The sequence below is a fragment of the Astyanax mexicanus genome, chromosome 5, assembly GCF_023375975.1.
Source record: "Astyanax mexicanus isolate ESR-SI-001 chromosome 5, AstMex3_surface, whole genome shotgun sequence".
Taxonomy (NCBI): Eukaryota; Metazoa; Chordata; class Actinopteri; order Characiformes; family Acestrorhamphidae; genus Astyanax; species Astyanax mexicanus.
The window spans coordinates 50,379,273-50,442,493 of record NC_064412.1 but is presented as its reverse complement, the minus strand read 5'-3'; the positions used below and the strand labels follow the sequence as shown (position 1 = coordinate 50,442,493).

Below are 63,221 nucleotides of genomic sequence, written 5' to 3'. Positions count from 1 at the left end.
AGCTTCAAACAGAGAAGCAATGGAACTATTTTAACTTTCCTAAAGCTCTCTGTTAAACATTTATAGCCTATTTATAAAGCATTAAAAACTACTTTGGCATATTATAATAAAGTGAACGTCTTCAGTTTGTTTGCCAGGCTTCTAGATCACAATACTCTAACAATTTGTTTATACAGTCTTCCATTTTCAATAGCTCCTACTATAAATAATCTAAAGCCGTGCTTCTCACGTTTTTAGACCATGGGCCATCTAAGGGCTGCAACCAATAATTATTATACTATAGTTAGTTGTAACCTTGCAGTGTGATTGGCTGAGAAGCATTCTATAAATGACGTTATCAGCCAGGAATGCACTGTAACTGAAGCTCTCCATGTATCTCTTAGTCACATACAGGTAACCATCATTAATGCAGCGCTTACAAGCCAAACTGTGCAGCTTCAAACAGAGCAGCAATGGAAATATAAAGTAATTTAAAATCTTTAAATGAACAGCGATAGTGGTATGTGGATTACCTTTACTTTCCTAAAGCGCTCTGTTAAACATTTATAGCACATTTATAAAACATCAAAACTAATTCGTCATATTACAATAAACGTCTTTAGTTTCGTTTGCCAGGCTTTTATATCACAATACATTAGTGTTGTTGCCTCCCTCCCAAAAGTGCTTTTTTATTAATAATCAATTATACACAGAATATTGTTGTGAATAATAAAATTGTTTGTTGACATTGACACCACTAAGTATTAAAGGCTTAAGTCTTTATAATAATAACAAGTGTGATTAAAGGGGGACAGACTCATAAAAATGTCATAAAAAGCTCCAAAGGTGTAGTGTGTAGGTGTCCCAATACTTTTGTCCACATGCTATAAATGCAGGACTCCTGTCTAATAGCAGATATGAAGAATCTTTTTTTTATCAGGCTCATCCCAGGCCATGCTATTCCTCCACTTCCTGTGGCAGGATAGTAGATGGAGTCAGCGCTGCTCCCTGAAGGCTCCGCGTCGTGGGGCGCAGCCGCTCCTCTCCGGCCTATTTCCCAGCTTCCCTTTCCCCTTCCTGTCCGTAAATCTGTCCCATGTCCTGCCATTCCCCCGGAGAGCACACAGCCTAGCAACCATTCCCACAGGATCCCGTCAGCTCGCTCTGCGCTGGGGGTCGAGACGGAGAACTCCACAAACAGATTGAAAACCCACTAAAGCCTGAATGTATGCAGAGGTCTGGGGGTGGGCCGGTCCACCATTAATTCACAATGGATGACACACTTAAAAAAAAAAAAAAAATGGGTACAATACACTCTCAAACACACACCCGCAAAACTCCAATCAAGCACAACATTATGACCACCTCCTTGTTTCAGCACCCATCATCCATAATAGACCTATCAATTCCATTCAGTTGAAAAACTTCAGCAGCACGGCTGCAACTGATCCATCACTCATACCAGCACAACACACCATTGAACACCTCATACATCACCACTATGCAAATCAGTACTAATCACTGCAGTGCTGAAAATAATAATGACCCACCACCGAATTAATGTTTTTCTTTCCTGTGGGTTGTGAGTATTAAAGAACAGGGTGGAAGAAAGAGGATAATAATGATATAGGTTGCAGAGAAAAGATACAGGAGTACAATCTGCAAATTAAAAAATACAAAAAAATTCAGTATGATCAGTGGAGCTGAAAAAAAAAGATAATGGGTGTAGAAATTGTAATTCTGTTGGTGTGTGTGTACTGGTGCATCTCAAACCATTAGAACATCATTGAAAAGTTACTTTATTTTAGTAACTCAGTTCAAAAAGCTAAACTCATATATTATATAGATGTATTACACACAAAGTAATCTATTTTAAGAGTTTGTCTTTTCTTGTTGATGATTATGGCTTACAGCCAGTGTCTCAGAAAATTAGAATATTATATACTGACTTTAGACTTGATAATAAAACACAGTGGATCAACACCAGCAGATGACATGTCTCTTCAAACCATCACTGATTGTAGAAACTTCACATTCAATCTCAAGCATGTGACTGTGTGTCTCCCCACTCTTCCTCCAGACTCTGGTTCCTTGATTTCTAAATGAAATGTAAAATTTACTGATGATCAGTGATGGTTTGGAGAGACATGTCTGTCATCTGCTGGTGTTGATCCACTGTGTTTTATTATCAAGTCTAAAGTCAGTGCAGTTTTGTTTTCCCACAAAATCTTACATCACTTCATGCTTCCCTCTGCTGATATCTTTTATGGAGATGTGGATTTCATTTTCCAGCAGGACTTGGCACACTGCCAAAAGCACCAATTAGTCTTATATAATATACTCATTTTCTGAGATACTGATTTTTGGGCCTTCATTAGCTGTAAGCCATAATCATCAACAAGAAAATAAATATACACTTAAAATAGATCACACTGTGTGTAGTACATCTATGTAAAGTACACACCTGTACAATCCACAGTGTCACATGTGTATCAGAGATTAAGATTTGGGATTTCCCAACTTTAATCTCTATCTACATTGAGGCCACAGTCTAAGGTACAGAAGACTGTGTGAGATTGATTTACATGCTCCTACTTCACTAAACACTCTTACACAACACTGACCAGACCAGTTGAGTGAGCTTATGTTTGGCCCCCTTTCCTTTTTGTAGCTGGAGCCTATGGGCATAATTTTACTTTAAATCAATCATTAATTATTTTTCTTTCTTATATTTGTTTTTCAAAACTCCCTTTCCCCTTGTAATAGTTTTTATTTGACCCTTTCAATACAGAAAAGCAGTTAGCAGCATGACAGGAACAATAAAAACCTCCAAACTGGTTTTTAATCCGTTAAAGTGTTTCCAAAAGTCTGACTGTAACAATAAGTTTAGTCACAGAACCGGTTCATCAGGTTTGATGAGGAAAGTGCTTTTTAATTAAACAAATCTAGACCCACAGACCCAGTCTGTGGCTTGAGTCAAATCTAGACTCAAGCCTCAATACTATCTTCACCAGTCAAACACAGCCCTGAATTAACTCTTTACATGCCACTGTAGAAAAATAAATGCATGGACAGCTCAACGTCTTTTGAAAATGAAGCTACAACCAGTCTAAGGCTCTGCTAGCTGTTATGCTGCTTTGCAGTATTATGTGTAGCTCCACCCATTCCCATATGCTTTAATGACAAAACAGCCCTGCCCATTTTCCATCTTATTTTTATATTCTCATCCTTGTACTGCTCTATGGTAAAAAAAAAATGGGGCTACAGTTAGCCACAGTTTTAAATTGAAGAACCCCCAAAAGTTCCACAAGGAATTATACTTTAACCACTTAACAGGCCAGGATTTTTGCCAATTGTCTGCCTGACATTACACCACTAAATCTAGAGGATTTCTATTTAAGCATTACATAAAAAGCTTTCATGTTTGACAAGGAACATTACTGAAGAGAATATATAATGAATAAAATCGTAAAATTGTCTCTTCCCTGAATCAATATTTTCCTGAATACAAATCAAACAGTTCATGGCCTCCAAACCTTTAGTTTCGATGTTTGTCTAGTTTTTACATCTATTTTCAAACATAGCAGAATTTGGGTTAATTTCTGTTACTAATCTGGAATTATTAAGTGGAGTAGATAGTGGACAGGCAGTGTCCAGCTCAAGTAGCCTTTAGGATAATTTAAAGCATTCAAATTTTCAGAAGTTCAAAGTTATTTTACTGCAGAAAAACAGGGTTTTGTATCACCTAAATCAGTAGCCTGTATACGGGACAATGCATGTTAAGGGGCTAAACTAGCGGTCTAAGAAAACATTGATTTTGGATTGTATTGTGATATTTTGTTTTGTAATACTCTATCAATTTTCAAAAACACAGTATCAGTATTATTTTTTACTGTTTATAGTTTACCTGCAAAGACTGGTGTCAGAAGTTGGTCATTAGTGTTGTGTTTAAACTGCAGCCACTAAAAAGCAGTGTTGTACTTTTATACTATGGCTTTTTACACTACATCTGATTCACTTGCAATAGCTTGCAATAAGCTCAGGCTTATTTGGTGGTTACATTCCCCTGTGAAGCGCCATACAGCTGGAAAAGAGAGACAGAGCAGACCTGGCTGTGTGTACAGAGTGTATTTGAAAGAGGTTTGGTGATACACTGAGTGAAGTTGTTGGCGAGAGTCCATAAGAGCTTCTTCTGATGGAGGGGTAGAGGGTGGAGGTGGTGCAGGACAGTCTTCTGCATGCCAGCAGTTCAGGGAAGAGCTGGATTCCATTTTTGCATGGGATTCATCCTCATCAAACCCTTAGGAATTCCCAAACGTCAACTTCCCAATTTGTTTAATACATGATCACTCCTCCATGGTATCGCTTGCTGTGCTGTTGGCGTGCGAACACACAAAGAGCCAAGAAATGGCTCAACCGACTGACCAGATCCTAGAAGAGTCACACACTATGAACAAATACCTTTTAAAAAATGACTATTAAAAATACACAGTCTCGCTTTGGCATATCCACGTGCCAAAAAATATACATTTTTGTTTTATGAATATACATTTTTACATTCCATTTGAGAAGTTGAAGTATGATTGCTCTCACATTTGAGCTGCCCTCTCCAATGATAACCATACACAATTCATATGTTAAAAAAAAAAAGATCACACATATGCATACCATACAGCAGATCCAAGATCCTAATAATATCCTAAAATATATATAGTATAAAACTATAACTTACATTTGTTTGCTTGTCAATGATGGGAGTACAATGATGTTTAAAGAGAAATATTAAAATATTTAAAGTCTGAAAACCACCAAAGATGAAAAATTAATAGCACAATCTCTTTAATCTTTCAAGTCCAACTGTATGTTCTTGGCCAAGGAACTCATCAAACTCATCCAAAAAGACAAAGTCAAGGATGAGACGAAGCCAGTTTGGCAGCCTGTTTTGGTAAGTTTTCAGTACCTGACAGTTACTCTTGTCTGGAAGCTCGCTCACTATCTGTTAAGAATTTAAGGCATTGTGGGGAGAAAAGACTAAATAAATACATGGATCAAAAGATAGTGTTCTTAAGTGGGACGAGTCTTTAGTTTGCGGGGGTGGAGATTGTCTGAGCTTGTGCAGCCTGACGTAACTGCAGTAATTTAGCAATGAATGTGCTGCTTGTCTGGATTCAATAACTTTTTCTCGTGTTTCAGATAACAAGTACATTTCAGCCTTGAGAACACACACTGTGGCAAAGAGTGTTTCAAAAAGTGTTCTTCTATGATTAGCTAGTAAAAAAGGGAAGAGAGAAGACTTCATCGAACCTGTTCAAGAGGTGAGCTCTTAAAGGAGAGCCCACTTATCAAAAATCCCAGTGCTCTGACGTCAAAAACAGAAAATAAAATAAAAAAAAAACTAAATCTCCTTGAACTATTTTAGTTGATGAAGAATTCAGGGGGCTCTGAGCGGCTCAGCAGAGCTCAAATCCTGGGTAATACTCCTTCGCCATCAGTAGCCGAAGTCTGAGAGAGTAAAATTGGCCATGCTCTCTCCAATCATTAATACCATTGTGAAGCTTGTCAGCACAGGCGACTGTTATCGGATGCATCAGAGCTGGGGATCTGGCACTTTCCACAGACTGTGTTGTGAAAGGCTAATGATTGATTGGCTGCAGTTAGAAAAGAGGCAGAGTTTGATTTCACATGTTTCGGAGAAGGCATACGCTTGTCCAGACTCAAAAATTATTAAAACCAATGGGGGAAGAATTAGCTAGAATAAATTGGGAAGAAAATTATGTAGTGTTTCCTCGAAGAGTGCCCAAGAGGTCCTCGAGTCGCTTGCTTGCTCTGGCAGTGGATGTTGGTTGTTTGGTTTGGTTCACAGTATTGGACACATGTGGGCAAAAGGGCTGTGATGGTCAGGGGGAGGGGCTAAACCAACTAACACCAGTCAGCTATGTAGTCAAAGTCTGTAAAAAGCTCCTGTTCATTGGCTGTCAGAACCCTGGGCTCCCGAGGTGGGGTCAGTATTGGTGCTTCGGAGGTGAACTCATCGTCAAAGTTACTGACATCCTCTCTGCCTTTAATGGTCGGGACGAACGGTGGCTGGATCTTCTTAGCAAGCAGCGCACCCCAGTCCACATTCTGAGAGAGAATAATGAAGAGGCACGTTAGTGGAATAACTACAGAAGAAGAGCAAAAGCAGAAACAGCAGACAATATATGTTGTCCCACAGGAGAGAAAACCACCACAGAGCAGCTATTATTATTTGGGTAGTGAGTCACTATTCTCAGCAGTGCAGTAGTTAGAGGTGTTAGTGTGTGTCGAGCTGGTACAGTGAGTAGATCAGATACAGCAGTGCTGCTGGAGTTTTTAAACACTGTGTTTAAAACACTCACTGTCCTCCACTCTATTACACACTCCTACCTACAACTGCTTCACCTTGTAGATAAAGTAAAGTCAGAGAATGAAGCTCATCTATAGCTGCACAGTTTGTGTTGTTTATCCTGGTGCATCATCGTCTTTTATCACAGTACATTGCAAACAGGAGTGTTTAAAAACTCCACCAGCACTGCTGTGTCTTATCAATCACTTGCATCAGCACTACACACTAACTGCATCACTGCAGTGCTGAGAATAATGACCCAGCACCCAACAAAAAGCTGCTCTGTGGTGGTTCTGTGGGGTACTGAGTATTGAAAAACGGGGTGAAAGGAGGATAATAAAAAGATATGCACAGAAACAGATGCAGTACTATAGTTTATAATTATAAGAACTACAAAGTGTCCTATGTGATCAGTGGAGCTGAAAACATGGACAGTGTATGTAGAAATAAAAAGGCAATTTTAATGTTATGGCTGGTGCGTACATAAGATTATCAGTCGGGTAAAAATGACTGGTTAGTAATTTAGTAATATATTAGAAAATAGATTAGTCTTTAATTAAAAGGTAAGTATATATATTTATTAAATACATCTTAACAATGTCCTATTCGCATTTAAAGAAACTTGCACTTGCACTTGTAATGGTAAATACTAATATGGGTTCTAGGAAATCTTATGTTCAGTACACGCAGTTCTGCTTTGAATAATGAAAGGACCAGGGAGTAATGTTCCGGAAATCTGTACTGTGTTATAATTTATAAGCACATGGCGTGCTGTCGTTAAATTACACTGTGACAAGAATGATGAGTTTATTTATTTTTATGTTTGCCCGCTGTCCCTCAGAGGCCAAACAGGAATCAGAGGTTCAAACAGAGCTTACTCTTAAAAATGGATGCTTCTTCACTTCTTCAGCATCTCGCTCTCCTGCACCAAGACGCCTATCCGGATTTCTCCTCAACAGCTGCAGAGAGGAAATAAGATTGGAAGAAAATGTAAGAATTAAAACACACACAATGACAAAGTGTGATTTCACACTTATAAAACTATAACATAACATTTTGAGAAAGAATCTGGAGATAAGACACATCACAATACTGCAGTTCTGATTAAATATTTTGCAATATATTATGATATTGTTAGAAAGATGATATATTATGATTTGTCAATCAAACTTTAAACTTCATCAACTTTAGTGTGCCCTCCTTACTCAGACAAAATAATGGACATAATTAAAGTCATGCGCTATGTTGTACAATAGGTCAATAACGTAATACTCGTGACAGAACTAAATTAACTTAAATGAGTCTGATTTAACTGGACTATAAATGTGCAGTTTATGGAAACACTCTAAAAACACTAAACATGAAATTATGAAACTCAAGCTGTAGTTCAAAAACGTACCCGTCTCATTATGGATATGGCCTCTGTAGACAGAAATCGCGGGTAACGAACTTCATCGTTTACAATGCTATCAAACACCTCCTCTTCATCATCACCTGGAAACGGGGACTGTGGACAGAGAGGAACATGTTTTAGAATCACACTGCCAGGAAACCCAGTCTGCTTTACAACTTTAGAACTGAACTCTGCCTGAGTGCCTCACTGAACACTTTCAGAGTCAATGTTTAACTTCACTTCACTCACCTCTCCAACCAGCATCTCAAATATGAGCACGCCCAGCCCCCACCAGTCCACTGCCCGCGTGTACGAGGTTTCCGTCAGGACTTCAGGAGCAAGAAACTCGGGAGTGCCGCAGAATGTGCTAGTACGATCTTGATAACCCATTCCTGAAATGCAAATGATGAGAAACACATTAAGCATTTCTTTAAACAATCCACTTTTAAAATCACATACACTATACGCACAAAATCTTTTATCTATCTTTTTACTAGATTTTGTAGTACTAAATAATAAGTATTAGTGAGATCAGGATGTTGGATGATCACCACCAAACTTATTCTCATCTCCACAAAGCTCAATGCTGGGGTCTTTATACCCACTATTGCTCACACCTGGCATTAGGCATGGTGCCAGCTGGGTAATGTTTATCTATTATTTATTCCAGAGGGACATATTCTATTGGTAGCAATAAAACAAATATTTACTAATAATACTGATAATAATTACTAATGCATTATTTATTATTTTTTTTCTGTTTACTGTATAAATTGTATTATTAAATGAATAGTCTTATTTTAATTCCCTTTTTAATTTAAAATTATACTTACTATTTTCAATCCCTACTATATATTGCTCAACTGCATTGTAATTAATTATAATGAATATCCTCAGTTATAATGAGATTATATAAAAGGTTTATTGCTTGGTTTAAAAACCATTGCACAGATCAAAATATTTTTAAAGGAAATCAAAAGGTGAAACTTGCCTTCTTTGCAGAGACCAAAGTCGGCAATTTTAACATATCCTTCAGTATCCAGCAACAGGTTATCAAGCTTCAAGTCCCTGTAGGGGTACAATTAATAATTAATCGCATAGGACGTAAAAAAAAAAAATAGGCATGTTTTAGTTTATGATTCTCTGACGTACCTGTACACAATTTTATGCTCATGCAGGAACTGCAGGCCTAGTACTACACAGGCAGCATAGAAACTGCAGAAAGGGAAAAACAGGGACAGCATTATTAAAAATACTGTTCATTTGGCCATTACATGTAATTATTAGGGATCTATGAGTAAATGCAGTCTGTCACTCACACAGCCCGTGGCTCTGAGAACACATCAGCATGGATGTGCATCATCAGATCCCCTCCAGCAGCATACTCCATCACAAAGCACACATGCTCCTTGGTCTGGAAGCAGGCGAAGAGATTGACCAGGAATGGGTGCCGGACGCTGTTCACCGTCTCAAAGATCCTCTTCTCACACATAAGACTGCGGAGGTCAGCGAGACGGGCACAAAGAGTCATTGTTAGGGTGAAGAACTGCTACACACAAAACTATTTATTCCAGTGGAGAGTCCAACCTGCCAGGAGCCATTTACTGCAACAACCAGCCACACTGCAGCACTGGCAGATCACTGAGCAGCACAACATTAACTGTGCTTTGGGTTTAAGGTTTGTGACTACAATATTTTACTAAATAAATAATAATCAAGATAAAAAATTAACAAACTATAAAAATTGCTTATAACTAAACAATATCAAACTGTATATTGCATTTCAAAGATTTTAAATTATATTACTGAGAAAAGGTAACAGGAAAGCTTTCAAATGACATGGGTGGTATGAAGCTGTTCCCCAATGTGGCTGATTGGGTCATACTATTGTATCATCATTCATTAACTTGTCCCACAGTTCTCTTCATTAAACTGTGGGACAAGATATGCAGCTAGAACCTAGCCAAGAAACAAAAATGTAATAAAAACTGATATAAATTGGACGACAATACATATGTGCTTTGCATTGCAGAACTAATTGAATTTAAATTTCTAATTATTTTCCACTGCTCTGAAATAAACAAATGTATGTGGGGAGCTCATAAGCAACTAGCCCTCTAATTCTTCCACACTCAAACAACACAGCCAACTAGGTTCTGGAAGACATCTAGCCAAAAAAGGCCCGGCTGTGCCAGGCAGTGTTTTTTTCTGGCAGGAACTTTTCTCGGTACTGCACAGCGTCTCTCTCAAGGACACTTGAGCACAAGTAGCTGTGAAAGTGTTTTACCTGTCAACTTCATCCCGAGCCACAATATCCCCTTTTTTCAGAGCTTTGATGGCGAACATTTCTCCAGTGCTCCTGTACTCCGCCAGTAAGACCTGTTGAATTATTGAAGAGACCCAAGTGAGGCAATGAAACTGTAGCTAACAGACATAATAACCCACACTGAGAGGAAAACTGCAGGGGAACAATGCTGGGTAAACAATTTTCCATCTCAGAGCACTGTCCAGACACACTACACTCAGCCAAACAATGTACCATCCATCTAGTGGTTTTTAAACACACGGAACAAGAGCATACCTTTCCAAAGTGTCCACGACCCAGAACTGCCACACACTTAAAGTCTCTAATACTGAACTGGATCTCCGGTTCTTCCCTGAGAACATATAAACACCATGAGTTAGTCCAGTTTATTTATTTCCGTATTTATTTCTCAATCATTTTCAACTTTATTTTTTTGCTTAGTTCTCATTACATAATCTGAATGTTTTAACACAATTATTATAGGACATTTTAGCTTTACTCTGCCACTACTAAATGCAGTATAAACGCAGAATCACACATTTAGTGTTGAATTATTAGAAATAACGATGCAGCTACAATTTATGGAAAAAGGTTTTGGGACACCTGCTCATTTATTGTTTTCATTTACATTCAGTTTCAATTTAAATTTTAATGTGAAACTTTAGAGTTGATTGCATTCAGTGGCCTCTTTACACAGCAGGGCCAAATCATTCTAAGCATAGAGGGTAAATGTAAACAGGTTTTCTAAGCACGGTAAGCTAACTGTACTTGGGGCTACAGAATCGTTCAGTGGGTGGGCTTAATGATGTGGCAAATGTGGAGATAATCAGTGATCCATACAATATTCAGGGTGTTTATATTTATTGTACGTAAAATGTTGGAGATATTATCTGGACCTTGGTAATGTCACAGTAGCGATGTGGGACAAGGCCCTTACCGGTAACCATATAGAACGAGGATGCTGGCTGCCGTGTGAATGCCATGGTAGCAACTTTGGACTAGATGGTAACGATGTTGGACAAGGCCTGTAGCCAGTGTGCTAATGCCACAGTAGCAATTAAGGACAAGACCAGTAGCTGGCCTAAAAACGTACGATTTTTTAATTCACATTTAGTAAGTATACTCTCTGTTTTGCCTGTTAGCAAGCTAACATACTAACTTTATAATAATCAGTACAGGAATGTGAGACTAGACACATTAGATGACAGCAACTACAAGACACAGTAAATGACATGGCCAATAACAAGAGCATTAGTGAGGGTCAGGATGTTGGATGGTTACCACCCCACCTCATCCCCAATATACTGTTTGGAGCATCATCATTACAGAGAACACAGTTCCACTGCTCCACAGCTTCATGCTAAGGAGTTTATACCCCTTTTTAGTGCAGGTCTGGTGCCTGTAAGCTCATGTTTGTTAATCTGCTACATAGAACAAATTATATACGATACTTCTCTATGTGGAATACAAAGGTTGTGTGTGTGGCTAAGCAATGGGTGCAACCTGATGTAGATCAATACTGCATTCATTAAAGGTCGGTGTCCACAAACATTTAGACATACAGTATGCAATGTTATTTGAGTGTGTTCAGGTGAATGATGGGTATGGCACCTTTTCTCAGTTATCTCTTGACTGCTCAGCTCCAGGACAGGTTGCTGAACATCATCTACCACCAAACTGTCGTAGTCCGGTTTGGTCACTGCACTGTTGCGACTGTCGTTCAGGAAGTCAAAGGTGGCTAACGCATCCTGAGAAAAATACGGAAATTACTATAAATATACACATTTATAATGATAACAATCTTTTAAAAGAGATAACATGCAGCGTAGTATCATACAGTGGTATAATATACTACTGAACACCAATAATAAATTTAACATAGATCATGATGTACAAGATTATTTTCCAAATAATTTCATAGTATCAGATGATATTTAAGTTGGCATTGATAATGGTAATGTATCCCAATTGTGTACTATACACTACTATGGTATACAAGAAAGAGACTATATAATAACTTCAATACTGTGGGTTTGGCAGGTTACTACAAAACAATTGTAAGTATTATATACTTTATTCATTTAATCAGCTCTATGATCTTCTGTGACTCATTGCAGTTCTATAATTGACTGCAAAGGCTGTAGTCCTGTATGTTTCTCTGCATACTCATTTCACCTTGTTTTTTTAATTATGAGGACCCCACAGTACAAACCACCACAGAGTAGCTGCTATTATTTAGGTGGTGGGTCATTATTCTCATCATGCAGTGACACTGATTGGTATGGTGGTGGTGTATGAGGTGTCTGTGTTTTGCTGGCATGAGTGGTTCAGACTCAGCAGTGTTGCTTGTGTGTTACACCAACCCAACATACTACAGACATAAACCAGCACTAGTATACTCTAATGTAATAAGCCTTTTTCTGTGAGATTTAACTGTGCCTGTGTGATTGTGTTACAATATGTGTTACACATATACAATGTGTTACATATACTACCCCATTAAAATGATTTAGTACCTGCACTTCCCTTCCATCTGGGACTTTGTCCTTTGTTGGCAGTTCTTCTTCTAGTTCCACAGAGTTTGAGTGCCGGTTTGAAGGAGGAGTGGCTCCTTTGTCAAAGTCTAATTTGGTCACGGTCGGGTCACTGAAGGAAAGGGTCAAATCACAACACTGTTGACAACATTCCAATTTCTGTTTTAGCTCTGGCCTACAGCCATGTTTGGGCCTGGAGTCTTTCGAGGACGTCTCATTAGAACAGTCATGTATAGATAAAGCGAGGGGCCTGAACGTCACATGGACATCTAAACACTGGCTGAGGGGTTACTATATTTAAATCAATGCTAATTACCATCTAAGATAGATGGCTAGTTACTGTTTAAGATAAAAAAAGTAGTAGTAGTATTTGGTGAAAATTGCGCATAAACAAAAAATGCATGTTTTGCTCCACAACACACAGTTGTTGGTATTCACTATGTATTATTCTGTAACAAGCTTTTTTTTCTGCATACCTGGACAGAGGCGGTGAGTCTGGGTGACCGATTGCTCCAGGTTCAGGACTCAGAGCTGACCCCAGCTCTGCCACCGGGGGACTGAAGGAGTTGTTGACAGATGGAATGGCTCTCCTTACCAAACGACCCCATGTGGCAATATTTATGTTCATCTGAGGGGCCCGCAAAAATGTTTTACCTGGAGAGAACAAAAGAGCAACATCAAAATCATCAATCACTGTTCTGACCGCACCTCTGACATTAACAGGTTAAAGTTCATATCTTTCACAGAGAGGGATAAACATTACTTTTCATTCTCACAGAAAGATATGTATGACTAAAACTTACCTTGCTGTTTTGAGAAGATTTTCTTCTGCCTTTGTAGTTTTGGTCGTCTTTCGATAACTGGATTGAAAAATGTAACCTGGGAAAAACATTATTATTATTATTATTATTATTCATTAAGTAGTGTCAGTGGTAGTAGTACTAGTAATAGCATCATATGTAGCAGTGACAGAAGTAGTAGTATTAACAGCACAAATTGTAGTGGCAGCAGTAGTGCTAGGATGAGTTGTAGTATCAGCAATAGTAATGGCAGACATAGAGGCTGTTGCAAGTAGTAAAATTAGTAACAGTAGTAAGCTAGCATTAGCAATAGTAGAACAACAGTAGTAGTAACAGTAGTAGTAACAGTAGTAGTGTCAGTAGTAGTAGTAATAGTAGTAGTACAGGTAATAGAAGCTGCATTAACAGTAATAGTTGTAATAGTAGACATAGTAGCAGCACTAGAAGCAATAGTAGTCATAGCAATAGCAGTAGTGGTATTAATAGTAGCAATAGTAGTAGTAGACACAGCAGTAGTATTAGAAGTTGAAATAGTTATATTAGTAGAAGTATTAATAGTAGCAGTAGTTGTAACAGTGGAAATAAAAGTAGTATTAACAGCAGTAGTAGTAGCAGCAGTAGCATTACAGGTTGTAGAATAATAGTTCTAGTAATTGTAGCAGTAATAGTACCTACTACAACTCAATTACAGATTGAAGTTTTTTTTTTTTTTACAAAATAAATACAGCTTTGCATAGTATGTTAACTGTGCTTTATATGAGGACAATTGTATGTTAATAAAAATGGGCCTACCTCAGCAAACAATTTTCCTTGTGGCTCCAAGTAGAGGCACATGCCATGCCGCTGGTTATCCAGGAAGTCCTCCAGCCGCAGAAACTTCACAGCGCACAGAGAGCGATAGTCTCTCCAGTACACAGATATCTCCAACTCTCGAGACTTCACACAAAGAAAAGGGGGGAAAAATGAATGACTATAAATAAATATTAATGATTTAGCCTGCTTGATGATGTTTGCACTTCCCAATATCTGTAGAAAACATAAAAAAATAGTTCCATTCCCTTCTGTTCTATAGAAATGAAGCCAGAATTGTTTGCCATGTTGTCAAATTTGCAACCAAAGCCTGCACAGTAGAGACTTGCCAACTCAATGGGTAGACCCGCCTCCTTCTCCCAGAACAAGTATATCTCAGACCACCTTCATTATGTAACAGTACAGAAGCAGAGCAGATTTTTCCACTGGATTCTGTTCAGTTTGTCCAGTAAGTGTAATGTTTAGTAGTGTAGTTCATGTAAGATTTACTACAAGTCAGTCACTCTGCATCAGTAGCAGAAGCTTACCAGGATAACAGAGTAAAAAATATAACCAGAAATAATACATCACACTCTTTGTCACATTCTATTTGCAATCAAACCCCAAACCCCAACCACATCAATACACCAAATTCTAATACAAAGTCTACTCTGGACAGTAGAGAAATATACTCCAACAGAAACAGGATTAACTCTTTTTACTACTCGTAATTTCAAAAGACAGAATGAATAAGCAGGTCTCCTTATATTTTTGTCCAAACAGCACTGAAAACATGAACTCGATAGCTGTAAAAAGCACATGGCCGAAGATCAGGACACAGCCTTCAGAGCTATGTATTACTCCCAACAAATCTGCTAATCCACCCGTAAGCCTGACTTTCACAGGGAGGGTGAGCTAACCGCAGTCTTAGCGCTGTCTGGCTGTTACACTCAGCCTCTCGTTGCTCAACTACAGATTACTGCCCTCACGTTGTCTGCGGTGACATAACTGTAAGATCAGTCAATAATGTAATGAAATGCACTCAGGTCGGTGAAAACATCAATAAACACACAGATGGCCCTCAAAATAATGAAAACCATCATAAAATTCACAAAGGTGAACCATGACTGTGTGTGATGCAGGTTCAGGAATCACTCAGATGAACTCAGTCAACTTGGCCTGTAAGCAGTCATTAACAAATACACCCACAGTGGGTCAGTAACCTCACAATTGCTGAAATTCCTCTCAAGGTGTTTGATATAAGTGCGAGTGAATCAGCAATACTGCTTACGAAGAGCGTAAGAGCATGGGAATTATTAAAGAGAAAGAATAACACAGGTTTTTAGTACTTGTACAGTACTAGCCAAAATACACTGGATCAAATATAATAATTAGATATGTTTAATTAGCGTACACAGTAGCTATCAATAATTTATTGTAAACACAATTTTCTCTCCAATTTAGCTGAGCCAATTAACCTGGCCACTTACTAGGACTCCCCTTCACTTTAAATGCTCTAAACACCAGGACAGTGAGGACCAGCGCGTATGTCCTCTGATACATGTGAAGTCGGACTCTGTCTGTATTATAACTGCCACAAATTAATGCAGAATTACTAGACAACCAACACACTCGGAAAGATTAGCAAACAGACGCCAATGCCGACCAGCATCAAAAAAGGAGTGACGAAGGGAGAGACCTGCTATACTCACCCATAACATAACACACTGTGCTATCTCTCGGACTCTGGCTGCTGATGCAGCATAATTCAAATCAGCAGGATTTAAATCAGCAATTCCTGTACATTTAACATCCCCTAGAACCCAAGGCTACATGTGTTTAAGCCAACATGTCTGTATTCTAGGTTACATAAAGTACAGATATAATGCACATCACAAGAAAGAAGAACAAGACTTTTTGCCCAGACATTTAAGTATCAGCTAGTAATTTACTTTAGGGAAGTAAATTAATTAAGCTTGAGTGTGATATTATGTACATGCCTCTATAAGGCGAAGGGAAGAGTTTCTTAATACAATGTGTATTATTAACAGATTACTTTAAATGATAAACTGTTTTCAATACGGCAGATATGCTAATAGTATCAGACATGAAAAAGTAGTACTGTACCACTCCCAAAAAAAACTGGGCCGAATCTGGGATTAACATTCTTAAACTTAATTGTGGTAATTATTAAAGTTGAGGTGGTTAATGTATGAGGAAGAGCATGCAATACTCTATGTGAGAAGGTGGGTATTTACTTGTGTAAATGGGATTATAAGCTTGCAGCCTAAGCGTTTGTGTGTGTCTGTGTGTGTGTCTGAGTAATATCTCTGATTACCCGATCAAGCTCCAGTGTGAACTTCTGGTCCCAGGACTGGTTGCTGACTGGCTTCCAGGTAGTCTGCCCCACCACTGTGTTGTCCAGTTTCAGAACTGCACTGATCTCATCTGATGATGCAATACACAAACAGTACACCTTTCAGTCCAAGCAATAGAGCCGTGAGGAAAAACAAACACACAGTCATGTGCTGTTTTAACGCACTGGAGTGGGTGAGTGTGAAATAGTGGCTATAGTAGCCTCATAACTATATGACACTTTGGGCAGGAATATCCAAAGTAGGGTTGCACAGAACAATTCGCAATTGAAATAATTCTGACAACAAGACTGAATCATTTATAATGCACAATGACTCATTAATATTTGTGTCCATAAAATTGCAGTGTTTGCTTTAATGTTAGGATTTTTTCAGGGCACCTCTGTATACAATGCAGGCAGTGAGGAAGAGAGCCAGCAGGGAGCTGACAAACAGCTGTAAAATGTTTTTGTTTTTTGTTTTTTTTTTACATTATACTTACATTAATTAAACTAAATAAAGTATTTAGCTTCACTTATCAAGCGTGCTATCAGATAACTACCTTATTTAGCTAAAATAAATAAGCTGTACAGGGTTAGGAGAGTAACACTTGTTTGTAAACTGAGGTAAATGTATAATTAGAATAGCAATGCTGAGGTAGATTTCTGAACAAACCACACTGCTAGAGCAAATGCATGATGTAAATGTGTGATTAGAAAAGCACTACTAAGGTAAATGTACGACTAAAATAGCACGACCGAATGAATTTGGTGATTAAAATAGCATCGCTGAGGTAAATTTGTGAGTAAAATTGCACAGCTGAGATTAATGTATTGTGCTTATTTTATTTTTGTAATTTATATTTCTTACATTTATTCAGTGGTAAAAAAGGGGGACAAATTAATGCAAAAACGTTTGAGTTCTGAAAGGATACAACGCTAAATTCTTTAAGAATGACGTCCTAAAACTTCTGGAATGCACTCAGGTCTGTAAATCTTTCCTCATACGTTTCAAACAGACAATTCATCAAACTGACAATCCAACTTCTTGATCTGAAAGTGAGAAAGGTAGAAAAGCGCTCAACTGGACAGCTCATCTGCTTTGGAGAGATTTCTGCTGCTGCCGGCTCTGTTCTTGTTTGTTCGGCTCATGAAGGAGGAGCGTGTTTCGCTGGGGCTCCAGCCAGGCAGGGAGACAGACGCTGCTTTAGACCGGCCGGGAACATTTTCCAGCAGGTCCTGACAGCCCATGAGTCTTACTTCTAACGTCCCTGTACAACACAGGTGGAAAAAATCTCAGTTAGAGAAGTAACAGGAAGTTCAGAAAAGGTAAAGACTACTGAACTACAGTTAGCTGTAATACTTCATCACCAGGGGAGCACATAACTGTCAGACATTATTAACACAAGACTTTAGGGATGCAACTTATTCTAGTTGATGCAGCTCGTTTTTTAGATCTGTGATCTCTTAATGCTTGGACATTAAGAACTTTTGTATTTTCCTTTAGTACACCTCCACAAAATATGCTCTTTGGTTGCTTTTGTAGTATGTTTTGGGTCTTTACTCTTTTTTACAATGATGATTTTTACTTCCAGTTCTGAAATATATGACCGAATCCAAGCAGAACGTAGAGCTTACTTTATAATTCACCATGCTACTTCTAATACAGTCACATAGTCAATAAACCTCAGACACTTAAGTTTAGTTGACCCATGCCATAACAATGCCTCCACCATGTTTTACAGATTATGCTTATCAGAGTATGCTGCTGCTGATGAAAAACCCACCTTTTCTAATTAGATTGACTCTTTCCATATTCTACTGAAACTTTTTAGAATGATCTTTTACAGTTTAAGTTCAAAACATGGTATTAACTACAGACCTTTTTTTTCATCATAATTAAAGTAAAGGTTTCATCTGTCCATGTTTTTAAGTCAGTTGCTCAATTACTTGCTCAATTAAGCCTTCAAAAATGAAAGTTCTATGAAATTAAATGGCCGTCATGGCCAATCAACATTTCAATATGTTTTGTTAAACCCTCATAATTAGAGCTGAAAGCCTAAATTTCAATCACTATATGGTTGCTTCATTAATTGTGATGGGGTACAAACATAAAACACTGGCCTCTATGCGACTACTTACAGACCTGACTGTATATGATAATTGCATAAAACCTCAAAAGCATGAATCATATAGATAATGTTTACCGGTAAGGGCAGCAGGTTTGGCCACAGTGCTGTACTGGTTTTGTGAGGAGATTATGCTTTGCCGTGGGCTTTGAGGAGGGGAGGCCACCATGGCCAGCTCCTCTGAGATCACACTGGCCTTCGGGTGGTTCTTGGGCAGCTCGCTTAGCCTCTGCTCCAGGGAGAACTTCAGCAGGTCCAGCTTCTGGCTAGATTCGTTAAAACGTGCCTGTGCCTAGATTAGAAAGACAGAGAGTATTAGCCTCGAACACTCACTATATGTGTCTCTAATAATGGGGAATTCAGAGCAAACACTTGCGCGCTGACCGAAAACCACTTTGGGTGAACAGGCCAGCATGGTCAGAACAGCAGGGGGCAGGTGTATGTATGCTTTTTATTATTTTTATTTAAACTTAAACAGTGCAGAAGTGTGGGACGTACTAGGACCAGAATATAGAATTTACAAAATACCTAGGAAAAAAGCAATTTCAGCTTTGTACACAGTCTGAACATGAAATGTACTGTATCTTTCACACTATAAAGCACACTATCAAAAAAGGAACAGGGATGCTGCCATGTTTGCCTTTTAATTCAGCAGGTCTTTCTACTGGGTGGTGGGGGGTAGGTTATATAAGTTAGGCTTAGCTAAGTAAACAAAACTGTAATTCTTAAAAAAAAAAAAAAAAAAACTTTTAAAGTCAAACAAGTGCTGGAAGTTAATCTACACAGATATCGCTCCTGAAATACTGTTTATTTGGTTTATTTGAGTAAAGCTCTTCTGTTTATATAGAGTAAGTTTAGATTCCCCAATTTCTCCAGCACTAAGGCTGGAGCATTAGAATTAGGCACTATCTGCTGGACTACAGGCCGATAATACTCACCTCTGAACAGCAAAAGAACTAGCTAGCACTTAGTGGCTAATGCTAATACTGCTCCAGTCTTAGTGCTGGAGAACTAAACAGAAAATTTAGCAAAACGCTGCACTTCAGTGTATTATATGCTCAAATTGAACTGAATTGTACAAAATATAGAATCTTCACATGACAGAAGGTCACATGGAAAGCAAGAATCTAAACAAGACATTACACTCTATATAAATAAGACACTGGCCAGAGGTGTTATAAACATCTGACCAACATTCCACATACATTTGTGACACAGCAGCTAGCCTCGCTACACCATCAGTAAGATTTCACACTGAGCCGTTACCATTCATTACTCCAGGCCTGGACGACAAGTTCCTGGCCCCATGAGCTTGAATTAGATTTAAATACCTCAATTAGCAGTCAGAGCTGGAGCTCCATGCAGGCTTTGTTTCCTGCTCACATAAAGCAAAGCACATGCTGGATTGTCATAAGGATGGTGGATCCCTGGTGAATGCAACGCACCTCTGAATGGGCTTTCTTTTCAGTCACCTTCCCCGAACCCAGCAGCTTCATCACATTCTTGGCTCCCTCTGCCACAGCAGATTCAATCCTGAAGTGATGACGCAGCTCCTCCAACCGCAGGTCCAGCGGACTGATAATGGACTTGTTTGCAGGCACTGAAAGGTCAAGGTCTATTAAGTACAGCATTAAATACAGCGGTGTAATGTCCAATTCAATAGATGTCAACCAATTGTTGAAAACTCAACCTCTTTTAAAAACCCTGCTTATGAACAGCCAGTGTTCACACCTTACAATGTACACAGGTGTGCCTCTCATCTGTTATTAGTTAATTCCACCTATATTTTGTGTGAAACTGACCAAACGACAGTCAGGAAATCACCAAGAACATGTTTATTATGCCAGAAAAAGCCAGTCTTCATCAGAGAGAAGTGTGGAAATAGATACTACAGCTACTGGAGTTTCTGCAGTGCTTTTGGAAAGCAACAGTAGAGCCATAGAGTAGTTTTGAGCTGTATGATGAAGAAAATACAAACATATAAATTATTTTAGTAACGGACAAGCTAATATAAATGTGATTCCACTCTTATTAAAATCTTAAAAAGAAGAAAAAAAGGTATGATGAATCTGACTCATTTATTTAACTGATTGAAACCACTAGTATTAATACCAGAGCTATTCACTAGTTTGGGTGAACAGTTCAAAGTATCAGTATTTACATGGTAAAATCAACATAAGAACTCTTTTAGTATAACAGGAACAGACAACACAGCAATTTTGCTTTTACATGGCTGACATATGACATGTGACATGTCTGTATACGTGTGCAAGCATGTATGTATATTAATTTACTGTAGTACTACTCTGAAACATGATGCGTAAACAAGAGCATGCTGCCCGTGACATTTCTGAGGAGGCCAAGATAGCACAGATGTAACTGATCTAGGTGATGATAAAAGGGTTCAAATCTAAAAATACCTAGTGTATAAGATTCCTCAACAGCATTCAACACTTTACAGCTTTTAGTAGTGTTGCCTACACTACTACACTGGACAAAAGTATTGGGACACCTGTTCATTCATTCATACGTTTGAAATTAAGACTAATAAAAAAAAAAAGAAAAAAAAAAGAAAAGAAAATTGCCTTTACACTCATTTTTGTGAGGTTTAAATTGCAATCATTGACAAGAGCTTTAGTGATGTCAACAAGTTGGATGTTCACCATTCTGCCTCATCTCTAACTCTCCACCACATTCTAAAAGTACTCTCCAAGAAGATGGCTTGGAAACACCAACACCTGTGTTCATTTTGGTCACGCTTGTGTTCATGTGCGTGTTCACTACACAGATGGATTTTAAAAGCAGAGCCCACATTCCATCAATGTCCAATATAAATTGTGAATGTTGATGTACTTGTGTGTTCTGAGAGTACATATACTAGGCAATATTCACCTACTTCTACAAAACACACAATTCTATTAAAAAAAAACTCATCATGATTCAGCATATTTACAGCATCTCAAAGAAGAGAAATATGGGGTTATTCGTTTATATATCAGGGTAAAACCATGCTGCAGGGACGACAGGTCAAGCAGTCAGACTAAACAGCCTCTTACCGTCATTGTTCTCGTAAGTCACCTCGTTGGTCTGGCTAGCTTTAAGGATCTGCATCCTGATGAACTCTATTTTTGTCTTGCTGTCCTGGAGCATTTGCTGGGCCATGGCAAGCAGCTTGCGATCCTGCAGACAGCAGAACAAAAGAAACAGGAGGGGAAACATCATAAAACAACCAGACACACAACTTTAATGTCTCCGACTGTGTATTTATACATTAGGTCTGTAACACAAGCAATTCACAGTCTAGGTCCGGAGTCTGTTTAGATCAATGCCTGCAGAAAGCACAGACACTGTGTTTGTTCCATTACCTTGTAAAATAAGTGAAAAATGTCCACCGTGCGGTCAAATTTGTCTGCACAGTAAAGACTACAGTTGGATCCAGATTTGTCTACTTATTTGTTAGACCTGCCCCCTTTTCCCAGGCCAAGCGTGTGTCTCAGACCACCTTCACTGAGTTAACAGTGCAGCATAAACGACACTTTTTGCACTTAAATCCTAGATTCTCCATCAGTGCAGTTCATGAATTTTAAAGCTACTACAGTCCAGTTTACCCTTGAGATTTTCATGTTTAGCTTATTTTATTGCATATTGGATGCCTATAAATACTCTTTTTTTAAAGCATATTAGGGATACCATAGGCGCTTATAAAGCACTCACAGAACTGTACATTTAACTACAGCAGGCATGATTAGTCAAGTTCAACTGAATAAATTGCTGTATATTTTAGGAGAGAGAGGTATTTAGTCTGGAAAAGTACTAATACAGTGTTTAAGCTGACACTACTCTAGAATTAACCTTAGCTGTTTGGCTGGCTAAGAACTACTTGCAAAAACAATGTAAATGCAAATAACCTCGTACAGATTGTTATAAATGAATGCAACCAACAGCACAATAACACCTTATGACCAAAAACAGTATGATTAACTAGCTGATTGTCTGACAGCTTGACTAAAACTCATTCAGCTAATAACATATGATGCAGATGACCTGCCAGTTCCAGCCAAGACTGTCAATCAATTTACTCCTAAGTGTAGCCTGTAGCCCTACCTTACAATATAGAAGAATAAGGTTCAAAACTGATTTCTGAGAGAAACTTAATTTAGTAATATTACCTTAGGGAAAACTGTGGGATTTGTTTGGACACTAGAGGAGAAAAATCTGATGAAAAATAGGAGGAGCTGTTTTGTTATTGAAACTTATGGTGATGGGCAGAGCTGCATTTCATACTGAAACCAGGCAGCAGAGGCGCAAGACCTGTGGTGGCTTCACTTTTACGACAGTCATTGATGTACACAAATGAACAGAATTATTACAAGACTACGTTTGTTAAGAAATGTACGCTTTATTTTGGGGCCAGCCATCTGACTCGTTCTTATTCTGCTGCTTGATTGTAAATGATCACAGTGCAAACTGTTTATTTCTTACGGTATACAAGTCCAGAGCATGTAAATATGTCTGTGGCCTGTGAAGGGCTGGGCTTCCTCTGGACAGCCATTAAATGCTGACGTCACCTCTAAGGCCTTTCCTGCAGGAAGAGCTTTCCACTTCCAGAGGAAGTTAACAGCAGCTGGAAACCTGCATGCAGGCACCTGCATGTCACAGGTCCTGATGTCAATCATTTTACACCAAGAAAGTGTTACTTTACAGACTTTAGGAATATTGTGTAAACAGACCAGAGACAGAGACAGTCACAGGTCATTAAAATCTCATACCAATACACATTCAAATACAAAATATGTTTTTTGGATTAATATAGTTTATTTTTTCCTTTTTACATTGTCGCCATTATTGTTAGCATAGTGTTAAAGGTAACTTAATGTGTCTGAAACAGACCACACACAATTTAAATGCATTCCTATGTGATTTATTTATGGCAGATTATACCTGGACTCCAACAGGTTGTGAAACCCGTAATTTTCCACTAAAGACAGTAATTGGTCATTGATTATAATAAGAGTGAGAGTGACTTCTCTGTTATCCCTTTGTTAAGGGTTAGAGCATTTCTGAAGATCATGCTGCTGTTGCTAGCAAGCTCCTGGTATGCTCATTTGAATGCAGGTGCCTGATAAAATGGATTAAACTGTACGATGTAGTCATAAATCCACCTCTTGGGAATATGACTTGGGACTACACATAGTAGTCTTGATTTTTGGTGTGTCTGTACTAAAATATCTCAAACCAATGACTAATGTTATTTGCTTATTCAACCACAGCCTGGAGGTTCTGTGGTTTTATAGTAAGATGTAGACTAGAATCTGTAATGGTAACGCGTTTCATGTTACGTTATGGGGGGTTCATGGTGAGATAGATATGTGGACAGACCCTGTCTATCCAAAATTCAATGGGAGAATTACATCAAAATTGGTCAATAAACGAGTTTCACTTCTTCACCAACAATGATACCAAAATCTTGAGAAACTACTGATATAAATATTGACAATTAGATCTAGGACTGTGACATTAATCATAATGTTGCCCATTTTGGTTATTTTGAGAGTGAATGAGCATCAGTAGAGTAACCCTGAACATCAGAACTATTAGAACCAAATCACTTCAATGGCGCAACCAAAAAATTATCAGTATTTAAGATATAGTTGTTATTTTATAATGTTCATATAACTTCTAGGCAATGTTTTGATTTGCATGTGTCTTGCATTTTAACGTTCTTCAGAAAACTAGGGATTAGGGATGTCCCTGTTTCATTCATGTGATCAGAAAACAGGGCCAATCCCGTAATTTCCAAAGGATCAAAATTGGGTGGAAAACACACACAAGCAGTTTTCTCTTTCTAAGGTGGAATATATATACAGGTGCTGGTCAACGAATTAGAATAATTTGAAATAGTGCAATCATGAAATTCTTTGAATGCATTTTTTGTGCAGAAAGCAAATCAGGTATTCACCGCACCTGTCCTACTCGTTAGACTAATCACAGAACTCATTACCTGGAAAAAAAAATGCTCAGCTGAGCTTTCCAAAAGGCCCATTTAGGCCATTTAACTGTGACACTGTTGTTTTATTGAATTAGAATAATGGAGAAACCGTTTCATTGAATTAGAATAATTTTTATTATAATTACAATCATCACTTTCTCAGTATTTTGTGGCTGCCCCTTTGGCTTGTATGACTGCCTGAAGTCTCCGCGGCATCGATTTGACCAGCTTGTCGCAAGTTTCCGCACTCACAGCTTCCCAGGCAGTGGCGATGTTCTGCTTCAGTTGGTCCAGCGTAGTAGGCTTTCTGTCGCGAATTTTCCGCTTGACGATGGCCCAAAGGTTTTCAATGACATTGAGGTCAGGCGAGTTGGCCGGCCATGCCAAAACTTCAAGCTGTTTTTTAGTGAACCAATCTTTGGTTGACTTTGCCGCATGAGCCGGTGCAAGATCCTGTTGAAATATGAAGTCTTCTTCGCCGAACTGTTCCTCAACAGTCGGAATCAGGAACGTTTCCAGAACATCTTGATATACGGCAGCATTGACAGTCTTCTTGAGGAAGCAGAGTTTCCCTACACCTCGAGCGGACACGCATCCCCAGACCATAACGCTCTGGGGAAACTTTTCACGGATCTTTTCACGCACTCGTGGTTGTAGGTTTCGCCACCACGACGCCAGACACGAGGACCTTGGTCACCGAAGGAGATGCAGAAGCGTGATTCGTCACTGAAGACCACTTTCTGCCAGTCTTCAGCAGTCCACTCGCCGTGTTCTTTGGCCCACTTCAGCCGTTTCTCCATTTGTTTCTTGTTCAGCATCGGTTTTACTGCTGGAACGCGAGATTTGAAGCCGAGTTCGTGCAGACGACGGTAAGTGGTTGATCTGGGGACGTCAGCGCCGGTCTGCTTGTTCCACAAGTCGGTGAGCTCGGAAGTGGACTTGAACCGGTTGCTGACTGCGATCTTTCTCAGCTGCTTGTTGTCGCGAGCAGAAGTTTTTCGGACGCCGGAACAGTTGGTGCGCTTGCTGCAGTTTTTCTTGAGAGCTTTGCAGACGGAAGACTGGCTGATGCCGAGCTGCTCAGCAATTTTAGTTTGGGTCAAGCCTTGTTGGCGAAGGGCTTGAATTTGAGCCACTATTCCGGTTGAGAGGTCGCGCTGCTTACCCATGATTGATCTTACAACTTAGAAATTCTACTCAACCCTGACTTTATACTGCACAGTAAACACTCTTCATAGAAAACAAAAATTCGAGCATTTATTCTAATTCAATGAAACGGTTTCTCCATTATTCTAATTCAATAAAACAACAGTGTCACAGTTAAATGGCCTAAATGGGCCTTTTGGAAAGCTCAGCTGAGCAATTTTTTTTCCAGGTAACGAGTTCTGTGATTAGTCTAACGAGTAAATTTCATTTATACTCTAAAAACTATTACTGTCTCCCTCCCTCCAAAAAAAAAAAAATATATGATTATTCACAACATTGTTGTTGTGTGACATTTTTTAGTTTATTCAAGAAGAGATGCCCATTTGTGTGGATGGAATGGAAATGGAAATGATTTATGTGGTCATTTAGTCGTTTTATTTTTGTTTATTTATCCTAATTAAACACTTAAAAAAAAAAAAAAAAAAACTAAAGGGACAAATTGGATGTGTTTTGTCTTTTTTCGGCTTTGCAAAAGTACCAGAATGGGACTCGGTATCGGCAGATACTCAAAATCATATGACTCGAACTCAGGAGCAAAAGAAAATGTGATCAGGATGTACCTACTAGGGATGCTGTAAAGAATGCTTTATATGCTAGACTTGTGTCAAACAATGAAAAATAACAATGTAGAAAGCAAACAAAGTGACCATTTCACACAAATATTTAACTCTGACACACACATACTGCACCAGCTGGAGGGTGTGTGCTTGCTTGGGTTGGCATGTTAAAGGCCAAATACACCACTGACAACGTTTCCATCATTTTTTCCATTTTCAGCACTACAATGGGAATACATTAAAGGTAATGTTTCTCTCGTCCAAAAACATACGCAGGTGAACCCTCAGTCTGCACTAAAAAGCAGACTCTGCAGCAGCCAAAACATATATATATATATATATATATATATATATATATATATATATATATATATATATATATATATATATATATGCACATAATAATAACACACAGCAAAGCCCATTAATACTGAAACACGACCTGGACACTGCTCTGCTCTGGATCTGCTCTGATCTTTAATACCAGCTGCTCTCCTGGAATAATAACCAGTCCAGCTCAGAACACATGTGGCTCATGAACCGGTTCAGTCAGTTTCCAATCTTTTATTTTTTTTTTTGGAAGTAATTTAACCCACCATTATTGGATATTTCTGCTCACATCTGTTTTCATTTCATAAGATGAGACTTACACGCAACGTCTGAGTTCAAAGACTTCATTATCTCAAGACAGCTTTGTAGTAAGAAAGATTCTAACTGATTTAGTCAAACTATTTTTAACAGTGTCTTTGTACCGCAGTTTTGGAACTGGGCCTAAAATGGCAGTTAAGTGATACTTCACACACTTGCAGCATTCAGGAGCATTAAGACACACACTCCATCATCCTGACACACAGACTGAGAGCGATTCAGCAGCACACTACCTTGTACGAGCCGTTGGAGTACATCTGTATCATGTTCTCCGCTCCCTGTTTGACTTTCAGCTCAATGTCATTCTGTTTCTTCAGTGCTGCCAGGCGGCTGCTGTTGGTGCAAGTCCGAGTCTCACTGCTGGGGGTGTCTGGGGTCAAAGGACACTCAGAAACTAAAAGAGAAACAAAAAACAAATATGTATAAATAAATCTATATAATCAAGCAACGATAAGATGATAACTTATAATTCCAGAGGTAATATTTGGTCAAAATTTAAGATGTGCAAAAAAAAACGTCTGAACCAAGGCTGATGTGTTTGTTACATTATATACTGCACATTTTGCCCGTTTAGTTTTGGGTTAACCCACAATTTGACAACTAAGTGCATTAACAAATTTTATTCCTTTGCTCCAGACGGCACGTGACGGTGGGTCACGGCATAATTCACACCTGGTAATTTGGTTTGGAGCAAACTGCAAAGTCAGGTCAAAACCAAACAAGTTAGAGGTGAAAGAATCTTAGAATCTGGGAAAGGGTAAAATTGTTTATTTCTGCTTGTCACAAAATAATGAGCAGGTTAAGCAGTTATTTATTTATGTAATTTTATTTTAATTTCTCCCTTTCAATTTAACCCAACTCCTGATACAAGTGCCAACTACAACCAACGCAGCATCAGTATACAGCCAACAAAATCACAATACAGTTATTTCAATATACTGCAATACTCTCAGTCAAGTTACACATTTAGATTATTAAGTACATTTTTAGAAAAAGTGTCACATTATAAACCAAAATGTGATGCAAACAGAACTGTGACTCTTGTGTACTTTTACACCCCTAACCAATAGTGAGAGTGGGGTTATGATAAATTACACCACATGTCATAATATGCTTTTTTAGCATATCATGGACCTCATCAGCCATATGCATATGGGATTGTTTTAAAGCATATGCCAAAAATCATCAAGAAATATCCCGAGAACAAGACTGTCAAACCTTGATGAAAATAAGAATTACACAAACCATTTATAAATGTTGAATACCACATTCCTGCATTATCTGGTTCAAGGCAATCTTGCAAATAAGAAAGTGTCTAATACAGAATTAGCTATGATAAAAGCCTGGACTGCACATCTCATTAAAGAGATTAAAGAACTTTGAGCAGTGCACGACTCAAACAAAGAAACAAACATAACCAAGATCATAAGCGGTAAAAACAGCTCTATATAGTTTACTTTCTATGTTGACTGCTGAGTCACATTTAGGGCTTTCCTTGTCTGTTTCGTGCCCAGTAAACTAGGAAAAGACAGGAGGATAAGGTCTGTCCACCCTGGGCACCATGTTTGCTAATTAAATGTATGGATTTCTTGGGGAAACAGAACTTGGTTCCAGAGATATATAAAAAAATAAGTAAAACTGTCACATCATCACATTTGAAACTAGAAGATGTGCAGTACAGACCAGAGGCAGTTGTTGTAAATAACAATGGAAATGGAAAAAAGACTGATTTGTCTGTAAATTATGGGGACCAGCCAGGGAAGGTGCTTGACAATCTAAATTTAAAGTCTTAATAGCCTACAGTTATGGACATGCAACTGATTTGATTTCTAAAATAAAGTTCCTTGTTACTATAACTGTATCAGACTGGTTGACACAGCAGTGCTTAAATTGAAAAGCCACTCTCACCTCAGTCGTTAAAGATAAATTAATATATGGATATGATTAATTAAGACACATTTCTTATCCCATGCAAATTTAACCCATAACAGTGGCTTTAAGCTGACGAGCTGTATCAGATGTGTTTAATGAGCTAAAATGGAGAGAAAAAAAAAAAAACGAATGATGTGGTCACCCAGTCCAGGGGTTTGACTAATGAAGCTACTGTTAATAATAATAATAATAATAATAATAATAATAATAAACTTATTCCATTATTCACTTTTGTCCCAACACCACTGTAGGCTGCCATATATTCCTTTGACTGACATGGTTTGACATGGTCTTCCATGAAAGTCTGAAAACTGTAATATGTTCGTTATCCTCTCTAACCAAATTATAATGTCTTACTAACGCAGTGTCATTCAGGTTTTATGGGACTCACTTATAAATGGAATTTCCCCTTTGACTCATGCTGACTGCTATTTTGAAAGTTGCGGAATAAACAGAACAGATGCTGATACGGAAGACAGAGGGGACTTGTGTAGGCATGCAAACACTCTTAGGTAATAGAGAGAGTGAGCTGGCATCTCGAAAAAAGGCCTTTCTGTGAGAACAGCCTGGCGTTCACAGACCGGGTAAATAACACAGCCACGGCATATTCACCAACACGGCACACCTCAGGGGTGAAAACAAACTGAAACGGGAGGAAAGGAAAAGACCTGTACTCGCAGTTTCTCCTTGGGTTTTCCTTTGACTTGTCCTGACGACGCAGATCGGAAAATATGAGCAGTCTGTGAACCGAACCTACTGCTAAACACAGAACCTACTACAGCGTGCCAGCATCTCGCTAGCCTCGGAACTGGCCTGTGATTAGGGATGATTAGGGAATTCCGTTTACAAGTGCTGTCTTACTCACTGAAACTATCTCTCACACACACACACACACACACACACAAAATGAAGTTCAGAGCGATGAGATCATGCTCTCATGCCACAACATGACTGTATTACCATGCACCTGCAGAGGTACTGTATTTGTGTAATCTCTCAACTGCATGTAGACACGTATACACAGAATCTAAAAGAAAGGAGTTGTTTATTTTATTTGCCCACTTTAAACAGTTTGTTTATTTCTCCTACATGCTAGAATTTCCAGTCAGTCATATTAATTGCTATACACTAACTTATTATTGTAGCGTGCTTAGCTAACCCATGCGGGTGGTGGACGGTGTGCTACCGTAGTTAATAAATATGTTGTGGCATGAGGGGTGACTTGGCTAATGGGGGCAGAGCTTTACAGTTTGTGACGCATTGTGATGCTCTGGTGTTCACACTACAGTAATAATGTGATCAAATTATCTTTGACCACAACTGAATGTCATCAGTTTACAATGCTTCTTAAGATGATACCCGTTCACACCTGTACATTGTAATGCAAGATTTTCAATGAAGCCTACAAGTAGATAAAAAAATGTTTTAACAAAATATAACCACACATTGTATGTACAAAAGTATTGTGGGAGACCTGTGTATTCAATGTTTCTCATGAAATCAAGTGTATTCAAAAAGAGCTTATCTTGCTTTTGTTGAAGTAATTGTCTTTACTGCCCACAGAAGTCTTTGTACTAGATTTTGGATGGAACATCCTCCTTCATCCATTATTCTGGAAAAGGCAGTTCCACTGCTCTACAGCTCAATGCTGGGGGACTTTTTACCCCTCTATATACCATACTATTTACAGTACTTCTCTACATTGACTAGACAAACATTGTGTGTATGTATTTGCATATCTTGCACACCTTGTGTTTCATTAATGGAAATATCGTAGATTTAATTCTTGACACAAGTAGGATGTAATTTGACAAGCAAGGAAAATGACAATCGATAGATTTTAGTTGATAACATTATTTTAACATTATTATTGGCTTGGGATTGCTTTAATCTATGACTTGTGTGTATGTCAGCCACAGACACCTTAACAATAAAGAAAGCTAGTGCATGATAGAACCAGTGAGTACGTGGCATCACTGCTATTTACTTTATTTTGTGTTATATTTTATGACCTGCTCATGAAGCAAAAGAACAAGTTTTGTCAGGCTGTGAGAATCTCCACAATACTCAACAGAAATGTATAAACTGCTTGGCACTCAGAATCACATTGCACAACAGCAACAGTTCTATTCTCCTGTTGGTTGCAGAGCCTGTTCGGTTAGTAGTGCAACTGCAACTCCTGCTTACTTCTGCCATAAATGGATTCCCTGGTTGCTAAAACTGTGCTGTAGTTTATACTACTACAGTTGTATTTCTTTTTTAAAAAGACATTCCAGCAGAAACAATGAATGAGCATCTATAACAACACATTTGTCCATGTAGTGTACTACTATTAAGTCATATTCATTGTAACCTGCGACTTGTAGCATGTCTGGAACACAAACTGACCACACAGTTTTGTAAATATTCATACAGGGTCATACACTTTTTAACCAATAAACTTCCATTATTCCTTTATTATCCATTATGACGTTTCCATGCCTTCAAGGCAAATTTTCATGACCACACGATTTTTAAAACATCAGGGCAGAAATGCTAAACTAAAACTTTAATTAAAATTGATTATAGTAGATCTAAAATGAATCAGATAAAACGTTGACACAATCTTTAATGATAAAATGTGTGTCAGATCCTAAGAGTTCCATTAAGGCTAAATTAATGAATTGCCTCTGAGCTGATGTATTTGTTAGCTCAAAATATATTTTCTCTATCAAAAAACGTAAAACACAAAGATTTGTAGACCAAATTTCCATAATTTTTCCAAAAATTTCTGGGTATTTTTATTTGTCCAAAACTTATCCAGGCCTGGAAATTGCTATTTTTAAATTCCATGACTTTTCCAGGTTTTTCATGACCGTATGAACCCTGTATTGTATCTTTTTGTGTGACAATACCGAAGATGCAACTGGCAACAAAAGTGAGTCCACTCCTAAGTGAAAATCGTCAAGTTGTGCCCCATTAGCCACTTTCCATCCCAGTGTAAGATGACTCAGTATTTAGTCTATTGTTTAAAAAAGGGAACAGGTGTGTTAAATTTGGTTTTCTCGCTCTCACTCTCATACTAGTCACTGGAAGTTTAACATGGCACCTTATGGCAAAGAACTCTCTGAGAATCTAAAAAAAATCATTGTTCTGCATAAAAATGGACAGGTTCCACCCAGAACAGCCTCGCCATGTTCAACTAAAGAAGCGAACATGCTCAGCATCATATGCCCCAGAAGGTAGCCTCTTCAAAATATAATCCACAAAAAAACACACAAACTAGTAGGGCTGGCCCGAATAGCGTTTTTTGAGCTCCGGATATTCGGCACTGATTCGAAGCGAATATTCGAATATTCGTTTTTTAAAAAAGAGGTAAAAAAAAAAAAAAAAAAAAAAAGCAAATAACGGCCCCTTTAATCCACTGAAAAATGTTCAATTTTCTCTGACCGAGGAGACATATTCACCCCGGATTTTTGGTGTTTTTATCCCGGATTTTTGTGTTTTCACCCCATATTTTTTTCTGTGTTTTTAGCCCAGATTTCTTTGTGTTTTCATCCCGGAATTTCTGCTGCCCTACACCGCGGCTTATCCGCTGCGTAAGCAGGCTAGGAGGCTGCTGCTGCACGGTTTCTCCGCTGCGCAAGCCAGCCCAGTAAATTGCTGTTTGTGTTTTCACACTTAGGTTATTTGCTTAAAAAAACAAACAAAAAAAAGTTTGTTCAGGAAGTATTTTATATTCTTAAACATTGTTGATTATATTAGAGGACAGTCATTGTAAACTGTACTTGGTCTATTTCGGTTAAAGGATTGTGCAGGGCATATTACTGATTTTGTATTTTTGCACTTGGGCTATAAGCTCAATATTAAATATTTCGTTTGTTTAGAAATTATTTTATATTTTTAAACCATGTTAAATTATATTAGAGTAGAGGAAAGTCATTGTTAATGACGTTATTGTACTTGGTCTATTTCGGTTTAAGCATTGTGCAGGGCATAGCCGTATTACTGATTTTGTATTTTTGCACTTGGGCTATAAGCTCAATATTAAATATTTCGTTTGCTTAGAAATTATTTTATATTTTTAAACCATTTTAAATTATATTAGATAAGAGGAAATTCGTTCAGACATCATTTTTGTAGGCCAGGCTTTTGTAACCGATTTAGCCCCTACTGTTGCCACATTACCCCTTACGTTTTATTATATAAATCAGTTTCGAAGAGCCTGCATTTTTTTTATCATGTATAATAGAGGTCTGCGCGAGACTGATTTTTAAACCCACTCTTCCACGCTCCCGCGTTTCTGTCTCGTTACCGCGCCGCAAAAAAATTGCTTCTTTTAATCCCGCGCCCGCCCGCCACATACACATTTCTGCCGCTCCCGCCCCACGTTCCTAATATAAATTAAATAAACTACATTTAATGCTTCAAATTTACTTATATATTTATTAAAACAGCAGCGCTGAATAGTGTGGTCCCGTTCCTTACCCCAGTCCAAACACCATCGGTGTGTGCGTGTGTGTGTCGGTCCATCCTGCGCGTTGAGAGTTTTCTTTAGGTTTTTTTTTTTACAATTATTACAGTTTTCTTAACTATTTATTAATTTGCTCCCGCATCGTCTGGATTAAGCTCCCGCTCCAGCCAATAACAGTTCAGTTCTGTCCCGCGCGCAAGATATTCTGACGGGACCCGCGAGAACAGAAGTGGTTAGAGTGAGGTGGAACTCTGGAAAGGAGAAAAAAAACGAATATCCGAATACCAAAATTAAAAACCGAATACCTACTCAACGAACGAATATCCGAATACCCGAATATTCGGGTCCAGCCCTACAAACTAGACAAGCAGACGATGAATTACTAGAACTATGTCCTGTGGTCTGTTGGAACAAAGATAAACTCATTTGGTTCAGATTATGTCAAGCATGTGGTGGAAACCATGCGAGGAGTACAAAGACAAGTGTGTCTTGCCTACAGGTAAAGCATGGTGGTGGGAGTGTCATGGTTTGGGGCTGCATAAGGGCTATGGCGAGCTATAGTTTGTTGAGGGAACCACTGAGGCCAACAAGTACCAACACCAATATACAGATAAAAATAATGACCCCAAACAAACCTCCAAGATGACCACTGCTTTGAAAAGAAACTGAGGGTAAAGGTGCTGGACTGGCCAAGCATGTCTCCAGACCTAAACCCTATTAAGCATAAGGCTTTAGTGAGCTGCATGCCCAAGGCAGTGTTGGAAAATAATGGTGGCCACACAAAATATTTACACTTTGGGCACAAGTTAGCCATTTTCACTTAAAAGTTTACTCACTTTTGCTTCCAGCAACTTTAATGTTTGTGTGTTGAGTCATTTTGAGGATAGAGCAAATTTACACTGTTATACAAACTGTACACCGACTACTTTACATTGGATTAAAGTGCAATATTGTGAGGGGTGTGCTTACTTTCTGTGACATACTGCAGTTATCTCTAAGAACCATCTCAAAAATCTAAACACTGTAAACTTCCTTCCTGTACTCTCTAGAGCATGAAGAGGTAAAAGAAAATGAAACCATTTATGAACGGACCATGGTATGCCAGAAATGTCTGTTTCATGAGTGAACAGGGTTTATGGGCTCAGGAGTCTCAGGCTCTACAGATAAAGGAGATTAAGAGACTCTGAAGTTAGTAATCTAGACTCTATAAACAGCAAACATACATATTATATAAACAGACCACTTTCAAGTCAGACTGCTGCTATTATCACAATATGGAATTTTTGTATAGTAAAAAAAATTGTGAAGATATTATGTATCACACAACATGGAACACCCCTAGATTATGGTAGATCGTAGTGTGTCAAGTTTGAACACGAAGAGTAATAAAAGGCAACAAAATCATAGCACAAATCATAGTCATATGTAATAAAGACTAAGGCTAATTTGCATACTACAATGTAGTTTGGTAAGTAAACAGGTTATTACGCAATCCAGGATAATGCTGCACCTTCAAAACAGAAGACTTCTAAATGCAAACAAAACCAGACCTGGAGTTCAAACTAATATGCTTGAGTTGGAACATTAAACAATATCTGGAGAAAAGAAAAAAAAAAAAAACTACGCCGCAATATAAAAATGATGAATAATTGGAATTAATTGGCTTTACAATCACAAAAGTAATAAAACTGAGAGGTAACACACATTTCTCAACCTTCAGTTCAACTCAATTACATTTAATTTAGTTTATTATGAATTAAAACAATTTTTTAGACAGTTCACACTAAATATTTAATGTGACGGCCATGAACTATAATTTTTTATTAATTTTTTTTTTTTATATATACCCAAATTCTATACTATTCTATTCTATTCTATACCGCTTCTTTTCGAGCTGCAGCCGATGCAGCATTGCCGAGCAGCCAGCGCGCTTGGAGGAAAGCACAACGGCTCGGCTCTGGTACATCAGCTCACAGACGCCCTGTGCTGCAGACATCACCATAGGAGTGATGTGGGGAAAGAGCGCCATCTACCCACCCAGAGGGAGCAGGGCCAATTTTGCTCCCTCTAATGCCGGCAGCTTGATGGCAAAGCTGCATGAGCGGGGGTTCGAACCGGCGACCTCCTGCTCATAGTGGCAGCGCTTTAGACCGCTGGAACACTCGGCGCCCGGCCATGAACTTGGCTCATAGTGAGCGCTGCCACTATGAGCGGGAAGTCGCAGGTTCGAACCCCCGCTCATGCAGCTTTGCCATCAAGCTGCCGGCACTCAGGGGGAGCAAAATTGGCCCTGCTTCCTCCGGGTGGGTACATGGCGCTCTCTCCCCACATCACTCCTAGGGTGATGTCGACCAGCACAGGGCGTCTGTGAGCTGATGTATCAGAACCGAGTCGCTGCGCTTTCCTCCAAGCGCGCTGGCTGCTCGGCAATGCTGCATCAGCAGCAGCTCGAAAAGAAGAGGTGGCTGGATTCACATGTATCGGAGGAAGCATGTGTTAGTCTTCGCCCCCCTGGTGTCTTGGGGCATTACTAGTGATAGGGGGGGTTCTAATGTGTGGGTTGGGTAATTGGTAACTAATAACTAAAAATTTCCCCACCCTTGGCTGCCAAAGTGCAGGTCAGGCTGCAACCTGGGGAGGATTTCGACTTTCTAAAGCTGGATTTAACACCATTGGCTGTGACTGGCCTACACAGGAAAGTCTTTTACTTGACAAAGGCACCAGTAAGAGGCTGAACCTGAGAGACACTTCCTAACCTAATTTCTCCATCTCTTTAATCCTGCTCCCACCCTGCATTCAAACACACACAGTCACGAATAAGCTTAACTCCACTGTCTCAGAAGGGCCTCTGCTAAACAGTGTTTGGTGGTGTGTATGCAAGAAACTGCATGTAATATGCATGTAACTTTTTTCACAGTTATCCCAGAACTGTCCCAGAGCTTTTCGTTAGCTGTCCTAAAAATCCCCTGAAAATCATCTGTCCCATAATATTGTATAGATTATTGTTAACATTAACAATTACAGTTGTATTTATTTGGGTATTACCCTATTGTCATAATGACATCAATTGTTTTTCTTCAAGTGTCTCATCTATTATTATTATTTTTTTTTAGCCTGGTCTGGTAATTTGAAGTCCATCCATATCTACGCATCTTTAATGTGCAGTTCTTTTATTATCTGTCAGGAGTACAGTTTTCCTCCCTAACGTTGCCACTTGATGCTCTACGGTTGACTGACCTGGCAATTAGTCATACACATACAACTATTTACACTAATAACATATAAATTATTAGCGCCATGTTGACCTTCTTCCTGTCATGCTGATTTTTATCAATAAACAGATTCTGCACTAAGTATGAGGAAAACTTTCAGAACAGTTTGACCAAGTTATGCTGAAGATTTTACAACCTTAACGATCCTTAACGTAAATCCCAAAGGTGGACCCCCTTACACAGCTTCATTAAGTGATGTGAGGGAGGCAGGATTCTCCAAAAATAAAAACAAAAGGGGGTGTAATCAGACCAAACACTAGATACACACTGCTGAAGCACATTCACATTTTCCGCCCATCCTAATGAACATCTCCCCCACATGCACTCACACACTGCCTTCATCTAATTCAACACTAGTGGTGTTTTCAGTAACGGACCAAATCAATTACTTATTTTGACAGTCTTCATTGTCACATTATTTGTATTAGCGATGCTCATTTTAACACAGTCTTTTTGTTCGTTTGAATTAATAATTATTTTAACATGACCTATTTGTTTATTTGTAACTCATTTTATGTGTTTTTCAGGTAGTGACTGCCTCAACAACTCAGGCTGCCACTCAACTCCACTGTGGTAGGGTTTGGTGGCTTTAAGTAAAAATGTTTGTGTAAAAAAAAAAAAAAAAAAAAAAAAAAAAAAAAAATTCATGAAATGACTAGTCATAAACGCAAGGACTTATACTGAAAAACAGAGTAAAAGAGCAAGCTGTACCTAAAAGCTCATCTGGGTCCTTCACAACTATGTGGGCATTCAGCTCCTGAAGCTCCTGGTGCAGCTCCTCCACCTTCTTACTGGACTTCTTCAGCATATTGTCCACATACGCCAGGCTCTTCTTATCTGTGGTAACTTTCCGCAGGTTCTCTGCACCTTCCTTAATCTTCAGCTCCTTGCGAATCTCCCGTTTGATCTGATCTTTTATCTCGTCTAGCTTCTGCTGGACCATGGTGTCCGACAGGTCCAGGTTGTGGCCCAGGCCCAGGCGGTCCGACACCATGTGGCTACGAGCATCACCCTGGGAGAAGGTAGGTAGAGTAAGAGAAATTAGAGGATACAAAATTAATTATAGATACAAAATGTATATATTTATATTGTTGCTTTTTAAAATAAAAGAACACAGACAGCGCTAATATGGCCTTTAACATTTTCTGTTGGGACATTTAAAAAAGAACAGAACAAAACATATCAAAAAAAAAAAAAAAAAAAAAAAAAAACTCTGATGTGTTTTACCCCTTTTTGTTAACCATAAACTGGTAGTATTCCAGAAATATGGATTGATTTACTGAAATAACAAACTCAAATAGTATAAAATACTGTGATATCTGGAAAATATTTAGAAACTGAATAATAGCAATACAGCACCAGTTGACCTTAAAATATCCTGCCATTCACACATTAATGAGCCAATGCTTCCGTCTTAAATCTCCAAGATCCTCTTAAATGGGTATGTTTCACTTTCTACACAATCGATTCCCATCTGATTGTGTTTATTATGTAACAAAAATGAGTTAAACTAAGCTGTTCCACTGAAAAAGCACAGAAGCTTCTGAATGGTACCACTTTTGCAATCTAAAAAGACAGGTAATATCATTAACTAGTCACAAATAAGGGTGCAGTAAGACTCTAAGAGCACAATTTGATGCATTATTTTAGAAATGTGAATAAATATAAATGAATTAATGCATAATGTAGTAATGACTCCAGAGCTGGAAGAAAGGAGTGTGGTTAATGTTATGAACATGGTGGAGTTGCTGATTGATGTTGGTTGTTTGAAAGCTCACAGGTATACTGAGGAGCCACTTCATTAAACCACCTACAGCGTATAGTGCTGCGTATAGGCAGGAGCCTGGCAACATGATATGCATCACAATACAGGGGTTACCATTTAATATATCACAATATATTGCAAAAATACACTAGGTCTGCAACAATTAGTCGTAATCAACAACGCTGACTATAACAATTTGTCAACACAGAATTACATTGTCGATACATTGTTAATGTGTGATAGAGAGAGTGAGTAAGCAAGTGAGCAATACTGATTGACCTCTTCTCATGCTTAGTTGACCAATGAGATTTCAGTGTGGATGGGACTTGCAGAGTGTAAGAGAGGAATCCCAAATACAGTGCAGTAGCAGCATTGTAGCAGTGTGCCCATTAAACTCAAATAAATTACATTTGAATCATGTGGTGAAATAATGACAGTGTTAATCTCTGCACTGTTGGAACATTGATTAGGATCTGTCCACTCCATTAAAATAACGTTATAGTATCTACATTGATTTTCTGTTAATATTTATATCTCAATTGAAGACATGAGTATTATAGAATCTCCTGAAAATAACATCCAGTCTGTGTGAAAGTTTCCTATTATAGATGTTTGTAATTTTTAGGTTAATATAGTCAAACTATTAAAATGTCCTGCTACATTGGTCCAGGGCCCTAAATGTTTAGCTGTCAATGTGCAGTTAAACATGCATTGAATCAGAAACCTCATTAGTAGGAAGTACAAATAGATGGCATGACAAAAAATAAACGTGTATTCATTTTTATAAAATTTGAACAAAAAAAATATTTTTAATTAAATTATAACAATGGGAGCGAACATCAGAGTACAACACAAATATCTAGCAGGCAGGGTTTGAACACAACATTTCTGACACTGACCTTTACATGTAAACTACTAATTAAAAATCAACACTGAAATCAAAACAGTAATGCAAAAATAAAACACATACTTTTGTTTTATGAACATTTTCTTACACCTCTATTTTTTTAACTCATTTCAGAAGAAACATTGAATGAGCAGTTGTCCCAATACTTTTGCCAATTTGTTTACTGCAAAAAAAAAAGAAAAATGAGAAAACAGAGTGTTCGTTCCTGAGCCCACCCACAGCACACTTCACAAAACACTAAATACACAGTGTTACAGTGATACTTTTAAGAGCTTTGGCTGAGTTTTATCACTAGGAATGTTTCATTTGGACGCTTTAAATAAACTACACCACTAACTTCTGATTTACGTCTACAGATTCTGAGTGTATGATAAATATGACCAAACTATATTTTGTATTTTTTTTAAACCCTGGCCTCTTCTGAACTGTCTGTACACTGCTTTCCTACCCTTGCGAGCATATGGTCTCCTTGAACTGAAGCTACCCGACCCCACTACCCATCTGAAGCCTCTGCAAGGCTGATTTATAGCTTGACTGCAAACACGGGGCCTACCACTCGCCAGCTATGCTATCAGCAGGGTGGGGCGAGTGCACACAGGCCGCCAACTGAGAAGAGTAACTGCTACAAATCAGCCCGGCACAGTCACACAAAGCCCAAAACCCCAGGCCAAGCCATATGATTTAAACTGGAGGCACCCCAAAAAAACAGGGTCACGTAAAGATTGTGGTAACAGAGGAATTCTAGATGCTCGCCAATCCATAAGATTAGTAGAAAGAAAAGCTAGAGTTTGAACCCCACTTCTAAGGACAGACAACATAAAAAGCCAAGAATAGCCTAGCCTGTAAGTGAGAACTGCGCTTACAAATAAAGCAGCAAGATATAATAACTATAATAGCAGCAAAACACATCATAAACGTAGGACTGGGGCGACTCACTGACTTGATCAACATTACAATTACAAAAACATGTCGATGAGCATGCAAATTGATCTTAATTTAAATAATCCATCAATTCTTTAGAATTCAATCTTTAATCTTTATATCGTACCATATGGTTTACCGACATATCAGATACTTGTCAAATTGTTAAATAAAACACAGGCACCCTAAACTCCTTGAGATTCACCCCTAATTGGACTTACTAAAGTTGTGGCTTCATTACTCTATGTGGTGGTGCTAATCAAATGAATTGGGTAAACCTGCGGTGAAGAATATTTGTTGTTGAGTTCTGTGAAACCGGCACCAATAAATCCATAATTCCTGGTATTTGCTTAGTATTTTGTTAATAAAAGTAAATAAAGATGGTGTGAATTATTGTTGAAAATGTAGAGTTACACAGAGTCACAGTATTGTGATATCATTGTTATCGTGGGCAAAGTATTGCAAAAACATTGTATCGTGAGATGCCCTGTGATTCACACATTCCCCTAATTACAAGCAATGTTCATCAGGGCCCTTCATATCAAAACCCTAGTAAATATACAATCTATGTCTTAAAGAACTAAAGCCTTGCTCTCAGAGCTTAATCAGGAACTGTCACATGAGACATAAAACATAAGAGAAGTCATATTTATGCAACAACAGCTTTTTCAACTTTAGAGCATCCCTAATGTTCAAATGCTACTGAGGATTCTATGCAGCCAATGGTGATCTGGCAAATCTAAGATAGCACAATGAGATCTGTTGCTTGTACAAATACAACTTTAGTTCTCTAAAAATATCTCTTAGTAGTTTCAAACAAAAAATGTTATCATAACAAGTGTTTCAGTAAAATATTAACACTACATTTTTGTACATTATCTGTGAACTAAAAAAAAGATCAACACTAGGGTTAACCCATAGTTTTTTATTAAATTACCAACATTTATAACGCCTACAGTAACATCTCCCCTAGCTAAAAGAAAGTCACTATGTACCTTAAAATTGCTTAGACCTATTAATAATGGCATTAGTTCTGCTTGGTTCAGTCTGTTGTTAAATCAGTAAGTTAACTTTCTTATTAAATTAAATGCACAACAAAAAAAATAAAAAAGCCCTTAGACTAATTGACTATAAAAAAAGAACAATAATAAGAAAGCGCAGACCTACATACAGCTAATCAGATTCATATTCAGCAGCACATAAGAAAACTCATGCACAACAATTCTTACCAGGACCTCCACCACTCCTTCTGCACACAACGACCCCAGCATTTTGTGTATGAACAGTGTATGAAATAAAAAAATCTTAAAGAACCACAGGCAGACCGAAAGACACAGGCATCCCTGCTTGAACAGTAGGAGTTGTGCTGTAATCTGTGCACCGGCTTCTGAATGGGGCTGGCCCTGGAAATCAGAATAGAATGTAAGCCAGTCTTGGCAGAAGCAGGCCCTGTTAAGCCTGGTGTGGGATAATCTGGTGGTTAAGTGCAGGTGATGGCCACCCCGACTGGGAGATCTTAAAATACCCAAAGGGGCAACAAGGCCTCAGACAGGCTACGATACACAACACCAAGTCACCTTTGATAATCCAAACACTCAGCAACTGCTAAATTCCAGAGGTAGAGGCATGAGGAAGAGAACAGCAGTCACACTGCATGCTGCGCTTCCTCTTCCAGTAATGCTTTAGTGATGAGGTCATTTAACTGTAAAATCAATCTGCTTCCTTCTGGCAGGTAAAAGCAATTAAAATAATAGCTTTGCTTTTAAAACATGTGGATGCATCGTGATACATCACATGGAAAGTGGTGATTCAACTACAGTAAAACCTATTGTTAGCATAGACTCTAATTAAAGCCGTGCAATACATCAATATCTTATATTGTGATACATTTACTTCCCACATTGAAAATAAGCTTTAATATGCATATAAAATATATAATCAGTGCTTAAACAACACTGACCCAAGCTCTGTCAATATGTAATGTACACCACAGGTGTAGGAGTATATTTAATAGCTGAGTCGGATCGAGACCGAATCAAGTTCTCACCACAAGCGAACCGCTTCAGAGTTCGTCTGGGACCGGACCGAAAACACCTTCTCTAGCACAATGTTTTACAATCACAAGCTCCAATAGAAGGCTCCAGACTAAAGACACTCTCATACGCACGTCAAGTTTAGTTTTTATTTTATTTTTTTACACTTATGCTGAATAAACGACTGCACACCCAGTTCCAATTCTGGACTTCTTTGGGGGAGAAGCTCATTATCGCTGGTTTGTTTCCACACACAAGAACTTTTTTCCCCAAATTGTGGATCGAGTGCAAAATATAGTGCATCACTCTTTTTTGTGTATTTTCGCAAATGCTTTAGCCATTTGCCACTTACTATTACTGTATTCAAACACTGCGTTTTTGGGATTCGTTGCATTTTAGTGTGTTGGGTCTTCTCCAAACAAGCAGCCTTTATCTATGATTTTTATCCTCCACACAATTAAGTTTAAAACAGTCCCCTCACTACAGTCCAATCACAGCCTGGTTTCATTATGCATTACTTACTATAATATTGATGGGAAGGAAAATAAAACAAAAAGCAGAATTTAATTCAGAGATTCGTTGAAAAACTGAGAGTCATTCCCAATAAATGAGCATTAAGGCAGAACAGTTAATCTTGTTGAGATCAGAACACAGATGTCTATACTCAGACCAACAGTCATACTATAAAACTGTGGAGAGTAAAGTAAATTTTGTTTGGGGAAAAGCGAGTTTTATACAGACATTACATTTTTAACATTTGTTTAGAAGCGTCTGTCCACTTTCAACAAAGACGTGAACTATAGCTTCCCTCACTAAAAATTACTTGTGGAGGAGGATGGAAGTGGACAGGAAGCAGAGAAACTGTGGATAAGTATCAGAGCTGTGGAGTTTCATAATGCAGGGTTTCTGTAATGTTCTGTATCGTCTCTTAAGAGTGTTTAGTTAAGACAGCATCATGACAACACAGTAAGGTGTAAGTGAGTAAGTGAGGTTGGGTACCAAAATTAGTCATTTTAAGAGCACAGCATGAAGTGTGCTTACATTTTTCATATGATAATCTATCTATATAAACACTTCTAAACTATGATATAAAATTTGCTTTGTCATATTTCCCAGCTCTAGAGAAAATGCTGCTATAAATTCACTAAAATCGTTAAGTGCAACCCTAGATTTGACTGATATTTTAAACTTGTGTTTGATAAACTAATTCTTTGTTATCCTTAATAATTTAGGTATGTAAAGTGCCAATTTCAATACATTACAAAATGTCAGTCATCACTGGCAGATACAATAGCTATTCCACAATTCATTTTTAGCACAACTGAGTTTTTGCAGTGCATATGTGCACTGGCGTCTATTATTTATTATTAGGGCTGGGCGATATGGAAAAAAATCTTATTACGATATAGTTTTTCATATCAGCCGATATCGATATGTATCACGATATAAATCAAATCACTTTCTGTTACACTTAAAGGTTTCTATTTTTACTCAGAAGTGACAGAATAAGGGAGTTATGGACAAAATCACTAGCAGGCTCAGAGCCTTGTGGACAGACACTAGGATGTTAACATCTTGCCAGGTGGGTACAGCTTTTAAATTAATTTTAAAAAGGGGACAAATATATAAACTAAAAAATATGTAAGACCCTTTACATTATATGTCTGTTTAATTTAAATTGCAATAACACTTTATTTATTTTTATAAAATTATATTTAATCAAAAGATCATTCCCCTCCCTGAATGCAGGCAACTACATAAAGCAAAATACAAGAGTATATCACAGTGTTCATTTTGACAGGTGATTTTGATACAGTCTTAGTCTTTTCACTAAAATGTATAATAGTTTTAGTTACATTTTAGTCTATCGGATATTATTAGTTTTAGTCAGATTTCAGTCTAGTTTAATTTTGGTCATATAAAAAGTATGTATTACATATGTTTTACTGTTTTTCTATTTTCTATTTGTTGTAATTTTAGATAATTTACTGCTTATGTTTTTTTTAAATAAGAGCCTTTAGTTTTTTTTCATTTAAATTAAGCTAACATTTAAATATTTTAAAAAAAAAGTGGCCTATAATGGAGGTGGGAGGAATAAAGTCAAGTTTCTGAAATGATCCACTTCTACTGCAGTACAGATTTATACTAACATTACTGGCTTTCAGTAGACTAGACTTACATTACTTAAGTGTATTTAAAACTCCAGTTCAGTAACAGCAATGTTTAGCTCAGTTCAAATACAGCTAGACAGATTATATAATCTTCTGTATTTAGTAAAATATCCAGCATAACAGACTCTCTCTGTTAAAAACTATAAAACACAAAGACAGAGGAGAATGCTGCCCTCAGGGTTTTCTAACAGAAACAGTGAGAGTTAGGAAAAAAGATGGAAAGTGCTTCCTTTCTGTGTGTTTATATACTAACCCCTCACTCGTGCTGAAGTTAACCTTAATTTACACGAAACGTGGATTAACACGGCTAACGTGCGTTACCCATTAGTTTATTAGAATGTAAAAAGCAGTGAAAGCATCTTAGCTAATGATGACAGATTGCACAGATCCCTTTTACACCTAAACATCGCTAACTTTAAACTGGAGACAAGCTAATCTAACTAGCAGCAAACAGAGCAGCGTTTACCTGCCTTCAGAAATCTGAACAAGCTCACCTCTCTAAATATCTTGGAGACGCATGCCTCATATTTAAAAGGTGAGTTTTCCAGTGTAGCGCCGCTGAATAGTATAAATGAAGTTTATCCAGTAAATGGGAGAGAAGGAGCCGCTATGTGAGGAGTTCAGAGTGGAGGGGCTCGGGGGGTGGGGCGGAGGGGGATGGTGGAGAGGGGAGGGGAGGGGTTGTACTGGGCTGAGCAGCAGTTCAGCGTGCTGCCTGATCTCGTGCTGCGCCTTTTCACAACGCTACTTAAACGGGAAATAGAAAATTTAGTTTATCGAATTTCTCGCCCCGACTTATCGCGATATATAGTTTCCTCGATAACTATCGATATCGTTTTATCGCCCAGCACTATTTATTATCTATTTTTTTTTTTTAACAAACAAAAAAAAAATGTTTAATACATATGTGACGTGTTTGTAGGGCTATACAATGATTGAATGATTAGCAAAATACATACTGCAGCGCATGTTTAAATAATAAACAACATATTACTTAATTGATCGAAACTAAAAAAAATATATATATTGTTATGAATTTTGTCTACATCATCCAGCCCTAAGTGTGTATTCAAGACAGAATCAGAAACAGAAGGAACACTCAAAGTAAAAGGGCGTGAAGCTCTTAAAGGCAGATGAGTCACAGGCAGGTGAACCAACAGGTGCTTTGTCTTGCCACCCAAAAAAAAAAAAAAACAAGACTACCAAAGCTGATGGAAACGTTCCTTGTTGTCCGAGAGTTGGTAACGGCCTGGACTGGAAGTCCTTGCTCAGGGCCTCCCTCCTGCTGTTTCTCAACGCTCCACCCAGCAACAAGGCCCTGGCTCAGGAAATCCACTCACACGGGCACAGCCTCCCTCCACATTGCATAACAAACTAATTCCCACACAGTGGATAACAGGTGGCCACGTGCCCTATAAAACCTACGAGTTAAAAGCGCTTTACACCACTGCTCTCTACACCGGCCAGTGACGCAGAGATTCTGATCGCTGCTCGTTACTACGGAATAAGAAAGGTGTAGGATAATAATCGGGAGAAAGCTCGCACCTATTTCCTCATAAAATGCAACCTGGAATTGCAGAAATGTGTTTAAAAAGATGCTGTTCATCATCTGTCATTTTCAGTGAGTGCACATGAATGAAACAGTGTGGATTAGCTCTCTTAATTCTACACACAGTGCTCTGAGGACAAGCTATATAAACATCACTCACGCAGAACACGAATGACTGAATGAGCTGCTGGAGGTGCAGGAGATCTTAGTCTGATCACAGAGCTCACCCTATTACTTTTACAATAAACTCTCTGACCCAAGGCAGAACAAGAAAGAGCTGTATTTACTTACTACACTTTTCTCAATCACAGCCCTGTAGCTTGCTATAAAAAATACTGGCATGTGTTCTCTCTGTCAGACTAAAAGAAGGGATTGTGGGTAATTTCTCAGACTTTGATGGCACACATTGGATGGAAATGTGCAGGGCAGTGCTCCATGGTCAGAAAACTTTTTATTAATAAATGTTTTATTGCATTGAAAGTCAATTTATTAAACAATTGCTGTTGTTATTTATGTATTCATGTTGTAATGTAAACTACTTACATATTCATATTTCTTAGATAAGAGTAAGGTCTCAAAATCTAATTAGGAAATCAGAAAGTGGGCTAAAGCACTACCACTATAATTGGGAAATCGCTGGTTCAAATCCCGGTTATGTAGCTTGCTTTCAGCGTTTAAAAAGCTAGCACATCCCTTATAATCACAATCAAATATGTTTGCACTGGGGTAAAGGAGCTGATTGAGACAAAAGCCAGTGCAGTGTATTACTGGGGGGTATGATGCTTCATTGTGCATTACGTTTAAAGTCAGACTTAATACTAATGTGCTGCTAGCATAGACTGTGAGAGTGTCCAAAATAATAACCGCTAGGGGTGGGAATCGTTTACTATCTCACGATTCGATTCGATTCCGATTTTGGGGGCCACGATTCGATTCAAAATCGATTTTTGATTCAAAACGATTTGAATTATAAAAATTTCTGCTTCTGGCTTATGAATCTTATTGAAAAAAAACCCTCCATAATATACACTGGTCCTGGAGCAGGTAATGTGTTACAAAAACAATAAAATGTGCAGGAATGTGGGTCCTCAGTGACAGAGGAATCACTGGGATATCACAATGACGTTAATGAACAATAAATAAATAATAAATAACACTGCTTTATTACCAGGCTACTAGCGGTGGTGTGTAGGTGACGCTGCTGGGCTGATGTGATGATAGCAGTGGAGCGCTAAAGTTCAGGAGCAGCTGCTGATTAACTAGTTAATTTAAGGTCGTTGTATTTCTTCAGAAAGGGGGCAGGAGGTGGAGAAATTAATTCATATGGTCCATTCCTTAATTCCTCTGTGATGAGGAGCTGAAATTAGCTCTGATTAGCTTATTGTATTTTTCCGTTCCGCCTTAAATGCTGCAGCCCGCTGCCACCTGTAGCGTTATTTAAGGTGGAACTGGAAAGTTAGCTAGTTAGCTAGCTAACAGTTACTGAAACTAACTACTAGCGATCTTTTTTATGCTTGTTATGAAGCATTCTGCCATAAAACATTGAAACTACACGTTAATCTAATGTAATATAGTGCTTGTTCTGCCATCTTACCGGTGATTCTCAAACACCTACGCTCTGTGTGTGTCTGGAAGATCTCCGTTTGAAAGGACAAGCGCTATCCCCAGGGTTGCCAGGTCCAACAAAAATACCCAGCCCAAAATCAGTCTAAAACCCGCCCCTCAGAATCGATTTTGGGACATTTTAAATCGATTCTGAATCGTAGTAAATGAGAATCAAGATTCTTATGTGAATCGATTTTTTGGCACACCTCTAATAACCGCCAAATGGTTTGCACATTAAGATCTGGCATTTTGTCCAGAACATCTGATCAATTTTTTTTTTATGCAAATATAAAAATAATCATGCAATTTTTGTTGTACACTGATTACTTCATATGCCAATTCTACACTACTGAAAGCCTTTATTATATACATGAATAAATTCTAGTATTTTTATACTTTTAAAAATATGCCATAAACTATCTAAAATTAAACTACATGTCATGTTAATAAATGACTGTCCAGTCATTCACCACTCCAAAATGCCAAACAGATTCATGCTGTGGAGCTTTTATAATGTTTCTTCTGCCTTTCCAGGAACATTATTATATATCCTACTCCATCAAGTTTTGGATAAGTTACAAAACATAAGGTTTGAGATGTAAACACATCTAATAGCTTAATCTTTGGGGGAAAAAAACTGAAAATTGTATGACAGTGCTCTACTGAAAAAAAAAGCATAAAGCATTTTAACTGCACATAGTGCTTATGAATAGATAATGAATAACCATGTTCTGCAGAAATCTCGCAATGATGCTGTGGTTGCATTCGGTTTGCACCTGTAAATCCACTTTTTGCCAGCCTAAAGAAAACAGAGAACCTTGAAATGTTTAGTGACATTAAAGTTGTTGTCACACTGGCCAGCCTTAAATACCTACGTCAGTGGCGCAAGAGATCTGCAGGGGACCTTTCACAAACTACAGGATTCCTGCAGCAAGCCAAAACATTTACATAAGCCTTAATGATTACTAACAGCATTTGATTTAGACATAAGTGCAACTGCCAGAACTCCAGAGAGACCACCCTATAAGACCAATACTAGTATACCTTCCCGCATTTTTACACGCTTCTTTAGGGTTCTGGAGGAGTGGCTGCTAACCACTGTGGAGTAATCATGGGTGGGTCATTTTAGTAAAAGACTCCACCCAAACAACACAGCATTAACTAACATCTCTAGGAGAGCTGTTAATGATCATATTGACGTGAGCCATGTTAAATGAAACTGCTAGCAGGTTGGTACCATCATGGCGTGTTCTCTTCTCTGAATCACTAAAAGAAGGGATTGTGGGTAATTTTTCAGTCTTAGCATGGTCTGGTTATGGTACACATTGGTTAGAAATGTGCAAGGCAGTGTGCCATGGTCAGTTTTGAATAACAGTTCTCTAGCTAAAAGTGAAGGTGAACACGTTGATCGATTTAGAACTTTTTATCAGCAAACTTTTGAATTGGATTAAAAAATAGTTCATTATAAAATATTGCTGCTGTTATCAGCTTATTCAAGCTGTAATGTAAATCACTTAAATATTCAAATTTCTTAGATCAGAGTAAGGTCTGATAATCTAATAAAAAATAGAGAATGGTCTAAAGCACTGCCACACTGGCCTTGCCCTCTCTGGGTGGGTAGACGGCGTTCTTTCACCTCATCAGTCCTAGGGTGATGTCCATCAGTGTATATATACTCTTAACCGGAGTACTCTGGAATGTCTCTGTAATAGTGTAAAATCAGGAAAGGAATCAGCGTCTACAAGATGGCCTTCATTCACCTTCACTGAAACTTCTGAGATTTAAAAAAAACTTCATCTTTAACTGATGAATGTTTGTACTATGGCTAAATGAGAAAGGCCAATATGAATGCATTATATTCACACAGGGCGGGTTCACAGTTTTTAGCCAGGACCTCAGTTCAAGCTGATGTCACCCAATGTGAACTAAATGTACGCTATGCTGAGAATTTTTTGTTTTGTTTTGAGATTTAATGGCAAGCAGACAATATTTGTATGTAAAACCACACACTATCTAAAGAATACACAACCAGCTACCAGATTTAACAGACATATTTTCCAGTATTTTCACAGTTCTTGCTCTTTAAGGCCACACACACTGTAATCTCATCTTTTTGAGAAACAAGAAATTAATTAACAATTAATTTCCTAAGTCCTGCATCAGTCCTTTTCCTCCTCCATGGCTGTATGATTCACGAGAGCTATAATAACTTCCCACCCTGAGGCTGACTGAGGTCACTCTGCACCAGTGAGCCTCACTCCTTCAGTACCACAGAAGATCTGATAAGAGCAGCTCTGAAGGGGATACCGGTCCTTCACCACAGTCTGAGCCATGGTATCAGAGCTCCTCTGAACACCCAGGCCTGGAGTATCAGTTAACCCACTGAGTTTCAGTTCAGCTGCACTGCAATTAGGCAGGGGAGGAGCCTGCACCCAAACACGGCCATTATTCCCGCCCAAACCACACAAATGACAGGAGCTTTTCAATTCATCCCAGTCAAAAGTGCTCGTAAGTTGTTAATGACCAGTTTACACTCCACTTTTAGACAGAGTTAACAATTTGCAAAGCTTTTAAACTAAGGCAACAAAGGGAATTGCTGACAAACAATATTTAACAAAAAAAAAACTGTTTTTGAGCACAACAATATAAAAGACTATTTGGAATACAATTACCTTTAGTATTTCAAATGCAGACAAATTTCTAAAAACGCACTTTAATTCTGATCTGATAATTATGAGCTTTAATCAACAAGAGTGTTTCAAGTTGTCATGTAAATAGCGCATATCCCTGACATTGTCCACAAAGCGCAAATAAACACACAAGCTTAATTTTTTGAGCATTTTGTTTAAAAATTTGCTACTCTGCATGAAAGGAATATTGGGCTGTATAAATATTTTATTTAGGTCATCTCGTGCTTTGTTGGGATGTCTCCTGGAATGTTATAAATATTTTTCAACTGTAGTTTTGGACCTGGACGCAATAGTTAAAAATTTGCTAAATGAATAAGGCCCGCAAAAAAACTTATATACCATATTCAGCCCTAATGAGAGCAGATGATACAAATAAACTAGTAGCTATAGACACTTAACCAGATGGTTCTACAGCAACCACCTATCAACACCATAACAGCCACCTAACACATCTAAGTAAGCACCTGGGAGACCATAGCCACTATTTAGTACCCAATAAGCAAGTTCATAGCCGCTGCCTCCAACCTACATATTATAAACTTTTTTATCAAAAATGTTAGGTTAGAGGCCTACAGACCAAAATAGCAATGAGAAATTGTTAAAATGTTAAATAAAGAACAATCAAAACATTAGATGACATTAGATGATAATATATGTACTAATATGAATTTATAATAAACTATAACATATCGTCATTCTTGCATGGGAACACAAAACTTGTAAACCTGAAATTAGCATAACAGGAGGGTTAAAAGGATTATTATTACAGTTTAAGTCATGCCCTAAACCACAGCACAATTATAGGCTGGTCTGAAGAACCACAAGATGGTCTTACAACACTATATCCTAGACAAATGCCAAATAAATCCCAATAATTCACTTCCAAGCAAATAATTCACTTCCATGGCACAGTGTAAAAAATATAAATTATTTACACTTTACACAAAGAAATTAGAAAAATTGGAAGTGCTCACTGCTCAGTTATACACAGATCAAGTCAAACAAATGACTCAGTTTTCCATGGAACCGATTCCCTCATATGTATTCGAACACTGTCCAGCACTAAGTTGGTTTACAAGGGAGTTGCCAGTCTGCTATGGTACAGGATATGATGCTAATAATAGATTTTGACTAGAGTTTTTCCCCTACCCCTGGCCCTCAGGAGGCCATCTGAACATTTACAACACAAACTGCCAACACATAAGATCCCCCTCCAGTTGGTTACACTACCACTCTTCATTAATCCTCCATTCTTCAATCCTCCTAAAGGGCAGGACGGTCCAAATTTGCCGCTCAGCCATATTAATACTGTTTGGCAGAAACTAAGTTACAAAATATTATGTGCCTGTAATCAGTTACAAATTGTATGATTATTATTTTTTGTAATGTAAAAGATCTGTAATAAAAACATATGGGTTGACTTAGACTCACAACAGGACCATCAGTCTATACTGTGTGTTGTGAAAGCCTGGGCTGGTTTATTTGTTTCTGACATTACCTCAGACCTAAAGAATCAGCCAGTAAGCCTATGGGTGTGACAGTATTGGAGCCATGACTCTAACTCTGTCAAAAGGAAAACCCTGAAACGAAAAAAGCTCACTCCAATAAAGTAGACTTCAATATAAAATGTAAGCATTATGTTTTGTACAATGTCAAACTAAATTTTTAAAACTGTCAATGCTGTTTAATACATTTTCATACATTTTATTTTTCATGACATGGACCAGAAGCAGATTTTATCTGCCCTATATAATTTATTTAACTGAAACATTAAATGAGTGCCATATTAATAGTTACAAGTTGGGTCATTGACTTCTGGAAAATCCCTATAGTTTTTAATAGTAATAAATATCACAATACATCACAATTAAGGGTGTAAAAAATTAATAGATTTTTAATCATTATTTTTTTATTTAGATGTAAAGAACGGTGGCAATCAGTGGTTAATTTTGCGTTTTGTTCCATCTACACCTAGATAGCAGTGTTGTACTTTGTCATTAGAGTCCATTTTCGTGTCAGGATAAAAAGTAAATGTTTCTTTTAATAATATTTTATAAATATCATAATAAATATCAGGTGTGCTTTTATATTATAAACTTTTTACTAGAAATTAGCCTTACAGTTTTGTAATATCATAATAATAAAACATAACCCTTATATTGTGATAAATATCCTATCGCCAGTATTGACAAGTTCTTACCTAAATTTTAAAGAAAAAAAAAAAAAACAGACCAACAGCATTTTTCATTACATACTAAAAAAAATTTGAATTTTAACCAAAGTAACATAGAACTGTGTGTAGCTTTAAATAGAAGTTTTTCAGAATATTCCTCTATTGATGCATTTAGAGATAATGAAAAATAAGGCTATATATGTGTGTGTGTGTGTGTGTGTGTGCATCATGCACATTGTGATTGTGTGAAATTTGGTATAATATCTATTTTACCATATTGCCCAGCCAGCAACTAGCTAGCTAGCTAGCTATATAGAAAACCTCTGGAATATAATCAAGAGGAAGATGAATGATCACAAGCCAAACCAAATTGAACTACTGCTTCAATATTTGCACCAGGAGTGGCATTAAGTTATCCAAAAGCAGTGTGTAAGAGTGGTGGAGGAGAACATGCCAAAATGAATGAAACTGTGATTAAAACCCAGGGTTATTCCACCAAATATTGATTTCTGAACTCCTAAAACTTTATGAATATGAACATGTTTTCTTTGCATTATTTGAGGTTTGAAAGCTCTGCATGTTTTGATTATTTCAGCCATTTCTCATTTTCTAAAAATAAATGCTCTAAATGACAATATTATTGTTTAGTTTATAGAATAAAACAACAATGTTCATTTTATTTAAACATATACCTATAAATAGCAAAATCAGAGAAACTGAAGCTGAAGTGGTCTCTTAATTTTTTCCAGAGCTGTATATCTGTCAGTGGGTCAACTGTTACTGTATTGGTTTCTCATTCTTTCACACGAAGCCTTGCACTTTCTTAGCTGGTGCACCCTTAACCAAGATTATTTTTCTCTGTTAATCATTAACACTTTCAAAATGGAGAAGAAAAAGCTATAATCCTCAGTTTTAGACAGCATACACTGCTGATAGTGAAGCAACAGTTGTGCTAGTTAATGATTTCAGGCTAGGCCTCGGCTCCTCTGGGCCAGTTAACCCTTTAGCAGCCAACTGGAAAGCTAGCTAAAGCTCTCTAGAGGGGTTTATAAGACCCCAAACAACACTCTAGGATGCTTAAGACAGTAATTTGACAAGGACAGACGTTTAAGCGTTAGCATACGCTGTTAAAGACAACAAGATATGGACAAAAAAAAGAAGAAATTAATTAAGTTTTACCTGAACGGAATCGGCCGCCATCTTGCCCCCTTAGCTAACTGCTAACTAACTTTTGAATCAAACTCGGGAGAGCGAACAGGGGCTGCACTGCTCCAGTCCAACTCCAGCTCTTTTCCTGGTGTTATATCTCTTTATTCCCAGTGAAACCAGTCAGTAAAGCATCTGAAGAGAAAACTGCACACTTCCAACAAAGGTTTGCGTTTTTTTATCCCGAAAGGAAACGGTAAAACATCGGGAAAGCAGAGCCAGGAGGAGGCGAAGTGGACTCCACCACTTCTCCCACTGTTCCCAATATTCTCCTCTCGACAGCTGTCCTGTTTATCCAGAAACAGTTCATTAAAAGCCTTCAGAGGATCCAGCTGAAGCTGAACTATGTCTGTAGACAGTCCCTTAAACTTTACATTGACCTAAAATCAGTCCGAAATCCGCTCCAAGACGTTCCCATCGCTCGGGCTGAACTCCCCGGGATCCATGACGGCGCCTGGATTAAAGTTAGTTTGTCAGTTCTTCCAGTTTGAGGAAAACTCGAGTGAAACAAACAGAAAAATCCTACTGAAGAACCCAGAAAGCTGAAGGAGAAACTCGAGCGCAGAGCCACGGCCGTTATTTTAATTTTTAAATTTAAATGTTTGTATTTTTAACGGTCGGGCTGTCCTGCCTGCGCTCGCGCTGCTGCTGCTGCTGCTCCTCCGCTGGCTCCGGGCGGCTGGGTCACGTGACCCGCGTGTGTGCTGCCTGGGGGTGCAGTTGTTGGCGGGGCAGGACGAAAATAGTGCACCCCTCTCCCTCTCACTATTACTGCTGCTGCTACACTACTGCTACTACAGCGACCTTCAGCAGCCCTGTCCTGTTCTGTCCCAGCACACACACAGACACGCACTGTTCTCAGCACTGCTATTCACACCTGTCTGTGATTAATATGCAGGCAAAAGTTTAGACACTCTGATCACATTACACTTCATCCTTCACATTTTCTAAATTAAATAATTTATACTTATTACTAATACTATGTATAACTGTTTAACACTATTTAAGATAAAGATAATTAATTTGGAAGTGAAATGTGGAGTGTATAAAATTTTTTTACTGTTTGATCTTACTTTGAACTGACATGTCTTTCTAATTCTTATTATTTTAATTTGTAATTTTTTTGTTATTTATATAAATGTATTACATGTGTTTATGTTTCTTATAAGTATACAGTATTATCATTCTTAAATTTAATTATTTTAATTCTTAACAGTTTTTATCCTATATAAATAGTTTATAATTATTATATGTTTAATATTTTTTTTACTATTTTGTTCTTGTTATTCAGTTTTGCTTATTAATTTGCTTATTTGGATATTTATTTGGATATTTATTATGGATATATATTTATTTCGATATTATTATTATTATTATTATTTGCTGCTGCTGCTGTATATTAGCTATAGCTATAAATAATATTAATTCACGTAATATTTCTCATATTGCCTCTATACTTAGCTAAAGGTAAAGAGGTAAAGCGTAAACTGTCCACCCTGTCACTGTACAATATCACCATAGTTACAATTATTTTAGAACATCTAAAATTATTTTTTAAACAGAACACGAACTGTCAGTATGAACAATTCAACATGTCTGCAACTCTATCAAATGCCAATTTTCTATAAAATTGGCCACACTGTCATTGTCCCCCCCCTGTGCATGCATGACAGGACAGGACAAAAAAGTGATAAAGTTGAAAAATATGATTTCTGTGTAGTCTGACATTTTCAAAATTAAATGAATAGTCAAAAGAACCAAAAAAGTAAATATTTTTCGTATTCTGACAATGACCCATGTACGTACACAAGCTGAGCTGGACCCTGTGGAAAGGGTCCTCATGAAGGACTGCAGACCACCAAGAAGACAAAGCCCTGCCATCCTCTCACTCTAATGCTTGATGGTAATTTGATAGCATCTGTAAATGAACTATTCTGACCATGACACTCGAGAAGGCCACCGCGGAGTCGCGACTGCAGCAATCCAGCTCCTATTATTATTTTAACTCATACACTGTAAGTGTGCTGGAGCTGCTGATGAGTAAAGATTCAGAGCTGTAAGTAAGCAGGGCTGTAATCCTACACTGCAGTCAGAAACAGATCACACGGTGGAGTATTAGCATCCTACACAAATATTTAGATTACTGTAGTTAAATAACACATATGACACGTCATGATGAAGTGTGTGTGAAACTAACAGACAAAAGCTTTGATGCAGGTGTGGACAATGCTACCTTTATACAGGAGTGAAGGTGAATGTGTAAAAAATTTGCATGTACAGTATCAGTGGTCGCTTCATTCTGCATGACAGGCAGGAACTAACGTGTGGCCTTGTGTTTGACTGAGTACAGAACTCACAAGCTTATCAACAGCTCGAATTACAATTAAATTACAGTATATTATGTTAGAATATAGTAATTTTGTATTGTAGAGAAGTGGGCAGAGCCTTTGGACATGGTGAACATAAGGCTTGTGTTGTGTACAGTAAAGTTGTAAGTGGTATTAGTGAATATAGTAACTCTATATTGTAGAGAAGTGAAATCACATATTTATTTGCCCCTGTTACAAAGTGTTCTGGAATGTTTTGCAGGCCTGAAATGCAGGAATAGATGTTTATTAATGAATGAAATGAAGTTGAGCAGAAACACATGAAATATATTAGTTTAGACTGTGTGCATTCAAATACAAGTAAAAGGTAATGTTTAACTTTTTATTGACTTTTTATTGTATTTTCCATACTATCCCAACATTTCCAGATTTAGGGTTGTATGTCAGAGCTAGTTTAACATCCACATCTGTTTATTCAGACTTCAGTTGGGATCTGTGGCGAGCTGCTGTATAGTAGTGGCTCATCGCTCCTGTTTATCTTATTTATTTTCTTTAAGCTGAGTCTGTCTGCGGTTTTCTGGTTTGGCTCCAGACGCTCTGAACCCGCGACTGAAACCCTGCTTAACACACCGGCCACTGTTACTCAGTAGCTCTAAAGGAAGCTGAAAGCCAGAGACTTCCTGTGGTAACAATTGGTCTTCCTGTGTTAGACCGCGTGTTGCTCTATCAGACGTGATAATCTTCTGCGGCTTTCATCTAATAGGTTATAAAAATGCGCACGGCCGAATTCTCTGGACATTATTCCCAATGTGGAAATGGCACTGCTCGCTTCTGAATGTTTACTGAGGTTGTATGTAGATCACCATGGTGTTTGATATTTGTTCTGTATTATAAACACACATGCCAAACATCATGGAACAGCAGCATGTAAATCAGAGATGTATGGTAGCAAAGTAATGATGTATCTGTATCTACTGGAGTATTATTTTTTTACCTCACTAATGTTCTTAAGTACTAAAATGCTGTATCTGTATCTACTGGAGTATTAATTTTACTTCACTACTGTACTTAAGTACTAAAATGCTGTATCTGTATTTACTGGAATATTATTTTTACTTCACTACTGTACTTAAGTACTAAAATAGTGTATCTGTATCTACTGGAGTATTATTTTTACTTCACTACTGTACTTAAGCACTAAAATACTGTGTCTGAATCTACTGGAGTATTATGTATCACTACTGTATTTAAATACTAAGATGCTGTATCGGTGTATACTGGAGTATTATTTAAACTTCGCTACTGTACTTAAATACTAAAATGCTGTATCTGTATCTACTACAGTATTATTTTTTCTTCACTACTGTACTTAAGTACTAAAATGCTGTATCTGTATCTAATGGAGTATTATTTTTACTTCACTACAGTACTTAAGTACTAAAATGCTGTATCTGTCTCTACTGGAGTATTATTTTTACTTCACTACTGTACTTAAGTACTAAAGTTTTGTATCTGTACCTAGTGGAGTATTACTTTTACTTCACTGCTGTACTTAAGTACTAAAATGTTGTATCTGTATCTACTGTAATATTATTTTTACTTCACTACTGTACTTAAATACTAAAATGCTGTATCTGTATCTACTGATGTATTATATATTTTCTCTTACTTCCTCTTTTTTTCACTACATATTTTGAAAAAGTTTTAACACTTTTACTTTGATATTTTGTATGAGCTGCATTGTTATACGTTACAGTTATAAAAATGTTAGGAATCATTCTAAACCCACATTATCACTAAAACCAGAGTGGTAGAGGTTCTGCACTGTCACTGAAGCTGCTCATCACTGAGAAAACCAAGAGAACTTTCCACTGCTTCTGTAATCTCTACATAACACAGTACTGTACTTTTGCTTTCAGTTCTTTAGTACTACATTTTACTGTAAATTACTTATGCAATACTTAAGTACAAAAATGTTGAATCCGTTACTACCTCCACTTAACTGTGGAGCTTAAAGAACACTTCTAAATAACTTCTACTCAGGTCACTTTTTTAAAAGAGCACTGTACTTTTACTTTAATTTGGGTCTCTAGTATTTTGCCTCTGATGTAAATTGATCAAGAAGTGTTTCCTCAAGGGACGGCTTGTAAGGTGTTATCTTGTGAGTTTGGTTATTGTAAGGCACAGTGGACAGTGCAGAGGTTGGAAACGATGGTGACCAACAGCAGGCAGAAATCACATCCACATTCAATGCAGGAGACTTCGCCCACATACCCCACAGGTCAGTGCAGTGTTCTTTAGCTTCCATGGGACATGCCAAAAGACATTGGACACAGTACTATTTTTTCTCCCATGATTTTTCGCATGTCATTGTATGTCTAGTGAATACAGAATTCAGCTTTTTCATTGCCAAGTGACACAGCTCATCTAGTGCCTGTAGAAAAGTGCTGCCAATAGAATAGGACTCTCTGGAGCTGATAAAAAAAAGCATAAATATATTTGCACCATGTCTAATGACAGCAGTGGACTGATTATAGAAGGGTATAAATCCCCCAGTATTGAGCTGTAAAGCAGTGTTCTCTGAAATAGTGGTGTGTTTCATCCAAAGTTTTTAGATGGGATGAGGGACTCAGGATACAATCAAATCCTTACAGCAATGCTTCAACATAGTAAAAAAAAAAACTTTTTCTGGATAGAGAGTTATTTCAACAAAAACAATTTTTTTTAATACTCTCGAAATTAAAAGAAACAATATTTTAGTATCTGAATACAGTTATATTAGAACAGTCAGGTGCTGGCCAGTACTCTCAGGTGTGGAGAGAACATTAGTCACTTCTGCCTGCACCTGTGTTACTGTGAAAGCAGGTTTAGGGTGGAAGTTACACTGACAGTTGTGAGAGAACTCTGTGACTGTATGTGTGTGTGTGTGTGTGTGTGTGTGTGTGTGTGTGTGTGTGTGTGTGTGTGTGTGAGAAAGAGAGTACATGACACAGCATGCAGCACACAGCCGAAACCTGTTACCTGTTACACCTGAGTGGTGAGGATAAACCTGGCCTATGTGTCATCATTCTCTCTCTCTCTCTCTCTCTCTCTCTCTCTCTCTCTCTCTCTCTCTCTCTCTCTCTCTCTCTCTCTCACTCACACACACACACGCAAACACACACAGATTTAAGCAATATCAAGGTGTGCAGTAACAGGCACTATATTTACAGTCTATATCAGCAATTCTTAAATGGTGGGTCGGGACCCTAAACGGGGTTGCGGACGTCTTATAAAAAATAAAAATAAAAACATTTTTTAAAAATAGAAGTTAATGCTCATCTGATTTTGTACTCGTCTTTTATATTGGGAAAAAAGAGAGTTTCTAACTAATGTACTCTGAATGCAGAGTTATGCAGATAAGTGAAACTTCTAATTTTGTGGCCTTATTTATTTTGTGCAGTTTTGATATTTAATTTTATTGCAGTAAATTTTATACATGTATTTTTTTATGTTCCTCCTTAGTTTCTTAAAACATTGCTTTTAAACTCCAAGAAACAAGAAAAAAAACAAGCAAAAACTAAATGCTACAAGGAAACACAGCTGGGTTAGAGAAGCATGGGCACCCAAAGCTCACTAATGCGCATGAAGGCCTCGTCCAATCACAAATTATAGGACTTAAAAGCTATGCTGCTAATGTATCAGTGCCAGTTACCACAGAACATTGTCAGAGGTCTTGTGGAGTCCTTTCCTGCAGGGCTTTGAGCTGTTTTAACAGGTGTTGTTAATGTTATGCTGAAGGCTCTGTGTTTTGTGTTTATGTGTGTGTGTATGAGTACATATACAATATGAGTAAAAGGTTTGGACACACCTTAATTTCAGTGTTTTTTCATTATTTTTAAAAAGTTCTGCATTGTACATTAATACTAAAGTAATAAAAAGAAAATAAAAGTAAATAAAAGAAAAATACTTTAAGAAATGAAGGTCAGTCAATCAGAAAAAAAACAACAACTTTGAAAGTATCTTTAAGTGCAGTCGCCAAGACCGTCAAAAGCTTTATGATGAAACTGGCTCTCATTAGGACCACCCCAGCAAAGGAAGAGTGATAGTTACCTCTGGTGCACAGGATAAGGTTATCAACCCAGACAGCAGCACTCCAGATAAGATCCCACCTAAAAGCTGCACAGAATATTTTGGTTTGTTTAACACTTTAGGGGGCTATGTTCACATTACAAGCCACTTTGCTCAGATTTATCTTGATGGAGACCTGTATCTGTGTGTAATGTAAACAAATCTGTCCCTGAAACTCCTCACATGCGCACATTGATACGTGTATAAACATAAAAACATCTTAGAAAGGAAAATACATGCATTAACAGCACATATGTGGAGCATCTTTTGCTGGAGTGAAGAGTAAACAGCTGGTCTGAAGTTCATGCTCAGGTCAAGGGGGTAAAAAAAGGCCAGGCGGTTTGCTTTTGCTGTTTTTTGCAGCTGTAGCTGCACAGCTGCACCAAGAGATTGGTGTGTGGGTACGAGAGAGAAGCACGTAGAGCATGCGTAAATGCAACAACACAATGCATGAATATCAATATTAATTTGACCGTTTACACTCACATCGCATGTCCATGGATCTGATACGCATCCGATTTAGGACCACATATGAAAGTGGCTCAGATCTGATTTTAACAAAAAAAAATTGTATAGGATTTGGCATGTTTACACAGCCTTGAAAAAATCCACATTGAGCAAAAAATCAGATTTGAGTCACTTCAGCATGGTAATGTGAACACAGCCTGAGTTTCTACATGATTCCTTATGTGTTCCTTTATAGTCTAGTTGTGTATGTACTAGTTTTTGTTACACAGAAAAAGAAACACTGAATTAGAAGGTGTGTCCAAGATAGACACACACACACACACACACACACACACACACGCACACACACATACACACACACACAGTTTCACCAGTATCAGTTACTCATGATCAGCTGACTGTTTGACTGACAGTCTGTGTCTACCTGTTACCTGTAACACAGGTGATCACACCACTTCCTCAAGCTAGGTTGAATCTGAGCTGGTTATTCTGGGTGAGGGTGTTCCTGGCCATACATTTATACATTTAGAGAAATCTCAGCATATAATAATTATACCTGTGAGCCTTAATAAATGTCAGGTTTCAGTACTAGTTTTCACTACAGGAAAACATTAATTACAGTGGCTGCGTCACTCACTCTCTTCATTATGTGCACTGATCGCCCTCTAGTGGCAGAGGAGTAATATTACAGTACAGATAATTGTGCTGTTTCTACCAGTGCAGGGGTGTCCAAACTTTTTTGTTGGGGGCCAGAAGGAGAAATATATTTGAAGTCACGGGACAGACTCTGTAATAAAACAAATAATGAAATATACCACTTTAAATAATACATTTTTCCTGATTATTTCATTTACACACCATTTTACTTGACTTACTATCTTTATCTTTGACAGTGTTGTGTAAACTAAGATTTTTCAAATTGATGTTTCATTTCATGATGTCTCTTAATATTAAACTCCTTAATTACGGCAACTTTTAGACTCTTTGCCCTTTTTCTGCGCTAGAGATGCGCACTCTCTCTGCTTTTAGACTCTTTGGCCCATTTTTCTGCGCTACAAATGCGCACCTTCTCCACTTTTAGACTCTTTTGCCCCGTTTTTCTGCGCTAGAAATGCGCACTCTCTCCGCTTTTAGCTCTTTGGCCCATTTTTCTGCGCTAGAAATGAGCACCCTCTCCGCTTTTAGACTCTTTGGCCCGTTTTTCTGCGCTAGAAATGAGCACCCTCTCCGCTTTTAGACTCTTTGGCCCGTTTCTGACATCTAGCATTCAAACACATTATAAAAACCTGCTTAACAGCGGGCCAACTTTCATTCTATTTCTAAAATACCTCGCGGGCCGCTCCAAAAAAGGAAACGGGCTGCAAATGGCCTGCGGGCCGTATTTTGGACACCCCTGTACTAGTGCATCTCAAAAAATTTGAATATAATTGAAAACGTACTTTAGTCCAGTAATTCAGTTCAAAATGTGAAACTCACATATTACATAGATGTATTACACACAGTGTGATCTATTTTAAGCATTTATTTATGATTATGACTTGAAAACCAATGAAAACCCAAAAATCAGTGTCTCAGAAAATTAGAATATTATATAAGACCAATTGGTACCTTTAGCAGTGTGGGCAGTGTGCCAAGTCCTGCTGGAAAATGAAATCCGCATCTGCATAAACGTTGTCAGCAGAGGGAAGCATGAAGTGCGGCAAGATTTTCCAGGAAAACAAAACTGCACTGACTTTAGACTTGATAATAAAACACAGTGGATCAACACCAGCAGATGACATGTCTCTCCAAACCATCACTGATTGGTGGAAACTTCACACTAGACCTCAAGCAGCAGTTTGGACTGTGTATCTCTCCACTCTTCCTCCAGACTCTGGTACCTTGATTTCCAAATGAAATATAAAATTTACTGATGATCAGTGATGGTTAGTAGAGCTTTTGGATTCAGCTTAGGCTTGTGCTCTTACCTTTACACACTGAAACCCCAATTCCTTGACTAATTTAATGGTACTGTAAGCTATATATGGAGAAATATGCAAACCCCTTCTCATCATTTTTTGAGGAACACTGTTTTGTCCTCTGTCCATCTTTACTCATCAGAAACTCAAAGAAAATCCAGATCAGTGATAACAGTCAGGTGCCCCATCTATAATATATATATTTCTGTTACTGTAGTTTTGAAATGTTGTTAGCAGAAATTCAGTGTTTTTACCAGGTGGGGGAGACAAAAATCTACCAAACCACCAAAAGTAAAGAAGAGAAAGAGAGAGAAGTCATTATAATAACTATAATCACGCTCCCCTGCTCGTTTGCCTTTGACCTTTTCTGGGTGTCCAGTTCTTTACACATTCAGAAGTCTGATGTCGGCAGTGTTCCCGGTTTAATCTCCAGCACCAGCTCTGTGGTTATTAAAAAACACTGTAAGCCAGCAGCGTCAGGTTTAACAGGCCCTGACAGCTGCCCTCCATCCATATTCATCAGACTGGAAACCTGGACTGGAAACAATTACAGCCCAGTAAATCCTCTCTCACCACCAGTATGCATAAATTAGGTAAAACTAGTTCAGGTTCACCTGTCAAAGACACACATAGAC

At 38.0% G+C, this 63,221-nt stretch overlaps 1 protein-coding gene across 1 annotated transcript; it reads right to left on the bottom strand.

Moving 5' to 3' along the window:
* Positions 1-4,092: 4,092 nt before the first annotated feature.
* Positions 4,093-54,460, bottom strand: pkn2b (protein kinase N2b). Its single transcript, XM_007238941.4, has 22 exons — positions 53,697-54,460; positions 37,415-37,715; positions 27,280-27,440; positions 21,703-21,826; positions 20,092-20,246; positions 18,725-18,938; positions 17,603-17,788; positions 16,503-16,612; positions 14,168-14,311; positions 13,379-13,454; positions 13,052-13,229; positions 12,558-12,687; positions 11,653-11,789; positions 10,318-10,393; positions 10,024-10,115; positions 9,056-9,232; positions 8,889-8,951; positions 8,728-8,804; positions 7,986-8,128; positions 7,743-7,850; positions 7,222-7,302; positions 4,093-6,102 (listed from the first exon to the last, which is right to left on the bottom strand). Exons 1-22 carry the CDS (start codon positions 53,715-53,717, stop codon positions 5,899-5,901), a joined length of 2,958 nt encoding a protein of 985 aa, XP_007239003.3. The 5' UTR covers positions 53,718-54,460; the 3' UTR covers positions 4,093-5,898.
* Between the last annotated feature and the right edge of the window lie 8,761 nt (positions 54,461-63,221).

Excerpts from the sequence above, each read along its gene's own strand:
- pkn2b (XM_007238941.4), bottom strand. The coding sequence starts at position 53,717 with ATGGCGGCCGATTCCGTTCAG. Across the intron at positions 13,455-14,167 it reads AAGGAAAATTGTTTGCTGAG|GTTACATTTTTCAATCCAGT; the intron begins GTAGGCCCATTT and ends TGTTTTTCCCAG. Across the intron at positions 8,952-9,055 it reads TTCTCAGAGCCACGGGCTGT|TTTCTATGCTGCCTGTGTAG; the intron begins GTGAGTGACAGA and ends CCCTTTCTGCAG.